Below are 72089 nucleotides of genomic sequence, written 5' to 3'. Positions count from 1 at the left end.
AAATCATTTCGCCAAACTATCACTAAGTTGGTTACTATCTACATTCTTCATTTTGCAAAGAAATCATCAATGCATCTTATGTATCTGTGTGATGTCATTTGCAAAACCCTAACGCTTTTAGGTTTATATGCCTATACATTTGCTTTCTATTCACTTGTTCTACTTGATTTTTTTTTATCAATTTTCTACCATATCTCAAATCTACAATGTAAAACTTTCTCATGAAGATTTGTTAGATCATGTACCCTTGATCATGACAGTGGTCAAAAGAGATAAAGACTTGGTGAAATTACTTTTCTCCACAATATTAGGCAAATAAACTTTCATGTAAGGACATTCCAACTGCATGTATATGTGATTTAAAAAAAAAAAAATCTACCACCTATTGTAAGTATGATTTCCCTTCACCTGTTTACTTTGAATTAAAATTTCATTTTTGCAAAATATATGGAAATCAATTGAGCACCCAATATGATTTTATTTGAATGTTTTCAAATTTAAAATCAAAAAGATAAATCCAAAAAAGATAAGTGTTAGGAAGGATTATGGAAATTTTTTGAAGAAATTTTATCTTTTTCTTTGCCGACGTTATCGATCAAATACATTTGAAAAAAAAATTCTCTATCTATTTTTACATTCAAGTTTAATTTTAATAAGTGACAAATTTATAAGGATGACAAATCACTAAATTAATAATAATTGATTGAATTCGGTTGTGTGGCAAATAATGAGCGTAGGAGCAGCCTCGGCTTATGTTAACATCTGGATTTCAATGGATAAAGTAAGCAATGCATTCTCATAAAAAACATTTAAAAAGAACAAAAGAAAATAATAGTAGAGAGAAAAGGAAAACAATAAATAATAAATAAATAAAAATGAATAACAAGGGAAAAGGCCAAGAAGCTTACCAGCTCGATCTATTTTCGGTAATCTCTCTCCCTCAACAAATCGATGGAATGGTTGACAAGTGAGTGATGCAATGTAAGGAATGGAAATTCAACAAACCGGTATTTGGATTGCTACATTGGCACTAAACACAACCGCCACAACCTAATTTTCTCTACACAAATCCTCTCTCCAGTTCCTTTCCCTTTGCACCATATCAAAACCCTAGAAAGCTTATGTTCTCATCTATCATGTCATCTACTCCTCCATCCGTTAACTCGAAAGCAGCGGTCAAGGGCTACCCTGCTCCTTATCCTTTGCCGAGGGGACATCGAACGAGGTAAATGCATATCCGACTCGCCTCTCCTGCCCCCAACTCCACGGCAAAGGATAAGGAGCAAAAGGACATCGACGAGGGTTAGGGGGCGTGTGGCTGAGGCGGGTTGGATATGCATTTATCTCGTCGATCTCCACTCCTTATCCCTCCGCAAAGGATAACGAGTAGGGTAACTCTTGACTGCTGCTTTTCGAGTTAACAAATGGAGAAGTAGATGATGTGATAGATGAGAACATAAGCTTTCTAGGGTTTTGGTGTTGTACGAAGGGGAAAGAAACTGGAGAGAGGATTTGTGTAGAGAAGATGAGGTTGTGGTGGTCATATTTATTGCCAATGTAGCGATCCAAATACCGATATTGTTGAATTTTCATCCCCTACATTGCATCGCTCACTTGTCAACCATCCCATAGATCTGTTGAGGAAGAGAGATATATTACCAAAAATAGATCGAGCTGGTAACCTTCTCGGCCTTTTCTCTTGTTATTCATTTTTATCTATTTATTATTCATTATTCATTCTTTTCTTTTTCTCTCTACTACTATTTTCTTCTTGTTTTTTTTTAAAATATTTTTTACGAAAATGTGTTGCTTACTTTATCCATTGAAATCTAGATGTTAACATAAGTCGGAGTTACTCCTATGCTCATTATCTACCACACAACTAAATTCAATAAATTATCATTAATTTAGTGATTTATCATTCTTATAAATCTATTACTTATTAAAATTAAACTCGAATGTAAAAATAGATAAAGAAAAGTTTTTCAAATGTATTGATGGATAACGTTGGCAAAGAAAAAGATAAAAATTTTCAAAAAATTTCTGTAATCCTTCCCCAACACTTATCTTTTTGGATTTATCTCTTGGATTTTAAATTTGAAAGCATCAAATAAAATTATATTGGGTGCTCAATTGATTTTCATAGATTTTGCGAAAATAAAATTTTAATTCAAAATAAATAGGTGAAGGGAGAAATCATACTTACAATAGGTTGCGAGATTTTTTTTTTTTTTTAATCACATAGACATGCGATTGGAATGTCCTTCCATGAAAGTTTATTTGCCTAATGTTGTGGAGAAAAGTGACTAGACACACATAGTCTTTATCTCTTTTGACCACTATCGTGATCAATGGGACATGATCTAATAGATCTTCATGAGAAAATTTTACATTGTATATTTGAGATATGGTAGGGAATTGATAAAAAAATCAAGTAGAACAGGTGAATAGCTTTCACAACAAATGTATAGATAGGCATATAAACCTAAAAACCTTTATGGTTTTGCAAATGACATCACACATATACAATCCAAGTTAGTGACAGTTTAGCGAAACGATTTATTTGGACTATCGACCTATCCATTCTTGGAAAGGACATAGAGGTTATACTTCAATGTAGTCACCCCCTTACATATGGGTTGAAGCCCATCATCTACCATCCCTCATAAGTGTACTTTAGTTTGCAAGTCAATGAAAATATCATCATTCAACCAAGGAAGCGGCAAAACAGAAAACGAAACGGGCTTGCTCTCACAATCATTAAGTTGAAAGTCTGTCACACAAGATAATATTTCACCCTCTTCATCAGAAGGATCTTCTGTTTATTTGATTCTTAGTATAAGTACTTTTCCCCCATCATCACAAGTCTCACACACCGTATCAAAAATCTCTTCCTCATTTTTTCTCTGGTTTGCCATTAATGGGAAGAAGCCTCATTTTTGTCAATAGCTTCTCAAATTCTTCATAAAGGAGAAATTCTAAGTTGTTGGCATTCATCAACAATGACTACCCATTCTGTTTGTGTCAAAATATTTATATCCTCAACAATGGCCTTTAGAGGGCATATAAGCACTTGAAATGCTATGGAAGCCCCTTCCTCAAAGAATTGCATGTTCCTATTACATCCACGAGCATCTTCACTTCCATTATAAACTGCAACATCAATAGCTGGCGCTCGATGAAAAAAGACTCCAAATTCCATGAATAAACTAGGGTAAATGTAAAATGATAAGAAAAGGAAGACACCCATCATATTTGAATAATAAAACAAATGATGTGATCTTGGAAATGTGTTCTTGGTCATCTACTAGAATAACATTATGGCTCCTCTTCCAATATTCAAATGACTTATTAATGGGATATGCACAAATGTTCTTTGGGAAATAACATCCTAAAAGTTTGCTACGATGGATTGACAATTGAATAGGACTCAAATTTTTCTGACTTGACTTCAAAGAATTTTCAGCTTCAATGCACGGTCAAGGAGAGGAGCTTCTAAAAATCGGCCATCACATATAAGCTGTGAAAGAAAGACATTGTCACTTAAAACTTAAGCAAATGAGAAGGGATCTCTAGGTGAGACCATCTCTTCTAATGAAAGCAAGGCAATGAGACTTTGCCCCAAAATCCCCACTTAAAAGGGTTAAATGTTCAAAAGAAGTCACCATTAGCCTTGTTGAGGGTTGGCTAGAAACAATAATTAAGATATGAGAGTGTCATTTTGATACATGCACAACCGAAGATTTCAGACTTGAAGACTTGATTACACTAGTTATGCAACCAATGCCTTTTCGAAACCTAAATTTGATTAAGTGCTAATTAAACCATTCTAAAAATGAAAAGAACAATTAATATATGAGAAACGCACAATCAAGTATAATCGTAAAAACAAATGCAAAAAGCAACCTAGCGTATCCCTAAAAAAGAAAATTGCATCCAAAAAATATGATGGTAAAGCCCTAAAGGATCATTCAATTAGGTTTCAATTTTTTTCATTAAGGATTTTCACAAATTCTAAGAGAAAACTACTCAAAAACTGATTTTAAAGTTTTTTTTTCCCGAAATTTCTGCATTTTTTTTTCAATTTTTTGAATTTCCTAAGAAAATTTATGGATTTCTTGAATTTTCTAAATTTTTTTACGAATTTTTAATTTTTCCGAATTTATTATTATTTATTACTTTTAAAAATATTTTTTAATCTGGGGCAAAAGGACTCTGGGCCAGGTCATAGAACCGGCACAGATCAAACCCTAATGATCCGGGTAGAGTTTGAATTTAGTATGGCCCTAATGACAGGCCCAAACATATGAAATGGGCCCATTCGCCTCTAAGCCGCGGCCTCCGATTTATCTCCTTTTTATTATACTCGGCCCAACCAACCACAAGCCCGCGGTGTCTAACCCTGCCAACCATATTATTCTCTATCGTAACCGAATTTTTATTCTCTATCTTTTATTTGGATTTTTCAAAATTTCTTGCTTTTTTTTTGTTTCCTATTTTTCTTTTTTTCTGCATCTTCTTCATCCCGAATCTTGCTCGCACCCACTTCTCTGCAACTCACCCAAACCACCTGCCGCCTTCGACGACGTGCCCTGAGCTCAGGCCACCGCACTTCACCGGCCGTCCACACCGACCGGCCCAACCATTTATTAGCCGGTGATTACTAACGTCGCCGGACTAGATCCAGCGATGGGATTTTCACAACTATAAAGACATGTATGACAGAAACCTAATAAAAGTAGCGTAGAAAACACTCAAATGCATATTAAACGGAGAGGAATGGACCGTCTATGGCGGCCTCTAACCGCGGGCTTCACCGGCGTGGGAATAGATTTTCCGGCAAGGAGGCTTTCGTCCATGGCCGACTCGTTAAGGCGTATATGCAATAAAAACGAAGGAAAACGCAGCAATTCCTTCTATTCTGTCGATCAATGAAGCGAGCATAAACCAAAATCGGATCAAAACAATATCACCCAGCGAATCACACAAAATCCATTTCGGAATCTCACTTAGGCATCACACGATTCGCACAAAATCTCGTCGATTTGGTCCAATACTCTCAAACTCGATATGCTAAAAAGAAGCAGGGCGTTCTTCAGGCCTACCTGGTTCGAGAGGTTGCTGCGACGAACGACGATGGGCGAGTTGGCTTCTGGTCGAGGGTGATTCGGGCCAACCACCGGCGAACGGAAAGAAATTCACTCTCGGTCTCTCGCTTCTCTCTCTCTCTCTGGAGCACCCCTTTTCTCCTTTAGCCGAGCCAACGCCTTCAACAGGATTCTAGAAGATCTCATATTTGCTCAATTCCGTCTCATTCGGTTACCCTTCATTGCGTCCCGGTGGCTTCGTTACGCTCGCAGCCTGAACGTGCAAAAAGGAGAGAAGAAATAGCAGAGTGGCCAGGCCCTTGCTGCTTCGGATGGGCCAATGATGAGAAAAAAAAAATTAAAACGAAGGGAATGGACTGGATTTGAGAGAAAAGAACAGGATTGGGTCCAGAAAGAAATAAAAAGCTGGGTGGAGGGAATTAAAGACTCAGCCTGGGCTGGACTCGTAGCGGGCCAATAATTAGAGTAAATAAAAAATTTTGTTAATTTTTTTTACTATATTTTTGTTGTCTTTAATTTTTTTTTCATTTTTATTTCTTGTATTTTTGCAAAAAATGGATGCCTAAATGGTCGACAAAAATTTCAAGTGTCAACGTCTAGAATTGCTAATGAGTTGAGGCAATGAGACTAGGGATGTTTTTCTCAACCTGGGGAGGAAGCATGTACTCTCGAAAATAGAGTGTCTTCACACCTCACTAGAGTTAAGATGAAGGGCTAGTCAACGACTTCAAGCTCTTCTAAGCTATTGGGGTTTTCTAATAGGTGAGGTGTGAATATGATAATCAACTGAGGACACGTGACTAAAGACAAACATTTAAGATGAGACAAATTTTCTCAATGCAGTAACCTCTCATAAATGGGCCTCAAACTCTTCATACGACATATGTTGAGATGCTCAAGTGATTTGGGACACCATCTATCATTCTCCCATGTTTCCAATTCGGTTTCACTTCAACTGAATATGATAATCAACTCACGACATGTGACTAAAGACAAACATTGGATTTGTATTGCTTTGAAGTTTTTTAGTAATATAATCTTAAAAAAAAAAAACATAAGAATAAGTTGTCTTAATTTTGGTTAAATATGAAAATATTTTATTATTATGGGTCGGGTCGGGTATGGGTCAAGTATAGGTCGAGTCGAGTATGGGTCGAAAAATTTCCATTAGGCATAAATGGGTCATAAATGGATTAACGAGTCAATTTAAGTCAGACCATTAATGACCCGACTCAAACTTGATCTGACCCACCCGTTTAACGATTCTAATTAAGAGACACTAACTTAAATAAAATACTAAGATCTAATTATCCAATCGAGGCCTATTTTCTAAACACTTTCTATGTTTTTAACATTCCGAATTTTTTGAATTTTTTATTATTATTAAAAATTCTGACATTGTTCTAGGCTGTTCAGCCCAATCCGAATATGGTCCAACATGTTTTCACAAATCTAGGCCAAAAATAACAAGTGGGCTTTCATACAAAGCCCCTTTTAGTTCTAAACCTTCAAAGCCCATTTTTTTTATTATTCTTTATTTCCTCTTTTCTTCTTTTTTTGGAACCGTTCATTTTATTCCTAAGTCGAGAACCAAGCTCACCATTCCTAGATGTTTTTTTTTTTTTTTTTGGGTAGGTCACCATTCCTAGATGTTTGTTTCTTATGAAGCCCACAAACTAAAGCTTTCAAATTATCAATAAAATCGAACTCTCCGAAAGTAATTCAAGTTTGAAAATTGAACTGAATTCCACTATTGAAACAATCCTAAATATCCGGAATCCACTACTCCTATTTTTATTATTCTTCTCCTTATATCTATTTTCTATGCTCACTGTCTTCCTCTTAATAGACTGAGAATACGAAAAACTATAGCTAGATCAGAACACCAACAATCAAACTTCCCTTCACCATCAATCACCTATTGTCTATCACGGGATCTCCATTATCAAGCGTTGCATTCACCTATCAATATCGACCACCAACAGATGCCATCCTTGCTTCTCCTCCATCAATCTCTACTGTGCACCATCGTCTTTCACTTTTACTAAACAGCTCCAGTCATTGAACAACTCCTCTAAGATTGTTTTGTTCAAAGCTTAAGCAATCAGCAAAACTCGTCTATATCTAAATTCAGGCATATCCTTAACCCTCCTTGTTGCATTTCACATAAAACACAGCATGTACATGTAACCGTGTCAAGCAAAGAATCAATGAAAGGAATTCAATGATAGAAGAAATTTGAATGCACTCTATATTGTTCGAAATGATATCAATCACGTATGGCACGATGGAGTCGTTCCCTGCACACAAAAAGTCTATAGGGGACAGATGTGTACAGGTTCTTCATATTATTTTTGTTTTTTGTTATAAATGATGCATAAGATTTAGATATTCATGCAAAGTGTTACTACTTCTGGGTAAGTTAACAGAGAATAGGGAAGAAAATAAGGGGTAAGTATGAGAATGGGAAAATTATCAAAAAAGTCTTAACTGTACTTCAATTGTGTAAATTCAGTCATTTTTTTGTTGCTAATTTAGGCTTAATTTTTTTGCATTTGTATTAGTTGTTTCTATTACTAGCTGTTCGCATTCATAGCGACAAATCAATGATATAGTTGAACGACACACCTTGATGGACGAACGTCCTAAAAATAGGCTCGCCTCCACACCGTTTGTCACGGGCAATCACCAAAGAACCATCCAACGCAAGGGGAATAGTAGAAGCCCAGAAGCCTAAGAGATGGAAAAAAAAAAATGCAATGCTCAAATTTCGATTTCAATGATGACAACATAAGAATGAAATCGAGTCTGTGTTTATTCCTTGAATTCCTCTTTTTTCTTTGGCTATTCCTTTTCATCTTCTTCCCACGTATTCCAGGAATTCCAAAACGGAAAAGCTGTTGGTTATCTTTCGCCCAAAAGAACCATAGAAAAAGAAGGGGTGGGGGAGGGAGTCTCACGACGTTATTCTCATCGTGGGGTCGCCAAAACAGTTGAGAAGAAGACACGATCGAAGCAAAAAAGACTAATTATCCGGACGCACGATGCTTGTAAAAACGACATGAGCATTCGAAAAATCAACCTTGAAAACAGATCGAGGTTTTCTCTGTTGAGGTTTTCTCTGTAGGGGAAGGGCAAAATGGGGAATTCGCAGTGCCATGTGACTTTGCTTGCGTCGCTTGACGACGTAGCGACGCGGCGGGCCCATCCCATGCACCGAAAAAGGCCGTCGCACGAGAAATAGAGATGGACGTGAGTCGCGTCGTTGCCCAAATTTAAGTTTAACGTTTTCCTATTTGATTAATGCTATGAAAAATCTCCATCTATGTTGATATCCGAATTTTTTTTCTTATTGCTAAAAGTCTTAAATTCAAGCATTCTTGACAGTGTACTTTTGTTAGAGTGGGATGAATTCAAGGCATTTTAATGTCATGATAGGTATCATTTAGAACGTTTAGAGGCATTTTAGCATCTCTCTTCCTTCAAATTTTTACCACTTATTTCATTCAATTAAGCACTACGAATTTCGTTTTTTTATATTGTAATTTTCAAGTAACATTTTGAGTTGGGTGATTAATTCTTTGGAGGGGAGGTTGGGATTTGGGCCGCGGTTTGGAATTTTTCAGTCTGGAGTAATAGTGTCATTATCGGCCACCATTTTGAGATTTTTCTTTTATTTTATTTTTTTGTGGAGACGAAAGTTACTTACCTTTTATTTTTTTGTTCGCTGAAGAATCTGATCCTCGTTCTGTTCCCTCTATGACGGCATCAACTCGAGACTTAACATGCCGTCCAGCAGTGCTATTTTGTACGGATCTACATTTGTTCATGCCCAATTCAACGGCGTCCAAACTGTAGACTCTCGAGTTTGATTTAGTTATTGTTTCAGCCAATTGGTGGTCGCTAAATTCGTAAATTAGGTCAATAAAAGGATGTGGCAAAGGTGACTGACTGACTCTATCTTTATTGCGGCATTTGTTGGATTATACACCTTCTGGTGATTTTGTTCCTCAATGGTGATTGCTATAGAAAGCCTCTCGTATCACGGTCTAGGAAATTTCGTACAAGCCTTTCTCAACCCTCCTACTTGTGTTAAAGGATCGTCGCATATGTTCCATGAACGGCGGGCCGAGGGATATTTATTCCTACTCGCTAGCTTCATTGGTTCATCAATCTATGCTTACTTTTTTTTTTTTTCGACCATCCACTAACTCATGTGAATATAATTAATGATTGATATCTTTTTGTACGAAGAGAAAAGCACTTTCGAATCAAGTACAATCCTGATACATGGAGTATCTTGATCGGGTCATACACGGGCTAAAATCACACTTAACAAGTGCTTAATAAATTACTTGTAACAAGTTTTCTTTTTGTTGGTTGGTTTTAATAGCAAGGTTAGCTTGCAATTAGGTCGTATTTCTTTTTATAACGTACTGACATGCGCACATTTTATTACCCTCGTTAGTAGTTAATTTTTTTTTTCCCCACTAATCAGGGAATACGAGAGTCGAAGGTAGTTGTATATTGACTGCTTTTATGAATTTTGTGCACCAGAGCATTTCTTCTTTGCTTTTTTGTGCTTGTCTCATATCTGCATCAGCAGTAAGTAGCACGTGATTCTCATTTAGTCCTCAACCATTATAGATAGAGCTTAAACTTAAAGCTTTGATTACGACTTTCTTATGCTTATTCCCCTGCTTATATACATCTAAGCACAAATTTGATCAAACAAGAATTTCATGGGTTTAATGATTTGGTTGCACTTATAAGAAAAAATAGTCACAGCTTTCCCATCAAATAAAAACTACAAAATTAATTCAACAAAAAACCTTAAATCGATATATTTGTGCCACATTTACCTAAAGCTAATTTTTATGTCACAAAAAATTCCAAATTAGTATACACGTGCTACATTTATAACAAACCGGTGTGCTCGTGTTACATTTATGGCTAAAAATATCAAAGATTTGCCACAAAAATATCAAGGGTATTATGTGGCACAGCCTGGAATGTTCTCTAAAATTTGTTTGGAGCAAGTGTAGTTGTTTGTATCAGTTTGGGGTTTTTGGTGTTATTAAGCCAAATTTCAATAAAGCATTATCAAGGTCGAATAAAAAATAAAGTGCAGAATAATTGAAAAATAAAAATCACATTAAACCCACGCTAAGCAGTTGAGCCGTCATTGGAGAAATGAGCCAAATTTGGATAGTTACCCAATCGTGGCCAATCACTTGATCCTCGCCGCAGGGATATAATCCATATGTCTTGAAGTGAGAGCTAGAAAGCACAAGGATGATCTTTTTGTAAAGATTAATACAACGGAAAACCTTATATTGGTATATTTGCAATAAATTTATTCAAAATTAATATTTTAACTAAAAAAAAATTAAAACTGATACATATATGATAAATTTACCTCAAATAATTATAAAAAAACCTAAAATTGATATATTTGTGACAAATTTATTTAAAACTAATTTTTTCACCCCTAAATATTTCAAATTGATATATTTGTGATAAATATGACATCCATTAAATTGAATTAATACTACAAATATCACAAAATCGGTACAATTTTGACAGATGGAAAGTAAAATCCCAAATTATTACATCGGTCAATTGTCTCGTGTCATTTCACTTAGAAATTTGACAGTAAAACTTAACGGAAACTAATATAGATTAAATTTGTCTTAAGCATAATAATTTAGGGATAAATTATTAAAAGTGTACCAATTTTGGATTTTTTATGGTTAAAAAATTAATTCGGGGTAAATTTATCATATGTATATCGGTTTAGAGTTTTTCGTAATATTAATCTTATTTAATGTCGAAAAAGTGATTGTCTATGGACAAGCAAAAGGAACCTCAATTGTTTATATTAGCAAACAATTTATAGCCATCACTATTCACTGCTTGGGCCGGATAATCTATTATCAAATCACCTAATCTGTCACGCCATTGATTGATTAATGTGTATTGTGTATGATCACCTCTTGCTTGAAGTCAAAAGTGTTGTTTTGGGGTAGCCCGGTCCGTTCCGACTTCTTTGCAAGTACCTAAGGTCAAGTTCGAGCATAATTATCTGTTTCGGGTGCACGGTTGATATTAGAGTGTGATCTTCGATTGTTGGGCCGTGTCCGAAAACGTTCTTCCAATCTTGTTTTTCCTTCGATCTTTGTTGCAACTTTTCGAGCACCCAAGGAGTTAGACACGCCTGTGACTGCCTAAAACTAGGTGGCGCATCACGACGGTGTGACAGTTTCACATTGAAGGGTAAGAGGAGACCTACAAGGAAAGAAGCCAAAAGGGGAACACCTTCATGGGGGCCATGTACCGGCCAGATTAGGCCTTGGGTCGTTTTACTAATCGCATTAGCCCCCGTGATAATAACACCATACAAAGAAACCAGTCGATTTTAAAGCATAAGAAACTCTCAAAATTTAGCAACGAAATTGATCCAAATGCATGTCACGAGCAAATCTTAATTGGTCACACACGCCACATCCATTGTTTAATTTTTCCCTCAAAACAACTTTATAGTTCCTTTAACGTGCCTCACTCACCTTACTAATCCGCCCTGTCCAAAAGCTCAGATCGCGGCACCCTCGATGTCCCAACACGCGCCCCTCCACCAACAGTGGCGGCAACTTGGCGACTCCATAACCTTTTTCTGCAGAAAGTAAGGAGCCAACAAATTATCCCTTCAAAAACCACGGTTATTTCTATGAATGCGGATGCCGCAGAGGTAATGGGAAAAATAATGTACTTTAATTAGATTTTACGTAGGCATTGAAGCACTCTCTGCAGGAATTAGGCATGACATAAGACTCATGGAGCCTCCAAACGTCATCGGTGCGGCGACACACGGAGCTGGAGATGACAGACTTGGGCCGCTCCAAGCTACACGCGGCCAGTATGGTGTGGGTCGCCGCTCTAGCGATTTCTTTGAATGCATCAACTCTCGCAGGAGCGGCAACGAATGAGAAACTACAATTAAAAGACAAGGATGAAGAGAGTACAGTATTGAGTCTTCAAAAATTGAAAGGATAAGATGGTCGGAGTAAGTGAAGATGGTTAGATCCGTGCAATTAAATGACAACAGAATGATACCCATGACAGTTAGAGGTTTTACTCCTATCGTATTACACATGCTGTTTTGTTAGTAATATTTTCTTATACATTTAGTTAAAGTAAGATATACCAACTGAAACAGAACGCAATTGATCATTATTGACACTTGAATTTTGTCGACCTTTTAGGTATTTGCATATGTTGCAAAAATATAAAAATTTTTATAGATAAAAAAAAAACATGAATCATAAAAAGATAAAAATAAAAATAATAAGTAAAGTAATAGTGATAAAAGATGCATGAAAGAAAGAGAAAAAGAATAATGAAAATGAAAAAAATGAAATGAAAGATGAACAAGAAAATTAGACAGAAAATATAATCAAGCCCCAAAGTAGCAACCCCATGAGCTACAATCAAATTGAATCCAGTTCTTGTCTAAAATAGCAATCTACCAAAACCAAACTATAATCAAGTACTCACTAACATCTCCAAACTACATAAATATCAATCAAGAGACTCTAAGCTAAAGCTAATATTAAGATCTAACTATTTAATTGAGACCTAATCAAGGCCTAGTGCAGCACTGTGATTCTTCCCTTTCTTGATTTTGGGAAGGGTTTTGCATGTAAAAAAATCTCGATTGTTTTCTTCTCTATTTTCTCTTCATATATTCACGTTTCTAATGTTCCAAGCCACCTTTTTCCTAGTCGCTCTTGAGTACTTGTCTCTACTAGGTTCGAAACCAATGTCTAGCAACATCTTCTTGTGGGAGGGTTTGGAGCTAATAGCCAGCATCTCTAAATTAGGACACATCCACCTCAAGCTTTCTGCTAGTTGAGAATTGGTTTCAATATCTCTAGAAGTGTTGCACAGGATCTAAAGTCTTAGATGTTTGACATTCCACAATGGAGGAAGCACTTCACTTCTAATTTCTTTTGGAAGAATCAATGCCTATGTAACCAAAAAGAAGAATAGCAAGATTTCAATACTCGATTCACATTAATATGCAAATACTCAATACAAAATACCAATTTGAACAAATTTTACTTACCTCGACTTCGTTACAGACTAGCGTTAGTGAGTCACAACGGCCGAACTATCTCAAGAACTTAGCTGCCTTAAGATAGCTCCTCCTCTTGTTGTGGACTCTGAAATCCACCTCCAGTCTCGCATTGGCCAATCTTGATGTTGGGGCCATTGTATAGGAACGACACCATATTAGGAGTTTGGGTCTTTACTCTTATTAGGGAGTCGAATTCGGTCAAGGCGAGGTGCTTGAGATTCTTGTGAGTTATCCTGATGCGCTTGGTGTACCGGCTCCCCTTGAGCCTCAAGGTCTCTAGGAGATGAAGCTGTGAGATGACTTCTCTGATTGTCTTGATTGTGAGCACACACAAATCCAGCGCAAGCTCCCTTAGGTTTCGAGCACCATGTATTTGGAGATTCGGCAACTGCCCATCCGAGAAGGCCATGATGAATATCGATAAGTAGCTAAAGGATATGAGGTTTGGGGCTGAAATCGAAATCGAAAAGCTGTCATTGTGAAGCATGGCTGACGCCTCAAAGGTCTCAAGCTTCGATCCGCATATGAGGAGGTCCCTGGAGCGGGAGCAGCGAATCAGCTCCACAAGTCGGAGTGTGGGGCAACTTAGCATTAGCTCGTTCAAGATGTCATCACTCTGGAAGGCTTCGTGTAGGACCAATTCTTCTAAGCGAGACAGCTTCATCTTGATGCCATGCATTGAGAGATGGCTCACGTGGAGGACAGAGATGGTGTCAGAGATTAAGTCGGGGCATTTTTTATTGTACCATCTTCTATCGGGATAGTCGACGATGCGGCCGAGCGTAAGGTCTCGGAGGTTGAACCTCGAGGCAATGTCTATCCATTTGGGCACCACGGAGTTCAACTTGTCTCCTCTTGAAAAGACCAGCAAACTCATCGAGTGATGAGTTTGCTGAGGTCGTTCTTACCGCGCCGTGTGATGTAACCATCGACATACTCTAAGAAAGTGTCGATATTGGCATCGTGCCTGCCAACGTCTTTGCTCCCAAAGGTTTCTTCATCGAATTCGAGAGCTGGAAGACTATTAAAGGGGTAGTTCCAATCCTCTGAGCCCAGTAAAAAGTGCCATGGACGGAATCTGATGTATCAACGCGGCCTTTGGAGATCTTTGCCATCTCGTCGTTCTAACAAAACTTCCTGCAATCCAAGAAAGAACAAGAACTCAAGAATGTTATTAACAAAGGAGGCTTTGGATTGTTGAAGGTTCTTGACTTAGAAGGCGTGTACAAGCCCATGCGACTGGAAGCATTATTGTTGAACGAGACAGCCCGGGGTTGAACTTGAACTTGGCTCCATTTATATAGTTTTCTAGCTTTTCAAAGTCAAACTCGAAAGCGAAATGATGCTACGAAAATCAAAATACAAACATGGCGGATTGGGACTCCTGTTCCTGTAAATGGACTTATGTGACAGCAAAACCATACATGGTAAAAACTTGAAGCGTAGCAAGAATAGGCAAAAAAAAAAAAATTCTAACGACACCCTTGATCGTATATTCAATAACAATCACGCGATGTCCGGGAAGAGCCACTAAATTTATCGGAAACCAACGAATTACGAAACAATTTATCGAGATTACAAAATACCGCACGCCCATTATACAAAACACCAAAAAGATTTCCGATAACAAGATCAATCAACTTCTTCTGGAGGCTGACTTTACAGGAGCAATAAACCATTGATGATGGGTAAGCCAAATTACCTTCAATGGGGTTGCTTTTCCCTTTCTCTTCGATCAAACCAAGAACGCGTTACGAATCGATAAACAGATGATCCTCGTCTCTATGGCCCGCCAACGTTCACGGGCCGATGACAGCGCTTCCACTCCTTCTTGGCTCTTCAAGAGGCTATTTTTGTGCATGTGCAGAGGAAGAGTGGGGATTTTATGTCGGTTGTAATGTAGATTACCTAGTGAGCTCATTAATTTTTGAAATACCTTACCAACCCGAGCCCCCTCAGGATTAGGAGACATGCGAGTGAACTCATCAATTTTTTGAAATACCTCACAGAATTGGAGCCCTATTAGGAGTAGGAGATATTGGGTTGTAATGCTGAGTACCGAGAGAAATTAATTTTTTGAAATACCTCACCCAATCCGAGCCCTGTTAGGATTAGGAGACATGCGAAGGTTGGCTCTGGTTGGAAACTCGTGCATTATGTTAATGCAAGGTTTTTCCTTGTCTGGTCTTGGACTTTTGAATCCGACCCGAGAGTGCTGTTGTCCGCGATCGAACCGACCACGTTTTGAGGTACCTAGCCCAAGTTCAAGGAAAGACTCCCTGTGCGACTAATGCGAGTTCTTTCAGCGACTTGGCCCAAGCAAAGCGACAGCCGAGGTTTAACTGATTTTTCTTTCCTTTTCTATTCTTTTGGTAAATTAAATCCTTAGTTGTTCGTTGTTCGTGTTATCTTAAGGACTTCTTGTCCCCTAATTATATGTGCATCTTTGTAATATAAATTTTCATGATATTATGTCTCCCAAAATTATTTACTAATATTACCATATCGCCTCTTAAGTTTGCCTAGTTTTCACACCATCTTAACCATGGTGATGGATTTTTTTATCCCCCGCTCTCTCTCCGGAAATTACAAAAACAATTGTTGAATAACCATCCACAATTTGTATCCTCCTCAAGTTGAACAACTAATAGCAGTATACCCCCTTCTTAATAAATTATTTTCTATGACTTCACCATAACATTGTTTCAATCAGCAACATTGTTTCAATCAGTGGGGTTCCTTTATAAATTAAATTCACTCAAATGAAAGATTAGGATAAAACCGATAATGAAAACTAAGAAGATATATTTATTAAATACAGCTTACCCAGTGCTTAGTTTATATATAGATTATGGAATAATAATATATCTTATTGCATCACTTACTCGCGAGTTACAAATTACGGATATAGCTTGGATACCAACTTCATTAAAAATAAATAATTATGATTTTCGGATTTGTTCCTCCAATCAATGATGGCCCGAAACATAACCCAATCATACGTGGTTGCCCGAAACATAACCCAATCATACGTGGTTGCCCGAAACATAACCCAATCATACGTGGCGAGAACCGAAGAAAATAAGAACAAAGAAGCCCTCGAGATCTCATTCCATTTAACTTAATTTATGGCTTGCACCAAAAGAGACATTAATCTGGTTAGTACGATGAACAATGCCTGCTTCTACAATTATAATGCTAGCTCTAACTGAAGAAGAAGGTGGAGTGGTACGCTAGAGACTAGCCTGTGATGGTACCATAGCCAAAAATTCATCTGCTTCCGGGAATTACTTTAAAGACGATTCTCAAGTACGAGAAATCCGCCCGATCCGGATAAGTCAAAGGTGATGGTCGTAGTTCCTGGCTAAACCTTGATGCCGCGGGGACATTCTCATGGGATCACGCATGTAACCAACACGAAAACATCACATATACTCCACGACCACTGAATTAAATGAGGCCTCGGGTTGCTACTCAAATCAACAGGCAATAGAAAGTTGCTTACAGGAAAGATAGGCGCATTTAAATACGTGTAGCTGCATTTTCAAACTCTTGCACCATATTTACAGATCAAGGTCTTATCCTTTTGCTACAAGAATAAGCAAAATTTCAAATGATTAAGATAACAATGTTGTCAGTTTGAGGGATAAATAACCAAACCTGAAAGGAAGTTGCTAGCCTGAAGACAGAAAAACTCACTTATGATGCACTAGTTAAGTGCAGTAGCACAATGAAACAGACCTGGAAAAGGTGGCAACAGAAGTGCAATGAACAGGGCAAGTTAGTCATTACAGTTTCCTATAAATTCTCCTTTCCTGTTCCAGGGGTGAGGTGCAAAAGACTTCCCGAGCATGCTTCTCTTCTCATTTACTCTGCCTTCTTCACATGGATATTCTGCAAAGTAATCCAAAAATGTTTTGCAGCCTAGTGAATCAACTCCGTCGAATAGGAAGCTCTGGACTTCATTCTATGTTTCATGACAAGAGATAAGTAACTGCAATTCTATTATGCAATGGGGATGTAGATGTACGAATAGCTGTAAATAACATTTCTATCTTTGCATGTGTCCCCCCAAATAACCTTTTCAAAACTTCATAACCCGGATCCTGGACTCAAAAGCCAAATAAGTTATAGATTGAAAAGGAATCAAAGAAACATAAGAGCAACAGCATAATGTTAGATGTACCTATAACACATTGCTTAATACTTTAGACCATCGGTAGTAGCACTGGTCTCTGCATGTCCATGTAATAAATAAACTTCGCAAGTAGGCTGTAGATGAAGATAGGGGAGGAGATGAGTGACCAGGTGATTAACCTTTTCTGCTCTCGAAGTCAGATACCAATGCTGCGCTTCACGGTTGGCTATAATTTGAGATGCATCAGTCTCCCTTATTCCTAGGTCCATCAAAACAAGCCAAGCCTGAAAAGAAACAATGCAATCCCTTGAAGAGACAACTTATTGACCAAGGTACCTTGAGATAATCCACGAATGCAGGGTATCAAACCGCATGCATGTGTTGACTAGACTTAAACCTGGTCCATATGACTATTGGTGAGAAGAATCTCAATGATTCGCCCGTTAAATTTCCACCCCATGGTAAAAGCGGCATGAAGTGGTGTTTAGCTGAAACGTCCAAAAAGGACAGGAAAAAATCTAAAAACTCTTTGAATGTTACTATAAAACTCAACAAACAATTGACATCAGCATACTTGAGACCTAAAGACATCAGGCCTTCGTAGCACTTATCTTTGTATTCTTTGTGCTTGACAACGTCATATAGAAGGTTAAGGTCCCTGCAAACAATATATCAGGGCAGATCAGGAAGCCTTATATACAGAAATCAAAGTTAATATAGGATTTAAGGGCGATGGGCAGCATTCAGCACCAAGGAGCATTGCATATCTCAAGCCAAGAAAGATATCATTTATTATTTTTTTTTCTATATTCAACTATTATAAAAGAAAATTGAAATGCATCACTCCTGTTTTGAGAAATTTAACATTGTTGAAATACTTATTGCACATCTTAACAACAAAACTATACACTCCAAGATTCTAACTGCTCATCAATGAGCATTACATATCTCAAGCCATATCTCAAGCCGGAAGTTCACTATTGCACATCTAGCTTGACAAACACTGTCCAGTATACTACGCCATGCCAGTAGGTACTAGATAGTTAGACGTCAAATGAGTGACTGTTCAAAGCTTCTGCAAAAGTCAGCTCGTGACACTCAAGCAGAACAGCTACACCGCAACCCATTTCAACTGTTCAACCCTTTCTTTTATCAGAAAGGTGCTAGCAGGTAATTTCAGCAGAAAAGCACGCATGGCCACTTATTGGCTTGCTACACATGGATATCACATGCACATTCACATGCAAATTTGCTCGAGACATACAGTTGACCATAGAGCACATGCAAAGTTGCTGAGCACATATAGTTGACCATAGAGCAAGCAACTGCTGTCATTTTCATCAACTCGCGTTGTTTCTTACAACAAGGAATAAGTTAAAAAACAAGAACAAAGAGTTGTGGTTACAGAACAACTATAATTGTCTCGGCAGCAGTGAAAAAGTTGGCACAGAATATAGGCAGTTCATATTCTGGTTCTGGAAACACAGCAAAATGCAAAACCTGCATAGAGTATCTTCAGAAGAACAAAATGAGGCAGCTAAACATCATAGCAAAATAATGTGTTAAAGTAAACTTACTTGAACAACCAATTCCTCCATCAGCACAAGTGGCAAATCTAATTAGAGGAAAAGCTTTACACGGAAAATACTATCTTCCAAAAACATGAAAGTTTCCATCGGCGAAAAGTCAGAGGATCAATTTATTCTACACTTAATTCAAAAACTATCAAATTCGTACACCCATATGGCACCAACATACCTAAAGTTCTAACAGCAAAAGAAGTGAAGCCATAGTACCGATTAAGCACAACCGTCTTCGCTCTTGAGGAAATTTCCTCTGACCAACATGGTCAACTTACAGGGGCTTTTTTTGCAGATACAGGCTGGAACTAGCAGCTAGTTTTGCTTAAAAACCATAAATTTAAGCTGTCTCTAGATTCTGTAGACTGATTCCTCATAATTTATTTGCTTTTGCTGTAACTTCTGTTTGGAGAAGCTTAGAGAAACTAAATATCGAGTGGCAAAGATATTTGACGATCATAACTGCAGTCCCTTGCTCCCTTGAATAATTAAATTTCGAAGCAACCTTATTTTCGGCACTTCATACGACAACGACTCGATCTCTGTTTTATTATCCAGTGCCTTCATGGAGCCGAACCTTTCCTGAGGACACGAAGAAGGACAAGCCTTGATTAACCAACCAAACGGCAAATAAAACGGCCACACCTGCAAAGGAGAAGGAGCCACGCGAGTGTGGAGCCAGAGCGAATATTGTTGTAAGATGAATGTGTCACATAAGTATATCTTCACTAGCCTATACATCCTCTTCTTGCTGGTCAACTAGTCCCAATCCATCTCCCCCATTCTCTCCTTCTCCTTCATTGAACATCCGCAATAAAAAAAAGCCCGATAGCTATCATCCATTCCAAATGGCTCTTCATCTCTTTTATTGAACATCATCAACAAGAATGCCTGGTAGCTATCATCTATTCCAAATGGCTCTTCACATGACAACAAAAGTTGCTCAAAGTCTATGGCAGCTGATATATGGAAAATCAAAGTCAAGATAACAAATTAGTATGGACATAGGATATGGATAATTGTACATAATACACATGAAAATAAATGAACAGATAGTTTTAAGAATTGACATTTCTCAAATAAAGCTATTCAAGGTAAGATCAAGCAAGATTAAAACGAAAGGATGAGCACAGCGCCCCAAAACTAAATGTAGATCTTGCAAACAAAAGAAGTCTCTGTTTTCAAGAATCGACACTTGTCAAATAAAGCTATTGAAGGTAAAATGGCTTTACAGTTCCCTTTTGTAAAGAAAATCCTCCCTGGCTAAGCATGACTAGTGCCTTGGAAGGGACGACATCTCAAATCCCGAATTGGTGAATGCATGTGAAGTTCATTTCTTGTCTGAATGTTTGGTGCGGCTTCTCTCCTCTTAAATCTAGGTTTCTTCTCTCTTCTCCATCACCAATGATCAGAACATTGCAACGATTCTTGACATTTAGAGTATTGATTTTGGATTTATTGCATAGCGATGCTATTACGACAGTGAAAATCTTATTGCTTTTCACTCATTATGAGTAGTTGTAACGACATTATGACATGAACATGCTGCCAAAGAGTCAAGGTAAATAAACAGGAGTACTGACACAATCAATCTTGGAAGAGATGCTTAGATATAATAAAAAGTCTACACATCCCATAGAAAGATTGACAGCCTCTTTGGATAGCCTCTTCTAAGATGATAAGCTAATGATAATGACCATGAAATAATGCAAAATTCATCAAGCCAGGTTCCATCGCCCCTCTTCCCCCAAAAATCTTTTATTCTCTTGTCTTATCCTACTTTTCGTCATTCTCTCACTTACCTACCAATCCTTTAATCATTCGTAAGCAAACGTAACTAAGCCCCCTTAAAACCAAGAATAGAAAAGCCCAACCATCGCCTGGAACAAATACAAGAATCCCATCAAAATTCCAACACTTTTATCTTCCGAGCCAACTCCGCTGCCTCCGGTGTCTTCTCCGACCCCGCGCCTACTCGAATTCCCATGCCCTATTCGTCCACCAGCAGTTTAGCTTAAACGAACTGCTCTGCGCCCTTCGGCCACGTCGGCATAACCATCCCAATTCTGAGCCCCTCCAACGTCATGTTCCACCCGCGATGAGTTAGGAACGCGGGGCCCAACCCTTGTTCACGAGGCCTCTCCCGGTTTGTGAAATCCCTTTGGCTGAACGTCCCCTCTCTCTTTTAAAGAACACCGCAGGCGCGCATGGCTGTTGCCATCGCTAGTTTGCCGTGGCTGGCTGATCCCCCGACCCTAGGATTGTGCCGCGGTCTACTCTGCCTCTGTTCCTACTAATTTGCTTCTGTACGTCACTGTGTTGCAAGAGGTCTGCGCGACGTGAGGGAAGAAGAAGACCAACGCACAGGCCGGGCTAGCCGAGAAAAGAAATAAGGGGCTGGGTCGACCAGGCTCGAATCCGGCTCTGTCTTTTCTATTTTTATTTTTTATTTTTTTTTATAACTGACTTTTTAAAAAAATTAATTAATCTATTTTTTATATTTACTATAAATTTTAGTTCTATTAATGCAAATGCTCCAAATGCCTATGTGCTATGCAATTTTAATGATTTGAATTGTTTTAGGAATTAAAAATTAATCCCAAAACTTTTATGCGATTAAACCCTAAAGTGATAGCTATAACTTATGCGCCAACAAACGATTATTTTTAACAAATAATTTTCAAATAATTCAATTTCTGCGAAACAAATGAACTATTAATAATTGTGTACAATATCATAACTAGTAGCTACACGTGTGATTTGTTTGTTTTGCATTATATATAGAGGTGTCAAAATGGGTCTTAAACTAATATATGACCCATTTAAATCATAAATGTATAATATATAGGTCATTTATATTTTTATGAGACTAGTTAAATGGGTTTAAAATTTGAAAATTTAAGATAAACGGGTCTTAAATGGGTGGGACTTAGAAGTTAGAACCCATTTCTAGTCCAAGCCTTGCACTCTCTCTTTCCCTCTTTAACTTTTTTAAAATATTTTTATAAAAACTGAAATTATAATTATTTTTATATTTCTTTTTTTCTTTCCTTTTTTTTTTTCTTTCTTCTTCCTCCTTAATCCTTCCTTAGTCGGTGGTTGGCACGGTGACAATCCGTGACTTGCTAGGTGAGGCTCAAGCTTGCCCGGCCTCGGATGAGCTTGAGGTCACCTATGATTGGTGAGGCTTGAGTCTCGCTGATTTAGCAAAGACTTGAGCTCACTAGCATTGAGTGAGCTCAAGCTTGCCAATTTGGTGAGGCGGAGGCCTCACCGACAACTGGTGAGGCTTGAGCGAGGCTTGAGCAAGACTTGAGCCTTGAGCTCGCTTATGGCTAGTTGTTGGTTGTTTGTGAGTGGTCGGCCAAAATGAAGAAAAGAAAAAAAGAAATAAAAAGTAAAAATTCAATTTAAAAAAAACTAAAAATTAGATTTTTAAAAAATAAAAATAATTTATATTTATATTTTTAAATAAAAATATTAAAAAGGAGTCAAGGAAAATTTATCATAATTTTCTTATTAAATGACAAAAAAATTCTAATTTATTTTCAAATTTCAGGCAAAAACCAAAAATATTGTAATTTTCCTAAAATATTATTCTTGGAAAATATTTAACAAACCTTCTTTTTTTTTAATAAAAAAAAATTGTCCACTAAATTTGTATTGCATGAAAGTGTTTTAGCAATACCTTTTTAAAAAAGAAAAAAATATCATAAAAAATAAGATTTCTTAGATTTAGTTAAATGGGTTGGGTTGGGTAGGGATGGGTTAGGTCAAAAAATTTACATTAGGATAAATGAATCATAAACGTGTTAAATAGATCGATTTGGGTTGGACCATTTGTAACCAACCCAAACCCAACCTGACTCGACCTACTTGACAGATCTAGTTATGTACAAAAGCAAGCATGCCACTGAGACTATTAGTCCTTATGGAACCATATCCCAAAAGATTTAAATCTCAATTATTCATCTAAAACTTTCGAAATTTCTACACGTGTGATATCATCACCCATAAAATTTAGTTAAGGGCATTTCAATAATTACTTTAGGTTAAAGGGAGCAAATAGTCAATTTCTAAGTCTCGAGAGTATTTTGGTTATTTTTTGAGCCTACGGCTAGTTTGGTAACTGTCATGAGATTGGCCTGAGGTGGTCCAAGCCGGCCTTGGCGAGGGACATAATACATTATTTCCTATGTTAAAGATAATTATGATATTTCTTTTTGCTTATCTAAATATCTCGAGATTGTACACATATTACATGTATACTGTATGTAAATTGTCGTTTGATTGTGCATAATCTTGATCGAGATATTATCTTAAAATGGTTATCAAACAAAACTTATAAATAAGAAGGTGTATATACATCAAAATATATACAAATTTCATATTTCTTTTTTCCATTATTATTATTATTAACTTGTTACAGATGTTCAACAATTTCTATAAGATATTTTCATGTACTAAAGATAATTATGATATTTCATATAAATTATTCGTGTCTTTTAAGATTGTATATATATTGCACATATATTGCCATTTGATTATGCATAATCTTAATTGACATATTATCGTAAAATATTTATCTAATAAAGTCTATAAATATAATGTATTCTTCATTAGTGTATACATCGAAATATATACAAATTTCATTTGCCATCCTTCTTCACGTGGACGTCGAGCTTTCTCGTTTCCTTGGTAAAGATCTCATCCATGGGCTTAGCACTTTCACAAGTGTTGGCCGAGCTCTTAGGAGATGGTGATAGCAACACGAGGATCATAAGGGAAAGGGAGAACACAAACTTGATCCCCACCGTCGAGATCGCGAAGATCGCCTTCTTGATTGAATCGAGTGGAAGGTGATTTATTTCGTAGGAGAAAATTTGGAGAGTTTTTGCCTTTGGATGGTGATGTTGCACGTATATTTAAAGACCAGTGTTAGATGAAGAAGCGGTTGGGGAATTCTTCGATGCAATTGATTTCAATTCAACAAAAAATCGCCTTTCCCCTGATTCGATCAAGAAGGTGATCTCCACAATGTCGATGGCTGGGATCAAGTCCGCCCTTGCCTTTTCCCTCGCAATTCTTGTGTTGTTGTCTCGATGTCCAAAGAGCTTGGCTAGCGCTTGTGAAAGTGCTGAGCCCCTTGATGAGATCTTTAGTCAGGAAACGAGAAAGCTCGATGTCCACATGAAGAAAGGTGGCGATGGGGTTGGCGGTGGGGGTGGCGATGGCCGTGGTGGCGGCACTAGTTACACTGTGGCATATCATCTATCTAATACCTGAAGGCACTAGTGGGCATAAGCCTAACAATGGGATTCAAAGTACCTCAACTATCGAACCTCACTTATCATCGCTTTTCTTGATCGTTTTTGTTCCTTTTGAATCCTCGGTCTACCGTTTGCTTCAACCCTAGTTTGCATGAAACACAACTGAGGAGATGATGAATTGAGGATTATGGTTCATGGCAATCAAACTAGGGTTGAAGCAAATGGTAGACCGAGGATTAGAGTAACAAAAATGACCGAGGCAAGTGATGATGGGCGGGTTTGATGGTTGAGGACCTTTGACTCCCATTACTAGGCTTATATCCACCGGCACCCATAGGAACTATATAGATGATACCGCCACCTGCATAACTAGCGCCACCACCACTGCCATTGCCATTGCCATCACCACCCCCACCGCCGCCCTTCTTCACGTAAATGTCTAGCTTTCTCATTTCCTGGCTAAAGGTCTCATCTACAGGTTCAATAGTTCCAAGAGTGCTAGCTGAGCTCTCAAGAGATGAAGACAGCAACAGGAGGATTGAGAGGGAAAGCACGAGCATGGACCTGATCCCTGCCATTGAAATCACGGAGATCATCTTCTTGATCGAATTGGGCGGAAGGTGATTTTTCTCATATCGGAGGGTTTTTGTCTTTGGATGGTGTGATGGTGCACGTATATTTAAAGACCAACATTATATGAGGAAGAAGCAGTTGGGGAATTCTTCGATGCAATTGACTTTAGTGGGACAAGCGTTAAACAAAATTCTCCAATGCATGTATATTTGGCGAGGGTTGGCGATCGAGGTCTAGGCACGTTGGCTACTAAAGAAATCCCTTCAATCACAACCTCATTTCCTAGTTCTCGCTCCCTCTCTCTCTCTCTCTCTCTCTCTCTCTCTCTCTCTCTCTCTCTCTCTCTCTCTCTCTCTTGAATTCTCTCCCCAGTCCCTAAACCTCCCAAAAATCACCGCTTTTAAGCTTGCCTAGCATGCATGCATGACCCCGCCATTGCCTGCTCGTCGTGCCAACCCGCCCCTGGCCGAACATCCTACTCGACAATCTCTATTGCTCTACCTGTCCTTTGCATCCTTCCTTTAGCAAGCGTGAGGGGAGAGAGGAAGAAAGGGGAAAGGAAGGAGACTAGGCCGGGGGAAGAAGGAAAATAGAGGAAGTAGGGCCAAGCCTAGGTGAAAAGAAAAAAAGGAGGAAATATGAAAAATTATGAATTATTGATAGCCTTTCATAGCCTTATACGATGGTGAGTACCTCACAAATGCCTTACGCTTGATGTCCACATCTCAATGCCTAATGATGGTTTCAGGATTCAAAATGATGAAGAAGTTGTTCACAAGAAAACCCAAGGATTTTTTTTTTTTTTTTTCAAATTAAGACCCCAAAACGCAACCTAACTATTCAACAAAAGCAAGCAAATCAAAACTTAGGAAAGCAATATAAAAGAATCACAATTAGTTGATCCAAGAAAGTAATGAAGAATGAGTAAAAAAGTATAGTACGGTAATGTAACACGATACGAGTTGGATAAATAATATGACATGGCTCTATTATCAAGCCCTAAGATAGCAACCCCATGAGCTATAATCAAATTGAATCCAATTATTGTCTAAAAAAGTAATCTATCAAAACTAAACTACAATCAAGTGCTCGCTGACATCTCCAAACTACATAAATGTCAATTAAGAGACAGTAAGTTAAATATAATACTAAGATCTAATTATCCAATCGAGACCTATTTTCTAAACATTTTCTATGTTTTAATTTTCCAAATTTTTAAATTTTTTGTATTACTAAAAATTGGGAGATTGGGCTGGGCTGTTGAGCCCATTCCGAATATGGTCCAATATGGTCCAACATGTTTTCACAAATCTGGGCAAAAAATACGATCGGGCTTTCCTACAAAGCCCCTTTTAGTTCTAAACCTTCAAAGCCCATTTTCTTCATTATTTCTTATTTCTTATTTCCTCTCTTATTATTTTTTTTTTTTGGAACAGTTCATTTTATTCTTAAACCGAGAACCAAGCTCACCATTCCTAGAGGTTTGTTTCTTATCAAGCCCACAAACTAAAGCTTTCAAATTATCAGCAAAATTGAACTCTCTAAAAGCAGTTCAAGTTCGAAAATTGAACTGAATTCCACTATTGAAACAATCATAAACATCTGGAATCCACTATTCCTATTTTTTTTATTCTCCTTCTGATATCTATTATCTATGCTCACTGTCTTCCTCTTAATAGACTGAGAATACAAAAAACCATAGCTAGATCAGAACACCAACAATCAAACTTCCCTTCACCAAAATATCAGCACGTTATTTCACCATCAATCACCAATTGTCTATCACGGGATCTCTATTATCAGGCGTTGCATTCGCCTATCAATATCAACCACCAATAGATGTCATCCCTGCTTCTCCTCCATCAATCACTACTGTGCACCATCGTCATTCACTTTTATTGAACAGCTCCAGTCATTGAACAACTCCTCTAAGATTGTTTTGTTCAAAGCTTAAGCAACTAGCAAAACTCGTTTATATCTAAATTTAGGCATATCCTTAACCCTCCCTGTTGCATTTCACATAAAACACAGCATGTACATTTAACGATGTCAAGCAAAGAATCAATGAAAGGAATTCAATGATAGAAGAAATTTGAATGCACTCTATATTGTTCGAAATGATATAAATCACGTATGGCACAATGGAGTCGTTCCCTGCACACGAAAAGTGTATAGGGTGCAGATGATACAGGTTCTTCATATTATTTTTGTTTTTTGTTATAAATGAAGCATAAGATTTAGATATTCATGCAGAGTGTTACTACTTCTGGGTAAGTTAACAGAGAACAAGGAGGAATAAGGGGTAAGTATGAGAATGGGAAAATTATCAAAAAAGTCTTATCTGTACTAAAATTGTGTTAATTCAATTAGTTTTTTTTTTTTTTTTTTTTTTTGTTGCTAATTTAAGCTTTAATTTTTTGCATTTGTGTTAGTTGTTTTTATTACTAGTTGTTCACATTCATAGCGACGAATCAAGGATATAGTTGAATGACACTCCTTGATGGATGAACGTCCTAAAAATAGGCTTGCCTCCACACTGTTTGTCACAGGCAATCACCAAGGAACCATCCAGCGCAGCGGGAATAGCAGAAGCCCAGAAGCCTGAGAGAGGAAAGAAAATGAAATGTTCAGATTTCAATTTCAACCACGACAACATAAGAAAACTTCACATATACTCAACGACCACTGAATTAAATGAGGCCTCGAGTTGCTACTCAAATCAATAGGCAATAGAAAGTTGCTTACAGGAAAGATAGGCGCATTTCAATACGTGTAGCTGCATTTTCAAACTCTTGCACCATATTTACAGATCAAGGTCTTATCCTGTTGCTACAAGAATAAGCAAATTTTCAAATGACTAAAATAACAATTTTGTAAATGTGAGGGATAAATAACCAAGCCTGAAAAGAAGTTGCTAGCCTGAAGAGAGAAAAACTCACTTATGATGCACTAGTTAAGTGCAGTAGCACAATGAAACAGACCTGGAAAAGGTGGCAACATAAGTGCAATGAACAGGGCAAGTTAGTCATTACAGTTTCCTATGAGTTCTCCTTTCCCGAGTATGCTTCTCTTCTAATTGACTCTTCCTTCTTGACATGGATATTCTGGAAAGTAATCCAAAAATGTTTTGCTGCCTAGTAAATCAACTCCGTCGAATAGGAAGCTCCGGACTTCATTCTATGTTTCATGACAAGAGATAAGTAACTGCAATTCTAATATGCAATGGGGATGTAGATGTACGAATAGCTGTAAATGACGTTTCTATCTTTGCATGTGTCTCCCCTAATAACCTTTTAAAAAATTCATATCCCGGATTCTCGACTCAAAAATCAAATAAGTTATAGATTGAAAAGGAATCAAAGAAACATAAGAGCAACGGCATAATTTTAGATGCACCTATAACAACACTTCGCTTAATACTTTAGACCATCGGTGGTAGCACTGGTCCCTGCATGTGCATGTAATAAATAAACTTCGCAAGCAGGCTGTAGATGAATATAGGGGAGGAGATGAGTGACCAGGTGATTAACCTTTTCTGCTCTCAAAGTCAGATACCGATGCTGCGCTTCACGGTTGGCTATAATTTGAGATGCATCAGTCTCCCTTATTCCTAGGTCCATCAAAACAAGCCAAGCCTGAGAAGAAATCAAAGGTCAGAGGAAATTAAATAGAGAAATATTCTAGCCCAAAAGAAACAATGCAATCCCTTGAAGAGACAATTTACTGAGCGACGTACCTTGAGATAATCCACGAATGCAGGGTATCAAACGTCATGCATGTGTTGACTAGACTTAAGCCTGGTCCATATGACTATTGGTGAGAAGAATCTCAACGATTCGCCCGTTAAATTTCCACCCCATGGTAAAAGCTGCATAAAGTGGTGTTCAGCTGAAACGTCCAAAAAGGACAGGAAAAAAACTAAAAACTCTTTGAATGTTACTATATAACACAACAAACAACTGACCTCAGCATACTTGAGACATCAGGCCTTCGTAGCACTTATCTTTGTATTCTTTGTGCTTGACGACGTCATCTAGAGGGTCAAGGTCCCTGCAAACAATATATCAGGGCAGATCAGGAAGCCTTATGTACAGCAATCAAAGTTAATATAGGATTTAAGGGCGATGGGTAGCATTCAGCACCTGCTGACCCTGACTTGACGATAATTCTTTACACCAACCAAGAAGGATATCATTTATTATTTTCTTTCTATATTCAACTATTATAAAAGAAAATTGAAATACATCACTCCTGTTTTGAGAAATTTAACATTGTTGAAATACTTATTGCACATCTTAACAACAAAACTATACACTCCAACAAGATGCTAAGCTCATCAAGGAGCATTACATATCTCAAGCCATATCTCAAGCCGGAAGTTCACTATTGCACATCTAGCTTGACAAACACTGTCCAGCATACTACGCCATGCCAGTAGGTACTAGATAGTTAGACGTCAAATGTGTGACTGCTCAAAGCTCAGGCAGAACAGCTACACCGCAACCCATTTCAACTGTTCAACACTTTCTTTTATCAGAAAGGTGCTAGCAGGTAATTTCAGCAGAAAAACACGCATGACTACTAAGTGGCTTGCTACACATGGATATCACATGCACATGCACATGCACATTTGCTCGAGACATACAGTTGACCATAGAGCACATGCAAAGTTGCTGAGCACATATAGTTGACCATAGAGCAAGCAACTGCTGTCACTTTCATCAACTCACGTTGTTTCTCACGACAAGGAATAAGTTAAAAAACAAGAACAAAGAATTATTCTTACAGAACAACTATAATTGTCTCGGCAGCAGTGAAAAAGTTGGCACAGAATATAGGCAGATCGTATTCTGGTTCTGGAAACATAGCAAAATGCAAAACCTGCATAGAGTATCTTCAGAAGAACAAAATGAGGCCGCTAAACATCATAGCAAAATAATGTGTTCAAGTAAACTTACTTGAACAACCAATTCCTCCATCAGCACAAGTGGCAAATCTAATTAGAGGAAAAGCTTTACACGGAAAATACTATCTTCCAAAAACATGAAAGTTTCCATCGGCGAAAAGTCGGATCAATTAATTCTACACTTAATTCAAAAACTATTGAATCCGTACACCCATATGGCACCAAAATTCCTAAAGTTCTAATAACAAAAGAAGGAAGCCATGGTACGATTAAGCACAACCGTCCTCTCTCTCGAAAAAATTTCCTCTGACCATCATGTGCAACTTACAGGGGCTTTTCTGGAGCTACAGAGACTGGAACTACAAGCTACTTTTGCTTAAAAACCATAAATTTAAGCTGTCTGTCTAGATTCTGTAGACTGATTCCTCATAATTTATGTATCAAGTGGCAATGATGTTAGACAATCATAACTGCGGTCCCTTGCTCCCTTGAATGCTCAAACTCTGAAGCAACCTTATTTTCGGCACTTCACATGACAACAACTCGATCTCTGTTTTATCATCCAGTGGCTTCATGGACACGAAGAAGGACAAGCCTTGATTAACCAAACAAACGGCAAATAGAGCAGACGCCCAGAGAGAAAACCAAAAACCCGGCGACAGACATTCACAGTCAAGCATCTCTCTCTCTCTCTCTCTCTCTCTCTCTCACGCACGCACGCACTCACGCACATACTGAGCAGCATAGTCAGAACTTGAAACGGCGGATAGAAAACAAAACAGTGGAATGCAACGACTACGTCTGGAATGCCGACACAAGAAGGTCCGGAATGCAACGCGCGACGAGAGGATCGAACTTGAGTTCACCAGCAAACAGCCGCGATGCCAATTTGAACTCCAATTGAGCACGAAGCCCAGTCGTGAAACAATCGCATAACCAGCAAAAGAGAAAGGCGAAAAGCCGAAAACGACCCACCTGCAGAAGAGAAGGAGCCATGCGAGTGTGAAGCGCGGTCTCGTCCAGAGCGAATTGGACGAACTGCCGGTGCGCCAGAGCATAGACGCGAACGGACGGCCGCCACGCTTCCTCGCGTGCTGTGCGGAAAGAGAGATGCTATTCTGTTGGAAATATGATTTGATATCTTAACAGATACGGATCCTCAGTATCAATAATTGGTTCGATAATTGACTTGGTAAAATAGTGGGGTGGCCAAAACGGTTAGCAAGAGACACGATCGAAGGAAAAGACCAATTATCCGGACACGCGATGCTTTTGAAAACGACATGAGCATTCGAAAAATCAACCTTGAAAACAGATCGAGGTTTTCTCCGTATGGGAAGGGCAAAACAAGGAATACGCCGTGCCATGTGACTTTGCTTGCGTCGCTTGACGATGCAGCGACGCGGCGGGTCCACCCCATGCCCCGCAAGAAGGCCGTCGCACGAGAAATAGAGATGGATGTGAGTTGCGTCGTTGCCTAAAGATCATGTTCCCACTTATCGTCTTGCCTCTGCCTGCAGAAACAAGGCAGCAATTCAATCTGCACATGTTCCATCCAATAAATTAATAGACAACCAAGCAGCACACTCTGTCGAACGAGAAACCAGGTCAAATGATGCCCAAAAGAACTCTCACCCCCACATTCCAAGAAACAATTTTAGCTTCATCGGTTCATTGATCTTTGCTTACTTTTTTTTATTTTTTTTCCGGCCATCCACTTTACTCATGTGAATATAATTAATGGCCGATATCTTTTTGTACGACGAGAAGAGTCAAGTACAATCCTGATACATGGAGTATCTTAATCAAGTTGAACAAAAGCTAAATCATTATTACTGAGTGCTTAATAAAGTACTAGTGACAATTTTTTTTGTTGGTTGGTTTAATAATAAGGTTAGTTTAAATTTAGACTACAATCCTTATTCTAACATGTCGGCACCCGCACACCCCATATCCCTCATTCGTAGTTAACTATTTTCCCCCCCACAAACTAGGGAATATGAGAGGCGAAGGTTGCTACATATTGAATGGATTTATGAATTTAGTGCACCAAAGCATTTCTTCTTTGCTTTTTTTTGCACTTGTCACTAAATAGCACATCATTCTCATTTAGTCCTCAACCTTTCTAGATAGAGGTTAGAATTTAGCTTTTATTACAATTTTCTTGTGCTTATTCCACTACATCTAAGCACAAATTTGATCAAACAAGAATTTAATGGGTTTGATGATTTGGTTGCACTTATAATATATATATATATATATATATATATATATATATATATATATTCACAGTTTTCCCGTCAAATAGAAAATACAAAATTAATACCACAAAAAGTCTAAAATCGATATATTCGTGTCACATTTACCTCAAGCTAATTTTTATGTCTCAAAACATCCCAAATTAGTATACACATGCGGCATTTATGACAAACTAGTGTGCTCGTGCTACATTTATCCATAATTGCCTTTCGGTTCTTTTAATGGTTTGGTGTTGCAACATCAACCTTGCAAACAAACCAGCCACTGAATAGGAATTTTTTTATACCTGTGTGAGAAAAATTTCAACAAACCATCCAATGGAGGAAACCCCCAACTCACCCCAACAAGTTTCAAATCCAACACTGGTTGATCCAATATAAGAAAGCGTGATTCCTCCTCAACCATCAGTTACGGCTTCACCTGCTTCGGTTCAAATCTAGGGCCCGATTCAATGGCCTCACTTTGGCTAGTATTCGTTTCAAGGCCAATGGGCCATTGGGCCTAGCCACACGTGAACCCAACAAGGCTTACCTGGAGAGGAGAATGCACTAGGCTCTAGAACTCAGCCCGAAGGGCATGGGCCAACACCCCCTTTGCAGGAGAACCATCGGAGTGATGGATCGGGCTGGACAAGAAGGGGGGTCTTGGACCCGGATCCATCCCACCGGGTCTGGGGACGAATCCATACCCAATTCCCCAACCTGGTTTTCAACCTAGTTTTTTTCCCTACGCGTTCCCTGTCAACAGCGGCCGTCCCAAGCCCGGAGACCCCCTATACACGTCACCGACAGACAGATATACATATGCATACATACATACATATATACATACATATATATATACACACACACACTTCTGTGTGTGATAAGGAAAATCCACTATAATTCCAACACGAATAATAATCAGAAGAATTTTAACACGTGAAATGATAATTAAAAAAGACCGACGTGATAATTATATTTAAGTGTTGTATGAATTTCTAAATTCAAGTTGAATCAAATAGAATTATCATTACAATATGCTCTTATAAATTCGAAGAAGAAGAAAGTCCTTTTGACTTTTATGCATTAGAAATTGTAAATTTTCTAAGAAATTACATTTTTATTAAATGATATAGGTTTAGTTTCACGCACTAGTTAAAATTTGTTATCCCTTCATGAGCAAGAGGCCAGATAGAATAGTTGAGTATGTGCTTGTATCAACTAGTTTGAGTGTGAGTATTTTGTATGTGTTGAGTGAGAAAGTATATTGTAATAGTTGTGTGAGTGTTTATTTTGATTGTTATACTTGTACATAATTTAGTATAACGAGTGTTTTTAGTTGTATATTACAATTATCTCGTACTACTGCCACAACGCTTTCGCATACCTTACAAGATGTATTAGAGCAACGTTTGCATATCCTAGAAACTTTGCAAGAAGGAACAATAGCGAGAGTCTTTCGGTCTAGTGTGTCGCAACTATTGTGGCTAACTGGTGAAGGGAGCAATTCTCTTCTTCCTCCTTCCTCTCTCTAAAAATTTTCTGAAATTGTGAGCCCCCTTCAAATTGTATGCACCCCTTGATGAGCTCAAAGGAGATTTTCTCTTCTCTGTACATTGCACGCACCCCTCAATGGCCACGTCTTCACACATCACAAAAACCGAAGTGAATATATCAAATAAAATTTCGTCAATCTTTCCTTAAAGAAAATTGAATATATATCTTGCAGAAGTTTCTCTCACTTTTGTATAGTCGACGCTAATATATGAAGCGATGAGAATCATAAAATAATCATCACGTGATAATTGTTCTTTTGAGTTTTGGTTGAGTTGTGTTGCATTCTTTTGGAGTTGTAAGCGGAAATTGAGGAGCTCCTAATGTGAAAGGTGTTTTTGCCTGATGCTCGTCAATGATAAGTCTTTGTAACTATTAATAACAATCAAAATTCAACTTTGTTTTCTATTATCAAATCCATTTTCTCTTTAAAAATATTTAGAAACTGTTCATATATAAAATATAAATTTTTTAGTTTGATCTATTGCCAAATATTAATTTATTCCTTTATTTTGTACTTGCCATATTATAGTAGGTGAAGAACAGAGTAGCAATATTACTCTGGACTTTCCGTGATCTGCAGGGGTTGAGGTATTCTAAAGAAAAGAGAGAAGAGAGAACGAGGGAATAGAGAGAGAGAGAGAGAGGGGAGGGGAGGAAAGAAGCAAGAGTTCCTAAGCAAGTTACTGCCTTTTTAACAAGGTCAAAGTTGCTGATTTTTATGTATTAGAAATTGTAATTTTTTTTAAAAATTACATTTTTATTAAATGATATGGGTTTAGTTTCACGCACTAGTTAAAATTTATTTACAAACAAAAATTATACTAACTAACAAAAATATAATCAATTAACACCAATTGATGATTAATGCAATGCGATTAATGTAGATTGCAAGTTTATAATACCGCACACAGGCACGCGCGTTCACACATATACATATACATATACATATACATATATAAAAGAGGCACTATAGCCTCTGCAGCTTTGTGTGAGCGAGTTATCCCTTCATGAGCGAGAGGGTGGATAGAATAGTTGAATATGTGCTTGTATCAACTAGTTTGAGTGTAAGTATTTTATATGTGTTGAGTGAGAAAGTATATTGTAATAGTTGTGTGAGTGTTTATTTTTATCAATATACTTGTACGCAATTTAGTATAATGAGTGTTTTAGTTATATATTACAATTCTCTCGTGCTACTACCACAACGCTTTCTCATAACTTACAAGATGTATTAGAGTAAGGGTCGCATACCCTAGAAACTTGCAAGAAGGAAAAACAATAGGAGTCTTTCGGTCCAATGCGTCGCAATTGTTGCCGCTAACTGGTGAAGGGAGCAATTCTCACCTTCCTCCTCCCATCCTCTCTAAAAAAATTCTGAAATTACGAGCCCCTTTCAAATTGTATACACCCCTTGATGAGCTTGAAGGAGATTTTCTCTTCTTTTTACATTGTATGCACCCCTTGATGGTCACGTCTTCACGCATCACAGAAATCGAAGTGGATATATCCAATAAGATCTTGTCAATCTTTCCTTAAAGAAAACTGACTATCTATCTTGCAGAAGTTTCTCTCGTGGTCACTTTTGTATGGTCGACACTAATATATGAAGCAATGAGAATCATAAAATAATCATCACGTGATGATCGCTCTTTTGAGTTTTGGTTGGGTTGTGTTGCATCGTTTTGGAGTTGTAACCGAAAAGTGCAGAGCTACTTCTCAAATCCCCCTTATCTTTTCCCACGCGCCTCCCCCAGAATCTCTCTCTCTCTCTCTCTCTCCTCCATTAGATCTCATGTCATCACAATGTGAAAGGGGTTTTGCCTGATGCTCGTCAATGATAAGTCTTTATAACTATTAATAGCAATCAAAATTCAACTTTGTTTTCTATTATCAAATCCATTTGTCTTCAAAAATATTTGGGAATTGTTCATATATAAAATATAAATTCTTTATTTTGATCCATTACCAAATATTAATGTTTATTCTTTTATTTTGTACTTGTCATATTATAGTCAATCGAATATGTTGAATCTTGTCGGTTTATTGATTTTGTATAATGAGCAAACACATCATCATGGCATCTTATGAAGGCCATGCCACTCGACACGAGAGAAGATCCAATCTACTACAAACCGTTTTAATCGTCTTTGTCAATTGCTTACTAGATGATCTCAACGTAACTATTGATAACCTCCCTAGAATTGCAAAGTAAAATCTGTTAGTATCTACGTTCAATCTGCCTTCATCTATTTGTTGAACAATTTAAATTTTGTATGCTTTCAACTAGTGATAAGTTATGTTGTTTTTCATCATGCCTTCGTGTTCATTTAAGAGTTAACCTTGTGAGTAGTTACGAAAGTGCATGCAAACAAAGTTTGGTGTCCATCCCATATTCTTCTCTCTCTTGCTTGCACGAAGATGGCAGCTTTTGGTACCACCATTAAAGTGGAAATAGTATGCATAAGCATGTATGACTTCTTTTGTACCCTCTTCTTTCCTAGGGTCTTTTTCTTTTTTGGCTTGTGTATCTTTAATATATGCACAAGGCCATGATGGTGCGATGATGTTGCTTTAATTTCTTCGGTGGGTTTGCCGATTTCATCTTTTACTTCTTGGGCACTTGTGTATCTCGTTTGTGTCTAGGTTTGTTTGTTGTTCTGCTACTAGAGGTTAGGTCAGCTAAATTGTAAGTGACAGTGGAGTTTCAATTACTGGTCTTTTTAGCCAGGACTCATGAGCATATCATACAATTGTTTTGTGTAGCTAAAGTTGTTTAAACACAAAATTAAGGAGTAATAGAGAATGAGGGCATAGAGTTTGCAAGGTTTCCATCAATGTAGCATCCTTTTGCAAAATCTCATAATGCTCTAAAATGGAAAAGAAGGAGTTCAAAGTGGAGACTTGTGTTTTGAAACATTTGGTGAGATGCCATATTGGCCATTTGTCGTGCTGCGTTGATGCTGATTAGCTTGCATTTGTGAATTTGATGTTTCATGCAAACTGTCGGTTCCTCTTTGTTCCTTCCTTTAACTTGCGTAGGTCAATGTCGTAAGTGTAGGAGTCACAATGAATCATGCACTTAATTTTTCGATCTAGTCTCTCGTACCAAAGCGACAGATGTAGGAATGAGGATACTATATCAAAGTCCTCAAAGTAGAATCAACAAGTGAGGGAAATTAAGAACGGTAATAGTGAAGACGTATTGATTAGAGCAATTTCGAATGGGAAGATTACATCTATTCTTCACATAAGCCACATGTGAAGTAATTCACTCCGATGTGTTGTTTGTTTTAGTGCTGAGCATCTTATTCAACTTGCAGGGCAATTGTACGCTTTACTTCAAAATGAACAAGAGAGTGAGGCTATCTAAGATGTTCAGCATCTACTACAAAATGCAGCAACTGCATGTGCAGACCGTGTGGTTCTTCTACGAAGGCAATCGCATTATTGGCAATCAAACCCCTCAACAAGTAAGTATCGACCACCTAGGATCAACTTTTCCATAACTTATTAGTAGCATCACTTCGAATTCATTATGTATTTTGGGAAAAGTGCCAAAAAAATCCTAGACCTTTTTACGTTGTGCCAATTTAGTCATTTCTGGTCAATTTTGGCCGGATTTTGCTAACTGGACGCCGGCCGGCTGAAGTGGCCTAATCGGCGCTGACGTATACAACTTTTAATAATATTTTAATATTTTTTTCTCTTTTTACTTTTTATTTTTATTCTTTTATTTTTATTCTTTTTCTTTTTCTTCTCATCTTCTTCCTCTAGCCGGTCACTTTGGAGCTCGGCGACCGGCTAGAGGCGACGGTGGGCGAGGTCTACCTCGCCGGCCACCTCGCTAGTGCCCGCGAGGGCGCTAGGCGGGCGAGGCTCGCCCTCGCCGGATCTCGTGAGGATCAAGCCTTGCCCATGGCCGGCGAGGGCGAGCCCGCCAGCTTGGCGCGAGGCCAACTAGACTCCTCCCGGCTCCGTTCTCGATCCCAATCTCCCCTAGAAATTTCCTCCCTCCTCCGCTCGTCGTCATCGTCGTCTCTAGGGTTTATGGGAGCTCGGGGTGTCCTCGATCGCGCAGCTCCAGCCCCAGATTTTCACTGTTTCTCCCACGGTGGCGATCCGTCGGGGTGGGAGTTTTGTGATTCATGGGGTTCTCCGAGGCAGGCTGGCCTCACGCCGAGCTGGTGGGGCTCGCCCTCACCGGCCATGGGCGAGGCTTGACCCTCGCCGGATCCGGCGAGGGCAAGCCTCGACACCCAGGCCGTGAGGGCGGCCTCGCCGCTCGGCGCAAGGCCGCCCTCGCGGCCACTGGCGAGGTGGCCGGCGAGGTCGACCTCACCGGCCGTCACCTTTGGCCGATCGCCGAGCTCCGGCGACCGGCCGGAGGAAGAAGATGATAAGAAAAAAGAAAAAGAATAAAAATAAAAATAAAAAAGAGAAAAAAATAAAATAAAATAAATATTTAAAAATATTCGAAAATATTAAAATATTATTAAAAGTTGTACACGCGGCAAGACCGATCAAGCCACGTCAGCCGGCCGACATCTAGTCAGCAAAATCTGGCCAAAATTGGCCGAAAATGACTGAATTGGCACAACGTAAAAAGGTTTAGGACTAAATCAGCAGCAAAAAATTGTTTAGGACTAAATCGGTACAAAGCTAAAAGGTTTAGGACTTTTTTGGCACTTTTCCCGTATTTTGTTGTAACTGTTGTTGGGATTGGAGGACCATGCAAAAATCTGCACTTTTGTCCACCGATTGGGAGGTGGAAGACAGCAGACGGACAAGTCACATGGTGAAAGGACATTTCTTCTATGCTTTTATGAGACATCCAATGAAATAGAAACCATCTATGAAGTATGGAGGGATTTATGATATTTTGAATTACATTATGCGTATGAATTCTTGGACTTGCTCTCTTTTACCTTGATTGTTCATCCACTATCACGGAACAATACACTTGCATGCATGTACTCTCTTCAACAAAAAAACACAGCATGGGCCGCTAGGGTGCCAATAGAACACCAAACTATTAACTGCTGAAAAGCCATCCATCTAGCGACGATATAGCAATGAAGCAGACTGCCAATTATAGTCTTTCAAGGGCACTCGGATGGGCTCCCAGGAAGTGACACAAGTAAACTTTCCTCGAGCAGCCCCTCTCCAATACCAATCAAACCGTGTAAACATTCCTAAGTGTATCTCATAACTAGATGAGATGGCTTAACCATTTTGTTCGCTAACATAACCATCATACGGTCAATCGGAACTAAAGTGGGATGGTTTAGCCAATTTTTGCCTGTGTCGTAGAAGGTCCCGCCTAAATCCCCAATCCCTGATGTAGCCTAGACATAATTTGTACATTTAGCCGTTCACTTCCTAGTTTCTAACAAAGTAATTCACTTCCTATTAGAAACTGGACTTAGCAAAATCTTTAATGTAATCAATTGAACTTGGGAGAGATGCAAATGGAATCCAAAAGCACGTCCCTCCAGGTTTTAGAGTTTGCGGTAGCAAGGAATTGATACAATACATAAGACTTCTACTAAGCACCTCAGCTAGAACTAGATCCAATCTTCCAACTAAGCAATCTTTCATAAAAAGGAAACTCTAATAGCACATACAATTGTGAACTCAAACTCTAATCACTTAAAAGATAGGGCAAAAACACAAATCAACAATCCATACCCTTTTCCAAGGGGGCAAATACAAAAAGGAGAAAAAAATTTAAGAGAAGGAAAATAAAAGTGCGCGGGGAATAGAAGGACTCCAATTGAAAGCCGGAAATTGAAATGTCTAACACAAGCTCACGGCTCGGCGAAGAACTATTTCCCAAACAACCATAAGGCAAAAGCATATGAGCAGAGACGTTTCTTGGCAATGTCAACCGGAAGATTTGAGAGGAATGAACAAGTGGAAATGGAAAACCCCCGAGCCATCATGTTTCTCATTTAAAACGCAAGCTTTTTACCTTTATCCTGGTGGCCTTGACAGCGAAACCTATTGCAGCTGAAAGCAGCCCTAAGAACCCCACAACACCACATATCATCACACCCTTCCTGTCCATCTCTCTCTCTCTCTCTCTCTCTCAAAGTATGACACCTCACAAATGACGAAATCTCAGAAGGGCAGAGTAGGTGAAGAACATAATAGCAATATTACTGTTGACTCTCGATGATCTATGGGAGCTGAGGTCTTCTAAAGAAAAGAGAGAAGAGAGAACAAGGGAATACAGAGAGAGAGAGAGAGAGAGAGAGAGAGAGAGAGAGAGAGAGAGAGAGAGAGAGAGAGAGAGAGAGAGAGAGAGAGAGGAAAGAAGTGAGAGTTCCTAAGCAAGTTACTCCCTTTTTAACAAGTTCAAAGCTACTGATTTTTATGTATTAGAAATTGTAAATTTTCTAAGAAATTATATTTTTATAAAATGATATGGGTTTAGTTTCACGCACTAGTTAAAATTTATTTACAAGCAAAAATTATACTAACTAACAAAAAGATAATCAATTAACACCAATTGATGATTAATGCAATGTGACTAATATAGATTGTAAGTTTATGATACCGCACACACGCACATGCGTCCACACATATACATATATATATATACATATTATAAGAGGCACTGCAGCCTCTGCAGCTTTGTGTGAGCAAGTTATCCCTTCATGAGCAAGAAGGCAGATAGAATATCTGAGGATGTCCTTGTATCAGCTAGTTTGAGTATGAGTATTTTGTATGTGTTGAGTGAGAAAGTATGTTGTAATAGTTGTGTGAGTGTTTATTTTGATTGTTATACTTGTACACAATTTAGTATAATGAGTGTTTTTAGTTGTATATTATAATTCTCTCATACTACCACCACAACGTTTTTACATACCTTACAAGATGTATTAGAGCAAGGGTTGCATACCCTAGAAACTTTGAAGAAAGAACAACAATTGGACTCTTTCTGCCTAGTGCATCACATCTGTCATGGATAAATAATGAATGGAGCAATTCTCTCCTTCCTCCTCCCTCTCTCTCTTAAAATTTTCTAAAATTACGAGCCCCCTTCAAATTGTATGCACCCCTTGATGAGCTCAAAGGAGATTTTCTCTTGTTTTTACATTGTATGCATCCCTCAATGGTCACGCCTTCACGCATCATAGAAACCCAGAAGTGAATATATCTAATAAAATCTTGTCAATCTTTCCTTAAAGAAAACTGAATATATATCTTGCGGAAGTTTCTCTCATGGTCGCTTTTGTATGGTTGATGCTATGAGAATCATAAAATAATCATCACATGATGATTGTTCTTTTGAGTTTTGGTTGGATTGTGTTGCATTGTTTTGTATAGTTGATGCTATGAGAATCATAAAATAACCTTGTGAGTAGTTACGAAAGTGCATGTATATAGAGTTTGGTATCCATCCCATATTCTTCTCTCTCTCTCGCCTGCATGAAGATGGCAGCTTTTGCAACTTCTGGTACCAGCATTGAAACGGAAATAGTAAGCATGAGCGTCAAGGGCCAAGTATGACTTCTTTTGTACCCTCTTCTTTCCTAAGGTCTTTTTCTTTATGGGCTTGTGTATCTTTAATATGTGCACTAGGCTATGATAGTGCGACGATGTTGCTTTAATTTTTTCAGTGGGTTAGCTCGATTCCCTAAAAGGTTTTACTTTCTGGGCACTTGTGTGTCTTGTTTGTGTCTGGGTTTGTTTGTTGTTCTACTTCTAGAGGTTAGGTTAGCTAAAGATTCGATTTTATTGCAAGTGACATTGGAGTTTTAGTTGTTGCTTTTTTTAGCCAAGACTCATGAGCAAATCATGCAATTGTTTTGTGTTGCTAGAGTTGTTTAAACACAAAATTTAGGAGTAATAGTGGAAGAGGGCATAGAGTTCACAAGGTTCCCATCAATGTGGCATCCTTTTGCAAAAACTAAGAATGCCCTAAAATGGAAAAGAAAGAGTTCAAAGTGGAGACTTGTGTTTTAAAACATTTGTGGTGCGAGACCATATTGGCCATTTGTCTTGTTGCGTTGATGCTGATCACCTCACACATTGTGAATCTGATGTTTCATGCAAACTATTGGTTCCTCTTTGTTCCTTCCTTTAAGTTGTGTAGGTCAATGTCGTAAGTGCAGGAGTCATAATGAATCATGCACTTAATTTTTTGATCTAGTCTCTAGTGCCAAAGCGACATATGCAGGAAGGAGGATACTGTATCGAAGTCCTCAAAGTAGAATCAACAAGTGAGGGAAATTAAGAACGGTAATAGTGAAGATGTATTGATTAGGGCAATTTCGAATGGGAAGATTACATCCATTCTTCACATAAGCCACATGTGAAGTAATTCACTTTGATATGTTGTCTACTTCAATGCTGAGCATCTTATTCAACTTGTAGGACAATCGTATGCTATACTTCAAAATGAATAGGAGAGTGAGGCTATCTAAGTTGTTCGGCATCTATTGCAAAATATAGCAACTAGATGTGTAGACTATGCGGTTCCTCTACATAGGCAATCACATTACTAGCAATCAAACCCCTCAACAAGTAAGTATCAACCACCTGGGATCAATTTTGACATAACTTATTAGTAGCATCACTTGAAATTCATTATGTATTTTGTTATAACCTACCATTGTGATTGGAGGATCAAGCCGAAATCTGCGCTTTTGTCCACCAGTTGGAAGGCGGAAGACAGTAGCACAGACAAGTCACGTGTTGAAAGGACATTTCTTCTCTGCTTTTTTAAGACATCCAATGAAATAGAAACCATCTAGGAAGTATGGAGGGATTTATGATATTTTGAACTACATTCTGTATATGAATCCTTGGACTTGTTCTCTTTTACCTTGATTCTTCATCCACTATCACGAAACAATACACCTACATGCATGTACTCTCTTCAACCAAAAACACAGCATGGGCTGCTAGGGTGCCAATAGAACATCGGACTATTAACTGCTGAAAAGCCATCCATCTTGCGACGATATAGCAATGAAGCAGAATGCCAGTTATAGTCCTTCAAGGGCACTCACATGGGCTCCCAACAAGTGCCACAAGTAAACTTTTCCCGAGCAACCTCTCACCAATCCTTGTCAAACCATGTGAACATTTCCAAGTGTCTCGTAACTAGATGAGATGGCTTAACCATTTTGTTGCTAACATAACCATCATAAGGTCAATCAAAACTAAAGTGGGATGGTTTAGCCATTTTTTGTCTATGTCATAGAAGGTCCCGCCCAAGTCCCCAATCCCTGACACAGCTTACATTGTCAAGGCTCCTCTAGCTTGAAATAATTATTGAAATGCCCTTAAACTCAGTTTTACAGGTAATTATACTAAACAAATGCAGAAACACGAAACTTAACAATTTGTTAAAATGAGGGGAATATTTATGATTTGTTACAAGTTTATAATACCACATGTATATTATATATATCTTATTTGTATGATGGAGAAACCCACTGCTATTTCCAAAGCCAAAATCCAGATTTTTTTTTTTTCCAATTACATGCATAACTGGTACTAACGAATAATAATCAGATGATTTCAACACCATGCGTGAAATGGCAATTAAAAAGATCGGCGTAATAACCATATTTAGTACTTATAAATTTCTGAATTTAAGTTAAATCAAATAAAAGGATACTTTCTCTTCCTTGTTGCACACACGAAAATACTTTCTTTCTTTTTTCTGGTGAAAGAGAATTGGCCTTGAATGCATAACTAAATGTTTAATCAATAATAATCCGCTATTATGTTGTACTATTAAAGTCTCTTTTCTCATTAGCGACGAAAAACGACCGCCGGCTCTTCAAACAAAATCTTTTCCCCAGAAACAGGGGACGACGTGGCGGGCTTGAAACTACAAACGAAACCAAACGACACGACCACAAACGACCGCAACTGCAGCCTCTCCCTCTCTCCAAATCGAAGGCTCGCAGAGCAGCTGTAGCTTCAACTTCTACTTCACTCGCACTCGCTCGCTCGCTTCTTCTTCATCTCTCCCCAGAAGTCATCATGGTACTGGCGAGCGTGCAGGGCTTGCTTCAATGGAGTCCTCCTCTCTCGCCTTTCAAATGCGTGCGTAACCCCAAGAGGCAGCGAGCCGTTTCGGCGCGAATCTCCACCGACGACTCCCCTCCTTCCACACAGGAGAAGAAGAAGTCTCTCCCAGGTTCCCTCCTTCATCTGCTTATCTTCAATAGTGTTTTTAATATCCGTCGCAAATGCAAGAGCAAACTTGAATTGAGTGGGGATTCAAGTCAATTGCTTGTTGGTGGGACGGTAATTTTCAAGGTACCGTCAGTTGTAAGCAGGCACAACGCATTAACACTTGTGGGTTGGTTTTTTTCGGAATCAGTGATTGCCCATTTTAGTTCCCTTCTCAGATGCTTATGGGTTGGTTTTTGGTTTTGATCTAGATTGCATTTGTTATCACTTTTGAAATAGCTATTTGAAGAGTGTAGTATTGTTTGGATGGAATTTTTGTACTTGAATTGGGTTTCTTTGATAACGTTAAGTTGTGTATCTGGGTATCAGGGAAGCCTGAGGCTGATGTCGTGGTCATTGGAAGTGGTATCGCTGGTCTCTGTTGCGCTGGGCTTCTTGCCAGATACAACCAAGACGTGCTCGTGCTGGAGAGCCACGACCAACCAGGAGGCGCTGCTCACGCGTTTGACATTAAGGGGTACAAGTTCGACTCTGGTCCTTCTCTGTTCTCTGGCTTCCAATCTAGAGGTCCTCAGGCAAATCCCCTTGCACAGGTAATCTGATTACCATCACTCTAAGTTGCGCTGTTTTGTTACTAGCATGAATTAAGTGCAGATTGTTTATGTTTATATAGCCACTTTTCCATTGGTATACTCCTGTATTGTTTCCACCTCTGGATGATATTAATAGATTACGAAATTTGCTTATGTATCAGGTGTTAGATGCATTAGGAGAGTCCGTTCCATGTGCTAACTATGACTCCTGGATGGTGTACATACCAGAAGGTGACTTTTTGTCACATATTGGTCCGACAGAGTTTTTCAAGGTGGATCCTTCTTTTCCCTGTGGTTTTGTATATCTATAACATCACGTTCCATTGGACTTAGCTTTAGTGCATCTATGAATATATGAATGTTGTATCAGTTTTAAAAAAATGATACCTTACCAATTGCCAAATCCATCTATCTAATTGAAGATAGGACAGAATGGTGATTTATCATGTTCTACTTAATGTGAAACAGATATGCTGATAGTCAGAAAGCTGAGCCCAAGTTAGTTTGATTCTGATAATGTTCAGTTGTCAAGGATATGGATGTTAACATGAAAAAAGCTGGTCATCCCTTTTGGATAGACAATAAGGTAGCTTAACATAGTGTCCTTAATGCCAAAGCGATTTATGATGCAAGGCATTGTGGTGTGAATATCAAGGGGAAAGAATGTCTTTACATAGTTTTCCCAGATGATGCTAAGTGTGTCTGGCATGAGCTGAACAGAATTAACTTAAACAATGGAAATGCTCACTGTGGCAAAAGACGATTACCAAGCTGTTATGATGAAAGCATTTATTGAGCAGACTGCCATGGCCAAGAATGTAAAGAGTGTCATTTCCTTTAGGTATACTGAAGAATTGGACATGTGTAACCAAGATATCTTATGAAGGACCTTTTAGATACCTGTAGTGGTGGACTGAAAACTTTTTGTTTGAGGTAGAGAAGTCTTGTCTGGATTGAACATTACCTCATGAATGTGTTGACAGATCTCCAGTGTAAATTAAGGAGCATCGTAATCTGCCTCCTAGGGTGAATTGGATATATTACAAACCCAGGGAACATTCAAAAGAGACAGCTGTAGACATAGAGTTGACTATAATTGCTTCATATGTTCTTGTAAAAATTTATGTGATGGCAATTTGTGAACCTGGTAATATTCTCTGTAGATCTTCAGTCAATGCCCATGATGTTTTAAATTTTATAGTATGTTTCTGCTTATTCTTTTACTTAAATCTTTATCCAGGACCTTGAGAAGTATGCAAGTCAAAATGCTGTGCAAGAATGGAAAAAGCTCATGGTATCTCCTGTTCTATTCTGTCTCATTTGTAAAGAAAGAACAAGATGGCTGTGTAGATTCAAATGCCAAAATAAGATTTTACAATGGCTTATAAGCAAAAGTACTTACAATTGATGTTGACCTCACTATGAGAAGTTGAAGTAAATTGGAACCTCTGAATTTAATGCTTGTTTTACAATTTATCAGTGGCCATTATGATAAAACAGTACTCTTACGCTACATTTTATCTGTAATGAATGTGTTTGTTTGAATTTGAAGGGTGTGCGTCTTTTTCTGTTGGTTTGCTGCTATTCATCTTTTCTTAAATAATGTAAATTTGCAGGATGCAGTGCTTCCAATGTCCGCAGCTGCGATGGCTCTACCTCCCCTATCTGTTCGTGGTGATTTGGGTGTCCTTTCCACTGCTGCCGCTAGATATGCTCCTTCCTTGTTGAAATCTTTTATCCAAATGGGACCTCAAGGTGCTCTTGGTGCAACAAAGCTTCTTAGACCCTTCTCTGAAATCATTGACTCATTGGAACTAAAAGATCCTTTTATAAGGAATTGGGTGGACCTTCTTGCCTTTCTTCTTGCGGGGGTGAAATCTAATGGTATACTCTCAGCAGAGATGGTAACTATGACATTTTTAAATATTGAAAAGCTCCTAAGATTGGTCATTGTTATCCTTGGGATGTCCATATTCTCTTTCATGAACTTATTTGATTCTGCTTGTGTAACTAGTTCCATGTGAATAGCCTGTTCCCATTGTAACAGTATATGAAATGATTGGCCCCAGTCCTCTTTTGAGAGTATTTTCTGGTAGTTATAAAGATTGTGATCAATTGATTTGCAAACTTTAAAACCTCGAAGCATGCACCGTGTTGCTCAGTGAATTAAATCTTTATCCACTTGATAAAGATTGAGAAGTTAAGTATCTGTTATTGAATAATTTAGGAGGATAGTCAATCATTTGGAGCTTTTATATTCTACCACATTATGCAGTATTGTGAGTTTCTTTCGGGTGTTGTTTACCATCTTGCAGAAACCACAACTCTAGCAACTTCTTTAGTAAATAAACGATGGGGTGGTGCTCAAATGGTTATGTTGAATCCTGACGTTAACAGGAGAGATTTCTCCTTTCCATGCAGTTATTCCTGCTGTCCTCAACTGATTAATTTCTGAGTTCTTGCACGTAACCTCTACTATTTGAAGTTTCTAGTTGGCTGGTTGTTTATCAACAAATTGCTTGGATGCCTGAAATATGTATCTTACTTTTGTTATACCTTATATCCACCCTTCTTTCAGATATACATGTTTGCCGAGTGGTACAAACCTGGTTGCAGTCTTGATTACCCTCTTCATGGAAGTGGAGCTATTGTTGATGCCCTCATCAGGGGAATGCAAAAATTTGGTGGACGGATTTCTCTCAGGAGTCATGTGGAAAAGATTGTTGTTGAAAACGGTCGAGCCATTGGAGTCAAATTAAGAAGTGGTCAAGTGAGTGGACTTTTTAGGGAAACTTCAAGACTTAAAAATTGTTTTAACTGGATTTTATTATAAGATCAACACAAATTAAAGAACTGCATCTGGGATATTGCAGTTCGTGCGTGCCAAGAAAGCTGTCGTCAGCAATGCGTCTATGTGGGACACTTTAGGTTTGTTACCTGAGGACGTTATCCCGAAGTCATATTCAGATAGGGTTAAGAGGACTCCCCAGTGCGAATCTTTCATGCATCTTCATCTTGGTTTTGACGCTGAGGTGAGCATTGCAATCTTTCTAGGGACAGTTTTCTCAGTTCCACTTGGTCTGTCTGCTTTATAATTCGCAGGATGCCGGATGTCTTTTTTCCTTTTATACTTTCTCAAGCATTAAACAGCAAAGGGAAAAAGGTTTTGGCATACATTATGTAGCCTCCCTACACTTCATACTCTGTACATAACCACATTGCAACATGTTGCACACTTTATCGAGTACTCTAATTCTGCATCCGCTTCAGTTTTTTATCTTCCTGCTGATGAAGGCTATCTGGAATTTCTTGATGATGCATAAGTTTCCAATCCAAATCTCTCGAGGGCTTTACTTTATGAGTTTTTTTTTGTCATTAGATTTGCTGTGCTTCTTCACTTTCGCACACTGAAGCACAGTGGAATTAGTGTGCAAGCGTGCAGAGAGAGACAGAGAGACACAGAGAGGCAATGTACTGGAGATATTTCTGGCAATAGCAGTTCATGTTCCTTGCTATCTTAGGGTCTACATGAGTTTCTTGTCCTGCTTAGTGTTTTGCTTCTTTTTTTTAGGGCTAGTTGCTTTATTTTGTCTTTGTTGTTTCAAAATTTATTTCGTCTGTGAAGCTCTTCAGAAAATTTGTTCCTTCCCAGGGTATACGTGAGGATTTAGGAATTCATCATATAGTTGTGAATGACTGGGAAAGAGGAGTCGATGCTGATCAGAATGTGGTTCTATTATCTGTACCAAGCGTACTTAGTCCAGATCTGGCGCCACCAGGGAAACATGTTTTGCATGCATACACCCCTGGTACGGAACCATATGAACTCTGGGAAGGACTCGATCGCAGCAGCGCTGAGTACAAGAAACTGAAGCTTGAAAGATCAGAGGTATTTCTACATAGATCTGCTCCTCCTCATCGAGGAGCTGGTAAAACTTTCAAGTCAAAGGCAGAAAGACCCTAATTTGTGCATTAATCCACCAGGTTATGTGGAGAGCTGTCGAGCGTGTACTCGGACCAGGATTCAACCGGGACAAATGCACGGTGAAGTTGATCGGAACTCCATTGACGCATCAAAGATTTCTTCGTAGAAACAGAGGAACATACGGTCCAGCTATTCAAGCAGGTAAGGACTCTTTCCCCGGACATTCAACCCCTATCCCTCAGCTTTTCTGTTGCGGCGATTCTACTTTTCCGGGCATCGGGGTCCCTGCTGTTGCAGCCAGCGGTGCTATTGTGGCCAATACATTAGTTTCCGTGAGTCAACACTCGGAGCTTCTCGATGCTATTGGGATTTAATTGCTCCTGTGAATTTCCTTCTCTTATCCTTATAATTCCCGATAGATGTCGGTACCGTCCTGATCGTTAGATCTTGTCTAGTCCTTCCTCGAGGTCTCTTAATATGCTCTGTAAATTCTTTCGATTGAATGACTTGTATTTACGGAAAGAGATCGGATGGATATGTGCACTGTGAACTGTAAAAAACATGTTTGTGCACTATGGAATTCTATAATATGACCGTTGGATAAGTTTGGCGTGCGCTAATTATGTTTATTACATGATGCACAAACTTCTTTGGGCATCTTACAAATGTGAAGAAGACAAATGACCTCGGTTTTGTCCTTCATCATATGAAAGATAACTATAATGTTCGTTTATTTCATATAATCCACTTTCTAAAGTTTTGCATTTTTTACTTCTAAATTTGGACCATTGAACTTTCGATTCGATTAATGCGAACTAGCCTATTCACTTGCCTTGAATTGAATAAGACATCCACCATAAGGGAAGGAGCATGGTTTTTAAGAGCCAATTGACCCGAAAATAATGAGATTGTCACAACTAAATAAAACAATTGACTAAAGCAAAAAGGAAGAAAGGATTGCTTGCAGCTCTCTCTCTCTCTCTCTCTCCTCAAAGGACAAAAAGGAAGAAACGATCATACTTGAGTCTAATTGCAAGTCTTTAAGCTAGGTTTGGTAGTTAGGGTAAACTTTAGGATAGAATAAAATTTATCATATCCCATGTTTAGTGCCTGCTTAAGATAAATAAAATCAGAAATAAATGAGATATAAGCTGGATAAAATTATTCCATAAAAGAAATTGGATAAAGGTGAAAAAGATTTTTAATATATGTAACAATAAAGTTTTTTTTTTTTCAAATTAAAAACTTCTTAAATTAGCAAATTTAAAATTATATTCAATATAAATAATATTTGAATCCTAATAGAAGAAATTCAAAATAACAAAAAAATTATTTTAAAATTTTAATTTTATTTTATTTATATATTCAAATTTAATTCAATCTTATAATAAAAGTCAATATACAAATATATATTTATATTTATTACGTATTTTAGGTATTTTAGTATTTTTAGGTATATTAGTACAGTTTTCTATTAATAAAATTTTATTAGAGAATGAAGGAAGGGGAATAAAGAAATAAAAAAAATTAATTAAAAAAAAGAGAGGAAAATAAAATATAAATAAAGTTGACAAGAATGTTTCGAGAAATTTTGACCATATTCATTTGTAAAATTTGTAATTAATTTATATTGATATGACGTTTTGATTAAACAATATATATGATACGATGTAAATATATCAAACTTTATTATTATAATCGCCAAATAGTGAATAGGATATAGCCAAATCCCTTGGCTTTCATATCCTTTTTTATTTAATCCTATCATGTAATCTAGACAATCAAACATAGCCTAAGTTCACAAAATTAATAGCTCAAGTCAGTGTAATTGGAAAGCACATGCTCTTTTCGTGGGAGCTCGCAAGACCATGGACCGGGTTCAAGCAAATCTCCTTAATCCATTGGACAAGAGAGTCCAATAGTGTGGCGGACCGGATCTGTAAGGTATTATATCGATTAAAAACTCTACCTTATAATTGGGTAGTCCATCGTCCTCAAGCCCTTTGGAATCTTCTTTGTTTTGATGTCCCAGTTGTGGGCTTTGGTGTTTGAGTACTTTTAGATATAATCAAATTTTATTTGAGCAAAAAAATAAAAAATAAAACAATTGATCATTCCTTCAATCCCATTGACGTCAATTTTGGGAAGATTGTTGTATTGTCAAATTTACAATAAGGTGTAATTATACCCAATAGTTGTGACGCTCAACGCCTTGCAGAGATAGATGAAACATCAAGGCATTTTTGGCATAAATCATCCATTGAAACTATACCAATTGCATACAAACTGCTTATTAAGTTCGACAAGAGTCAAAAGCTTGGACTTTCTCTATTTGTAGGAGTTATAGAATTTCTTTTATGAACAATATGTTTTATAATCTTCAAATAACTGGATCTCTACACCTGTGTCTGTAAATAGTAACAAAGATGAATTGTCATAGTTTTCTTAAAATTTCAAGGTATCTATTTGAATAATAAGCTGGTGAGTTTGTCACTCGAAAACTACCATATATTGCGGGGTTACTTTTTGAGTATTAAAAAGCTTTGGACAATTCATTCTTAAATCGTATGTTTACAAAATATGCTTAGATGTTTTTTTTTTTTTGCTAAGCAAAAAAAAAAAAAAAAGATTAGAGTATAGTTGGTATTGCTCATTATTTTGTGGTTTTTGGTCTAATGGCATTTTGGCAATTTGGGGGGACAGAGAGAGCAGCCAAATTTCAGAAGCACCTCGACCTTTCCAACAGTCATGGCAGACCCAGATCGTTCTCGAATTCTCCCATGTTTCGACACTCTTCTATATTACACTCTCTTGGTCCTTCTCGCTGCTCACGGCAAACTCGACTCTGCAAATTCAACCCTCGCCAAAAAAAGAAATTATCTTTTTGAATTGCTGCCCGTTTGTTCACTGAAAATTCAAAGGAGAGAAGAGAAAGAACAGAGAAATTATTTTTGGCTGTTCTGTCGCGGTTTTGGCCTTTCGGGTTGGCGTATTCAACCGCAGAAATGGCGTCCTGCACGGCTCAAATCCACAGCCTGGGTCTAACTCGAACTGGGTCGTCTTCAAGAATCCCCAAGAGAGCGGATCGCCGATCAAGTTGGCTGTTTTTCGGGGAGTCTCTGGATTCAAGAAAGCTCTCGTTCTTGAAGCTGACCGCCAAAAGTCCGAATAGGAGGAGGACGAGCAGTGTGGGACCGGTGAGAGTGGTGAGTGAGAAAGTGGTGGGCATCGATTTGGGGACGACGAACTCGGCGGTGGCGGCGATGGAGGGAGGGAAGCCCACCATTGTGACCAACGCCGAGGGGCAGAGGACCACACCCTCCGTGGTGGCGTACACGAGAAGTGGTGACCGGCTGGTCGGGCAGATAGCGAAGCGGCAGGCCGTGGTGAACCCGGAAAACACCTTCTTCTCGGTGAAGAGGTTCATCGGGAGGAAGATGTCCGAGGTGGACGAGGAGGCCAAGCAGGTTTCGTATAAGGTGGTAAGGGATGAGAATGGGAATGTCAAGTTTGAGTGCCCTGCTATTGGCAAGCAGTTCGCTGCTGAGGAAATTTCTGCTCAGGTATAGTCCATTGCAGTCTTTTTATTAGTTCTTTGTTTTTTTTTAGTAGCTGCAGATAGGAGGATATGTTGTTGATATGGCTGTTAATAATTAGTGTCCTGCCATCATATTTTTTTCGGTGACTTGTATCATTTCTTGTCATTAACAAAATGTTTTGGCGTGTGTTTTTATTAGAAACGAGTGAAGACGTGTCAACTCATGGTAGGTTCGGGTTTGTTGAGTTGTTCTCAATAATTTCGTGTCGTTTCAATACCCTAGCCGTTGGTCAGTCATGGCAGGCTGATAGAACTCCTCTGTGATATAAGATTTGTGTGAAGAAAGATTGAGGGCTTGTGGTTTTGTTGCTGCCGTGGATGTTAATTCAATTTGCAATTGGAGGATAGCTGAAGACTATGGAAACAGGACAGTTGCATTTACTGTGAGGCCAAACTCAAAGCTTTTACGTTCTTCTTGATTGTGGTCAGGGGTCGTGGGATACTGATTTTGATTGCCGGTTCACGGAATAAATTCTCAGTTAAAACAGAGTTTAGAACATTTAAAATTAGGTCAGTTGGAGCTGTGTGCTTAGCTGGTGTGGGTCTCTTTTTTCGTGGATCGGACTGCAGGACAAATTGCATGGCGGCCAGCTTGTTCAGCTTGTTAAAGGGAGAGTCGTTCGCTTAAGAGTACAGGGTAGATTAATGAGTTCCGGGATGCCAAATTGTTCTTTGTTTTGTTGATGATCTTGTGTGATCTTAGATGCTAAGTATAATGTATTGTGAAGGTCATAAGCATGAGCTATGCACCCAATCTTCAAAGATTGAATGTTTCATTCTTCATGATCTATGTTTAGTGTGTTGACGTGATTTGATTGTGGTGATACTGAAAACTGGTTTCTTTTTCAGTTAATGTGCTGATTGATAGTTGGCTTGAGTATACGGTCTAGACACTGAATTGTAACATCATAACACATCGGATGTAGGTGCTGAGAAAACTTGTGGATGATGCTTCAAAGTTTCTGAATGACAAAGTAACTAAAGCAGTGGTCACTGTTCCTGCTTACTTCAATGACTCACAAAGGACCGCAACAAAGGATGCTGGACGTATTGCTGGCTTAGAAGTGCTTCGCATTATTAACGAACCTACTGCTGCATCGCTGGCGTATGGGTTTGAAAAGAAAAACAATGAGACCATTCTGGTGTTCGACCTTGGCGGTGGAACTTTTGATGTCTCAGGTACACTAATAGTGATAGAACATCACAAATGTCTTTATTCATTCCAACAACTGGGTGGAACTGCTTTGATTGTCGTTTGCTGTCATTTGCATGTGTGATTTCATATGGACTTTATGATTCTACTTGCTATGTAGTTCTTGAAGTTGGAGATGGAGTCTTTGAAGTGCTTTCAACATCTGGAGACACACATTTGGGTGGCGATGACTTTGACAAGGTATGGATGAGCTTTCTTGCTCTTTTTTGACTGTCACTGGTCCCCCTTACACAACTTCCTTTTCGTAAATCATATTAGTTCTGAATGTGTACTTTAATTATTCAGAGAATTGTGGATTGGATAGCAGCAGACTTCAAGAGGGATGAAGGTATAGATCTTCTGAAGGACAAGCAAGCCCTTCAAAGGTTGACTGAGGCTGCTGAGAAAGCAAAGATTGAATTGTCATCTTTAACCCAGACGAACATCAGGTATTACCATGACCAGGAGAGATGCATATGCACCCCCGACACTCTCTCATTCTTGTCACTGATGACAATCTCTATTTGTCCAGCTTGCCGTTTATTACTGCCACTGCAGATGGACCAAAGCACATTGAAAAGACACTGACAAGGGTCAAATTTGAGGAGTTGTGTTCAAACTTACTTGACAGGTAGACGATTTTTCTTGTAAGTGGAAAGCTTTGTCTTGTTGTAAATGCTTTAATCGATATTGTTTCTGTATATGGGTTTGCAGCCCTGTGGTGCCCAATATTAATCCTTTCTTTTACTTATCAAAAAATAAGGTATCTGAGATGAAGGACTGTATCTGTGGATTTGTTCTCATGCACCCTGATGCTTCATGACTTCTTTAGTTTTCATAGTACTTGGGTAATTTTGATTGCAATAGATGCTTGTTATGTCGTCAGTTTGTTGATAGTACTTATGTTTCTTTTGCAGGCTTAAAACACCAGTTGAAACTGCATTAAGAGATGCTAAACTCACCATCAAGGATCTGGATGAGGTCATCCTTGTTGGAGGTTCGACACGTATCCCAGCTGTGCAGGAGCTTGTACGGAAGATGACTGGGAAGGAACCCAATGTCACTGTCAACCCCGATGAGGTTGTTGCACTTGGAGCTGCTGTTCAGGTTTGTTAAATATCTTCAAAGAATTCTCTGTATATTCAATAATTATTGTTAGTTCGTACTTACTTTGAACTGAAATTCATGTACTTCTTTAATTCAGGCAGGCGTTTTGGCTGGAGATGTTAGCGACATTGTTCTTTTAGATGTGACACCACTATCTCTTGGTTTGGAGACACTGGGTGGTGTCATGACCAAGATCATTCCAAGGAACACAACTCTCCCGACTTCTAAATCAGAAGTTTTCTCTACTGCAGCTGATGGTCAAACTAGCGTCGAGATTAATGTCCTCCAAGGGGAGAGGGAGTTTGTTAGGGATAATAAATCTCTCGGCAGCTTCCGCCTTGACGGTATCCCACCAGCTCCTCGAGGTGTCCCTCAAATTGAGGTCAAGTTTGATATCGATGCCAATGGAATTCTCTCTGTTACTGCTGTGGATAAAGGAACTGGAAAGAAGCAAGATATCACTATTACTGGTGCCAGCACTTTGCCTAGTGATGAGGTAAGATCATTTTCATAAATCGACAAATGAAATCAGACATGAAGTTGCGTCCTCTTATTCCATGTTGTCTAGTTTGATTTTACAGATGATGTGGATGTTCTGGTTGATCGTTGCAGGTAGAAAGGATGGTGAAGGAAGCGGAGAAATTTGCAAAGGAGGACAAAGAGAAGAGGGACGCCATAGACACGAAGAACCAGGCAGACTCGGTGGTGTACCAGACCGAAAAGCAGCTCAAGGAGCTGGGTGACAAGGTCCCTGGCCCTGTGAAAGAGAAGGTCGAGGCCAAATTGAAGGAGCTCAAGGATGCGATGTCAGGTGGTTCGACCCAAGCCATCAAGGATGCGATGGCTGCGCTTAACCAGGAGGTGATGCAGCTTGGTCAGTCTCTGTATAGCCAACCTGGTGCTGCTGGTGCAGGCCCAGCACCAGGCGCCGGAGCCGGGTCTTCGGACTCCTCCAGCGAAACGGGCCAGGATGGAGATGTCATCGACGCAGATTTCACTGACAGCAAGTGAGAGAACAGAGGTTGGGTGCACTGTGGTTTCTTCAGCTCATTCTCGAAGTCGAGTAAATGATCATTGCTGGTCGAAATTTTAGTGTTAAACTTTTGAGTAGGAGAATGAGTATATATGTGTACAGGAAGTGGAAAATGGAAGTTTCCTTTTTTACGGTTTTCTCTTGACTAAGAGGTCTATATAATATACGGAAATCTATTGCGCAAGTGAGATTTAGAGATTTTGTGCTCATGAAAATATAGTCCGGATCCAGCTTTTAGTGCAGTTGTTCCGCGCGTATATGTTTTTATGTGTTATTTTTCGGAACATGATTGGTCTCTGCAATAGCAGGATAGAATATGGTCAATATAACTTGACTAAATTATTGGGTTATCGACTTAAAAGAGATTTTTCATCATGACAATGGATTCCTGTTCAAAAAAAAATCATGACAATGGATTTATTGTTATTGTTATTGTTATTGTTATTGTTGTTGTTCTTGTTACTGTTGCTGTTGCTGTTATTCTTATTATTTTTATTATTATTATTATTATTATTATTATTATTATTATATTATTGAAAATAAATTTTACTAACACGGGTTTCTCTCCCCATTTTTTCACTATTTGTATGTCATAATAAATATCTGGAGGAAGCGCCTGCGACATTAGAGAAATGTTGCCCCTAAATGTGGATAAATGAGGGTAAAAATGACTATGTCAAAATTACCTTTATTGCTTTAGTTGCAATTATGATTCTTAGGTAAGTTAAGGGGCCTAGTTGCAATTATAATTTTTAGGTAAGCTGAGGGGTGTAATTCTTGTATATGGTGTAAGTTCATAATATTGGTGTGATTCTAGGTAATAAACCACCTCTTGGAGGTGTTATCACCAAAATAAGGCCAATGGTGGATGTGAATTTCATTTTCACCAGATGCTACTAGCTGATAATTTAAATTCTAGTTTTATTATAAGATCGTAAATAAGAGGTGTGCAATACTCTGATATCATCTCTCGCAATTCAATTTGAAAGTACAAGTTACTAAATGGATCTAGCCCAAAGACCATTATAAATCCTAAACAAGCAAAGTTGGGTATTCTAAAATTATATATAATGTTATGAAATACATGAATGAATAAAATATATGAATGAATATTTATTATATTCATCTTATCTAATGTACTTATTATAGTATATTTGTATCATACATTCTAAGTACATCTCCATATGCAATAATCGTTTATCTCCCTATCCAATACATGTATTATTCAATACATTGATATTAATGATAAGTACATTCTTATTTTCCTATAAATAGAAGCTTAGTTTTTGTAATAAATATATCGGTAATACACTGAAAATAAAATTCTCTCATATAACTTTCTTTATGATCTCTAGTATCTCTCTATTCTCTTTATTATATATTTGTAACGCAATATTTTACGACATATAACTTGTTATTGTGGATTTATAGTCTAATTTTTGTGTTTCGATGACTCATGCATTGCTGGCAAGTGAATTTATTTTTTGTTTTAGTTTCTAACTTTTTAGTCTTCGGTTCATATTATTATTTTTCAATAATGACCAAATCTCTGCTATGCCCTTGAAGCGCACAGCTAACCCCCATCAATTATGGTACTTTTAAATAGGATGCGTAACCATTAATTAATATAACACATGCCCAAAGGATTCTTGGTTTAGAATGGAGTAGGTTTCTTTTAGCATCACTTCCTTTCCATTACTCCGTCTATTTTGTGAACTATTTTGTGAAAAATAAATAATATAGACAATATTTTCATAAAAATGATTATTTGTATTACTTGAAGTAATTAGTTAATTAAAATAATTTTATTATTGGCAACAATTTATGTCTAAACACTTTCGTAGGTAATAAAAATATTTTTTGTTTATTCATTTTTATAAGTGATATAAGCAATAAGTTTTCGAAACAATTTTTTTTTAATATTCATTTTTTGCAAAATAAAACTCGTCCTAATATGGTATTTATCAGTCCCACATGCACTAGATAGTTGACGAAAATGTTGATCCAAATAAGGTATTATATCTTACTTTGTTTTACATGTAAAACTAATCATGATTTGTGTGTTTTCTCATTATACTTTACTTTTTATCATTTAAGAGTAGCAAATTTAACTTTGAAATTATTAAAAAGCCTGTTGATTTATCCTATACATCTATTGATTAAGAATCGAAACTTTATCTCTTTTTTCCCCTTATCTACACACATCCTTATAATTTCAGCGAAGCAATGCATTGAAAAGCATTCACTTTGTTATCGTAAATCCAGATTATCTTGACTTGCAATTTCTAAGAATCGTCGTCACTGTCATTGCTAATTAATTAGCTAGTTTCATGTCTATCATGCTATAAATTACTACTTTGCTGAAGCCATGGATGATGTATATTATAATGACAAGAGATGCAAATTGTACTTCAGAATTGCCAATAAAATCATAATCTGGGTTTTTAGTACACCTTTATTCCACTAATTACTTTGATAATTTCATGATTGTAGACACCTAAAAAAAAAATTATTACATGTAGATTATCTAGGTGTTTAATATAGTTTTTTTAATAGAATATATTTTTCCTAAAAAAAAAAAGAAGAAGAAGAAGCATGTTGGGGCCAATGATCTAAATGTAACTAGCTAAGCCCAGGAGGTCAGATTGGAATTTAAACGGTAAGTTGGGGCCAAAATGCAATTTTCAAAAGTTGAGGGACCAATTCGCAAATTTTGCAAAATTTCGCCCGAACCCTTAAATCATCATCTTGGTCACCAATTAAGTTGAAATTGAACTTGGGCCAACTCGAATCAATCAAATCGGGCGAAAAAGACCCAAATTTGCATTGAATTGGGTATTTTTGACTAAGAAAATGGCCAACTTTGAGGGACCTTTTTGCAAACTTGGGTGGGCAAAATTGCAAAATCCAGTTGAGATCTTAAACTACTATACATAAGCTTGCTAATTGGTCAAAAATCGCAGCCAAATTCATGGATTAAAGCACCTAAACCAGCCGACAAATCCCAATCCTCAAGTTGGTCTGAAGTCGGAGCTGCTGAGTAAGCAACTTGGTGGCCCCACCATGTCCTCCTTAGCTGTCCAATCGGCCTGATCTTTGCACGTGATAGAAGACCGTAATGAGTAGTGCAAGTGGACGGAAATTTGCCTGGGATAAGCCGCTGAAAGCACGGCAAAGTCGCAGCAAAATCAGCACACTCAACATCTGCAAGATCTGAAAATTTTGGCTAAGTTAGAAAGTGGGTGGATAGCTCAGTTGGCAGGCTTGGTAAGTGGACAAAAAGCCGACCAAGAGATTGATGAATCCGGGGGATAAGATCACGGAAGCAAGGTATTTCGAGGGAGGAGAGAGAGGGGACGAGAGGGAGAGGAGAGAGCTCGAAGTCGATCCCCAAAGAGGCCCTCAGAAGCAACTCCAGAAAAGAGAAACCTAGAAATTCCAGACCGACCTGGAGAGAGAAAAGTGAGATTTTCACACACCGCCGGCCAAAATTAGTCACAACCTTCAACTAGAGAGTGAAACTTCATTCAAATATCTTTCCAACCATAGGTCGCACGTCCCAAATGGAGATGGTAAGGCCTCCTAAAGCCCCCCGAAACAGTGCCCTCCTGGCGGGCCAAGAAAGTCCGAAAATTTTTCTAGTGTTGAGACTGGTTGGTCATGAGTGAGGGAAAGCCAATGTTTTTTTGAAAATTTGAGAGATAAATGAGGAAAATATTGACTTTTAACCCAAACTAGAATACATATAGTTTGTCTTGGTATCAATTTTTCCAACAAAATACATCTTGAAGTCTAATGTTAGAGGTCACCGAAAACTTTCGTTGTCAGTTCTTTTTTTTTTTTTTTTTTTTTTGCAGATCTCATTTTCAGTTGAAGAAGCCAACTTCCACAGGCCCCCGAGGATAATTTTTCGGTTTCATCGGCCAAGAACCACTTGAAAAGGAAACTAGGAAGCAAGGTAAGTATCCTAGATGTATTTATTTTCGAGTTTAAGCATTTTTTAATCATGAAAATCAAGAGGAAAACCAGCTCGGAAAACTGATTTCTGAGGCTGAAATTTTTCTAAGTGTTTGAAATCTCTTCAAGAGTGTTGCATGTATGCTTCTTGGAGAGGTCGTTTTGATGTTGTTCAGTGGGTCATTCTCTATGATGTTTGTTGTATTTGAAAGCTCATGTTACCTACTTTCATTTGGATCAAGTAGTGTTTCCCTTAGATCTCGTACGTGATGAGTGTCGGGGCTTGAATATGGGCATTCAACATGTTTGCTTGACTTGGGTTCAAACCCAGATTTGCAAAATTCGCTCGAACCCGCATATTGGAAGACGATTTCAGCCTGGTTTTTGTGTGTTTTAGGCTATGATATTTATCTAATCTTACTATTTGCATGTGGTAGTTTAACCTTGAGGTTTTAGTTCCACATAATACTGTTCATGCGTTGAGATTGAAGGCCGCAAACATGGCCCGAGAAAGTTGGTTCGGGATGATTTGATGCACGTCAAGTGTTCAACGAAATGCGCAAATTAAGTTTCGATCTTAAAACGGTCGATTTGAGCCCGGTTATTGTGATATTCATGTGTTGTGTTGTTTCCATGTTAGCATAGATCGGTTTAAGGAGTTATTATTATTTTTAAAAAAATAATTAAAAAAAAGAAAAATGTGAAAATTTCAAAAATATCAAAAACGTTAGATGGTATCAAATTAGGATAGAAATGACATATATGAAATTTTCCTAATTTTAAGGTCATTTTCCTAATTTAATGCTATTTTGGTATTTTATAACCATTTTTGTAAATAATTCATTTTGCGTAAATTAAAACTATTTAAAGTAATTTCATGCATATTTGAATTCTCATTTTGTTCATGGGGGTCCTGTCCCGGGCGTGATAACAAGGCCATGTAATATTATTTGCCCGACTTGTATCGGGTTTACTTTTTCCGCGTTTATTTTCAAGTCATTTCAATTTCTTGGATGTTTACTTACGCGCCGCTTTTCATTAATTTGAATGTAAATTTCTCTTCTAAATTATGTTAGGATTAGTCTAGACATTAAAAAAAAAACTACAAAAACATTTGCATGGACACTTAGTGGTTTCATAAAAATTATAATTGGTAATCAAGATTATGTGGCCATTTAGATAAACAACCTTCTAAGTTAGTGGTACCGCAAGGGCGCTAATAGAAACATTGGCGTAAACAAGTCCCCGTTCCTAGAAATCTCTGGTTGCGTAGAAATCGAGACAACACTCCCGTGTCTTAATTGGTTTCTAGCCGACCCCAATAGGCTAGTGGCGACTCCTAGAATTACATAGGTTATTAAGAACTAAAATTCAAAATCCAATGTCGCGCGAGGTATGGGCTTGGGAGAGCTCGCGCCTAATTTAGGGTCATTGGTCCACCTCTTTAGGCAAATACCCATAAACCTTCATTTTTTCCCTCGGACGGAAAAAAAAAAAAAAAAGAGGTCGTGACAATGATCAATACTGATATTTTTCTTTCCATAGCAACGTGCAGAGTTCTTACCTAGTATAATCATACCAAGTTATTGTTTCAGCCTATGAGGTCAAGTGCCTGTTTGTGATTGCTAGAGGTAATTAAGATATTAGAAGAGCGGCACTTCGTGGATTGTATTTATATATAAACAGGATCTATTGGTACTTATTTAACTATTCCCATCTAATGGCTACATATATACTAGTTTTAGGGCGCCCCACAAGAGAGTGTGATGTCTATGATTTTGGTGTAATTCTATTGGAAAGTCTGACTGGAATGAGAGTCATTAACAAAAGTCGGCCTATTGGTTGACATAACCTTGTTGAATATGTTTGGTCAAACTTAGGGAGGAAAAGAAATTGGTACAAATTGATGGATGCAAGGTTTAAAGAGTTCTTAGAAGAAGGTTTCCAAACTGCTTTTAAGTTGGTTACTTGTCGTCTTAGCCGAGATCCAAAAGCTCGCCCTGGATTAGTGAAGTTGTTAAAGTTTTGAAGGTTATCCAAGATCTTCTATATATAAGAAGTTCGTCAAATGTTCATAAAGAGCCGAGAATGATGACAATGAAATGTCATCTAAATATAACCATGGTTCAAGGAATGTAAGTCTTTCAATTCCGGATGGAATCAATGCAGATTAGTGCAACCACACCATAAATATCTGGAAGCCAATGGTAAACCACAACAATGTGTCTTTCAATCCCATTTGTTTCCTTTTCTTCTCTTCCTTCATTGGTGCGGGAGTCTCGACTTTCATCTGGACATTCACTCTGATTACTATAATGTTAATGGATTAAAATATAATGGGAGTTATGTAGTGTTTGTAAAGTAATCCTTTGAGAAGTTGCGAGGAGAAAGCTAAAATTGGCGACAACTAATGAGAAGTATGCTTAAGCTTCTAATCCTTTTCCCCTTGTGACCTTTCCTCTTTAGCTTTTCGATAATATGGATTGCCCTTGATGGAGGAAATCTCATATGCCGTGATTCATATTGTTTCCTGCTAAATTTCTTGTGCTAGAGTTTTTCATGTTGTTGCACGTCTTTGATGTATGCTGTCATTTTCAATAATCATCTTGTTTCTCCGGTAACTCGGGCTTTTCGTTCATTTGGACTGTTCTTCTCTATAAGGTATCAGCCACGATATATTGGAAATCTTTTGGGCCAACATTTTCTGTTGAAACTAGTGTTGAATTTTCTTTTTGCGAGACTGACCATTTAATGTAGGCAATTGTTTGTCCCGTGTGGCCCGCCCATAAGAATGGTATGGGCCGGGGCCCTGCCTGGCCCAAGAACAACCTAAATGGGCATGTTAACCACTCTTAGGACAGAGATTGGAATGCTGGTGCCGTGGCGCATCCATTTCTTCTTTTAATTTTTTCCATTTTTCAGAAAATTTCTTTTCCTTTTCATTTAGTTTAATTTGCTCATAAATAAATATAACCCGTACTCTGTTGTAAAAGTTGTTATTTTTCCCTCCTACTTTTCTTTTTCTTTCAATCTAACCAGTGATTTTCTTGCTTCTCTCATGTGAGAGTGCATTTTCTTTTCGTAATTTGTAATCAATTTATTAATGTAGATGATTATTGTTTCCCTTATTAATAGTCTTTTAAAAAATTTGGAATCGAATCCAATGTAAATTATTTAGTTATTCTGAGTCTACTAATTGCCTTGAGGCAAAGATTGACAATGCTTAAAATTGTAATCAAACGCATAATATAAGAGGAAGTGTGTTGTTTTTTTAATTTTAATATCAGTGAAAATTCAACAGACATTCTTTGACTAAGAAAAAATAATGACATTAAAATGATTTTCAGATTCAATTGTGTAACAAAATAAAATCATTTTTGTGCCGCAACATTGCCCGCAATAAATATATACCCTCGCTCTACCAAACATGCATGTGGCTTGTCTAGCCGTTTCATTGATGACCTATTCTTGTCTAGCCAACCTGGTGCTGTGGATGAAGGTCCAGCACCAAGCGCTGGAGCCAGGTCTTCGGACTCTTCTAGCGGAACAGGCCAGGATGGAGATGTCATTGATGCAGATTTCAGTGACAGCAAGTGAAAGAACAGAGGCTGGGTGTCCTGTGGTTTCTTGAGCTTGTTCCTGAAGTTGAGATGATCATCGCTGTTCGAAATTCTAATGTTAAACCTTTAGGTGGGAGAATGCGTATAGATGTGTACAGGAAGTGAGAAGACAGAAGTTTTCTTTTGTTGCGGTTTTCTCCTGACTAAAGGATAGTCTAATATAGGGAAATCTTTTAGGCAGGTGAGATGGTGGAGATTTTGTGCTCATGAAAACATAGTGCAGATCCAGCTTCTGGTGCAGTCGCTCCGCGCATGTGTTTTTATGTTTTTATATTTTCAGATTATATATGTTACATAATAGATCTCTGTAAGAGCAAGGTAGGATATTGTCAAAATGATTTGTCTAAATTAATGAGTTATCAACTTCAAAGAGTGGATTCATTATAATTTATTTTTTAATTACTAAAAATAAATTTTAATAAATACGAAATTTTCCCCAGTTTTTACACTATATGCATTATATAACAAATCTATGGATTAAGAACCTGAGAAATTGTTAAGATTTCAAACCTTAGAGAAATGTTGCTCCTCTGGAGAAACGAGGGTTGAATTACTTTGTCAACGTTACCTCTTTTGCTTAGTTGTAATTATAATATTGGTGTGATTCTAGGTGAACCGGCCTCTTGGAGGTGTTATCTTTGTAGGCGATATAAGAGATGAATTTTAGAAGCGATGTTTTTTCAAAATTTGTATTTTATGCGAAATGAAACCCACCCTAAAGTTGTATTTATCCGTCCTGCACGCAAAAGATAACTACCGAAAAATGTAGATCCATAGAAGGTATCATTTGTTTCTTTGTTTTACGCATTTTAGGTCTACTGTAATACACCATGATTTGTGTGTTTCCTCATTATATTTTTCTATTTATCATTTATGAGTATTAAGTTTGAAATTATTAAAAAGCCAGTTGACTTATCCTATACATCTATTTATTAAGAGTCCAAATTTTTATTTTTTTATTTTTTTCCTTATCTACAGATATCCTTATAATTTCAGTGAAGCAATGCATTGAAATGCATTCACTATTTAATCGTAAATCCAGATCATTTTGACTTGACATTTTCTAAGAATCGTCATCATTCGTATTACAGATTAATTAGTTAGTTTTTTTTTTTTTTGGGGGGGTCATTAATTGGTTAGGTTGCCTATCATGCTATATATTACTACTTCGCTGAAGCCATGAATGATGCACATTATAATGATAAGAGATACAATATTGTATTTCGGAATTGCCAATAATATCATAATTTTTGCTTTAGTACTCTTTTATTTGACTAATTACTTTGATAATGTCATGATCAATACCGATATCCTTCTTTCCACGGCAACTAGCGGAGTTTTTACCTAGTATAATCATACCAAATTATTGTTCTAGCCCATGAGGTCAAGTACCTGTTTCTAATTGCCAGGGTTACTTAAGATATTTGAAGAATTGTACTTCGTGGATTGTATTTTTATCCAAATAGACCGATCAGTACTTATTTAACGTTTCCCATCTAGTGACTGCACATATACTAGTTTTAGGGCGCCTCACATTAGAGAGTGATGTCTATGATTTTGGTGTAGTTCTTTTGGAAATTCTGACTGGCATGAGAGCCATAGACAAAAGTTGGCCTACTGATCAACATAACCTTGTTGAATACGTTTGGCCAAATCTAGGAAGGAAAATAAATTTGTACAAATTGATGGATGCAAGGCTCGAAAGGGTTCTTAAAAGGAGGAGTCTAGATTGCTTTTAAGTTGGTCGCTCGCTGTCTTAGCGAGATCCAAAAGCTCGTCCCCTGATAAGTGAAGTTGTTAAAGTTTGTCAAATTTTCAGAAAGGGGAGAACAATGGTAGTGAACTGTCGTCTAAATATAACATGATTCAAGTATTGTAAATCTTTCAATTCCGGAAGGAACCAATGCAGGCCAGTGCAACCACACCACCAATCTCTGGAAGCCAATGGTAAACCAAAGCAATATGTCCAATATAGCTTTCCTTCGATCCCATTTGTCCCATTTGTTTCCTTTGCTTATCTTTCTTCATTGGTGTAGGAGTCTTATCTTTCATTTGAACATTCGCTCCTGATTACTACAATGTTAATGGATTAAAATATAATGTGAGTTATGTAGTATGTGTAGAGTTATCCTTTGACAAGTGGCCAGGTGGATGGATGGTGGTGGCGGTGGCGGCAGCGGGGGATTCTCCAAGGCCATTTTGACCACCCTTGTAGGAAAAAAAGGTAGAAAAAGAAAGAGTTAAAAGAGGACATTAGCCTTTGATGGCACTATGACCATGTTGAGACATAAATTATTGCATATATCCATTAAGCTTAGGTGGGTATTTATATATCCAAGTGTACTTTTTAGAAGATTTACTTGTAGGAAAATAAATACATAAAATAGAAAACTTTCAAACTTTTAAAGATAAAATTTTAAAACTTCCAAATTTGATAGCGCTATATTTGGTTGATAAAACCTAAAATGGCAACAAGTAATGAGAAGCATTTTTAAGCTTTCACTCCCTTTCCCTATGTTACCTTTCTTCTTTAGCTTTTTGATAATATGGATCACCCCGATGGAGGAAATATCATGTGCCTTGCTTACGTAGTTTTCTCTTGCTAAATTTCTTATGCATGAGCTTTTAATGTTTTGCGTGCCTTTGATGTATGCTGTCATTCTTAATAATCATCTTGTTGTAATTCTGTTTCTCAGGTAAGCAGGGCTTTCCGTTCATTTGAACTATTAGTTCGTCTTCTTCTCTATTAGGTATCGGCCACGATATTATTGGACATCTTTTGGGCCAACATTTAATGTTAGTTTTGAATATTCTTCATTCGAGACTGACCATTTAATGTAGGCAATTGGCCCGCCCAAAACATATAGTATGGGCCGAGCCCATGGGCCTTCCAGCCCAAGCACAAGCTAAGTGGGCCTGTGATAACTCCTAGGACAGGGATTGGAATGTTGGTGCCGTGGCGCATCCATTCCTTCTTTTAATTTTTTTTCCATTTTTCAGGAATTTTCTTCTCCTTTCTTTTCTATTTTTTAGTTTAGTTTGCTCATAAATAAATATGAAGCGTACTCTATTATGAAAGTTGTGTTTTTTTTCCTCCTCCTCTTTTTCTTTTTGTTTCAATCTAATAAGAGATATTCTTGCTTTTCTCATGTAAGAGTACCTTTTCTTTTTGAAATTTGTAATCAATTTATTAATGTGGACAAATTTCAATTAAAGGCTCGAAGTGTCTTCATTTTCTTAAATAATGGCATGAAATGACTTAAAGTGCCCATATGAATCTCAAAGAATAGCATGAAGTGATGTTAGTTTCAAATAAAGATTTAGTCTAGCTAGTTGCCAAAAAATTTCGGCTAATTAGGGATATTTTAGTCCAAATACAATTTAATTTACATTAAATTAGATTATACATTTAAAACATTTTTTTTTTAAAAGAGACAAAAAACACAAGTGGGAGGGTGCTCCCTTTTGCCTGTGGTCACCACCCGATTACCAGTGGGGCGACGACAAAGGCTAGTGGGGTCATTAGCACCTAAGGGAGGACGAGTGACCCTGGTTAACTAGAGAGGTCAATAGGTAGGAGAGGGTGGCGACCCTCTCCCAATTTGGACGAGGGCCCGCCGGCCTCATTAGAGGCTGGAGAGGGCGGTGACCTTCTCCTAGATCTGGAGGAGGGTCACTTGCCTTTGCCCTATTTAGGCAATGATCACTAGCTATTGCATAGATCTGGTGACCCTCATCCAGTTGCCTCTCACCTCTAGTTGGCTAAGGTCGCTAGCACTAGCCCTCTCATAGGCATTAGTGACCCTGCCGGCCTCATCGCCACCTCACCTATGATGGGGTGACGACCACAGGTGGGAGGGTGCACCCTCTTCCCCTATGTTTTTTTATTTATTTATTTTTCCTATAGTTTTTGTAGGTTTTTGAAAAATAAATGAAAAAAAAAGAAAAATAAAACTTAAAAAAATTAAAAAGACAAAATTGCCCTTCACATTTGGTGAATTCATGCCCTTCTTTGAAAATTGGTATACGTATTTTATGTACTTATTTGAAATAATATCCACTTCAGGCCATTTTTTAGAAAATAAGAGCATTTTGGGTCTTTATTTGAAATAATGTCTACTTAAGGCCCTTATTTGAAATAATGTTCACTTTATACCCTTATTTGAGAAAATGTGGGCACTTTTAGGCCTTTATTTGGAATTTTCCTTATTAATGTAGATGCGTTTATCTTTTCCCTTATTAATAGTCATTTAAAAAATTTGGAATCGAATCCAACTATATGTAAATTATATTATTTATTCTAAATCTATTAATTGCCTTGAGGCAAACATTGACAATGCTTTGAAATTGTAATCAAACACATAATATAAGAAGAAAAGTTTAATATCAGTGAAAATTCAGCGGACATTCTTTGACTAAGAAAAAATAATGAAAGTAAAATGATTTTCGGATTTAATTGTGTTACAAAATAAAATCATTCTTGTGCTGCAACATCGCCCGATTTCTTTTCTACTAAACACAAAAACTAATAGATTTTTTGTAAAAACTATCGTTTGTACCAGCCCTTGCTCTACCAAACACATAAAGACCTTCTATCGTGGTATGTGTTCTTCATAAGATTACCAAAATTGCAAGCAATAATAAGCAAATACTAAAAGCAAACTTAGGACTTCAGTAAGCCATTCAGAAAAATGAGTTTCCAAGGGCATATGAAGTTTCCAGCAAGCACATAGGTTTGGTGGAAAGTTATCAGACAATGGAGATGGAAAAGAATAAAAAACTACTAGTCACTACGACTGAAGAAGCAAATACAAATATCAATATTATAATTAAGATACCAAAATGAAATAATTACAAGAGAGGCAGAGAAACATAATAGACTTTTAAGAACAGTTGAAGACACGTGACTATTGACATGATGAATTGGCAAGTTCTCTCTCCATTCATGAATCACCTTGCTATTGTCATGCGCAAAACTCCAATATTATTTTTATCATAAAAAATAATGGAAAGGGCAAAAAAAAAAAAAAAAAACTATGGATGCCTGGGGCGTTGCTATAGGAGGTCCACACCCATTACAAAACGTGTCATCATCTCTTTAGAACAGTGCTAGTGTGAGTAGAACTAGGATTATCTTATGCCATGGCATTGCCCAACCTACATCATGAACAAACCGAGGCTTCCTTGTAGCCAAGGAGCGACTGGCCTAAAAAAAGAAAGTGTAATCAGTTTGCTAATTTCCAGCGCGAAATCATCATTTAATTCATGTAAATGTCCTCAAGCCACCATATACCGCAATTGTTGATTGATACTGCTCGAACCGATAAATAAGATAGGAAACATCTACACAATTGCAATGGGGAGCATCAATGTGAAAAGGTCCAAAATTTTTGCTGATACATAATTGAAAAATCTATAAAGCATTGAGCACCTCCTGGGTGACTGATCACAATCACAAATTCAAAGCCTTTAATTGGCTATAGCAAAAGCACATAGTTCAGTCACCAACATATTCTAACTAACATTATGCAAAAAGAGTTGAAAGAATCATTTTTCCAACCGAAAAAGAGCAAACCCAATAGATAAATTTAACCATCAACACTGACACTTTGAATGTGAATTGTAAGTTTCAACATGAATTTACATTGTCTAGAGTTTACCAAGGATTTAAGATTGGACGGTTGATAAATGATGGAATTTGATACTTCGTCATTAGTAGACGCAACTGAGTAATGGAAGATGTAGAGAGAGAGAGAGAGTACTTGAAGAATTGGGTTTGATCTAGATTCAATTCAACGACTAAGCGTGATCCTTACACTTTGAGAAACTTCAAAGAGCATTGTGTTAATTCTATGATAACTTCTGACAAAAAAAAAAATTAATTATGATAATAGATATGGAAAAAGAAAAAAAAAATTACATATTTTCCTTAATAATTTAGACCAAAAAAAAAACATATTATTAATAATGACTTCTACTTTTTTGTCTTTCTAGGTTTTTCTTTTGAATAATACTATATGTGAAATGATTTTTACTTAACGTGAGCTTCCCGATGTTTTCAAAAATATAGCCACAAAGATGCACAGTTGTTGCATTTATCCAAGAAAAGACCTTTAATTCATTTCCTGCGAGAAATAAACAGAGCATTGAAACATGTATCTATACTATAGTATAGGGGTGTCAAGTATAGTATAACATAAACAAGGTCCATTAATTTTTTATGGATGACAATCACTTTCTTTTCCAAAATATCCTCAGTTAGTTGCTTTACAAATGTTTTGTCTAGGGCAAATGCGTGAATTAATAGTATTATCTTATATCTCACTTTTTCCAATTTTAAAGTCTGAATCTTACCAAAATAAAAGAAAATTTTCAGTCTTAACATATCATCTCTATCCTTACACATAATTGATTTCGTCATAAATAGTTTCGGTGATTCGTTTCTTTTGAATAATAATTCAAATAATTTCTATTAAAATGATTTTGTAAAATTCTTAAAATATCATTTCGTTACAAACATGCAATATCTCTACATTTTACTGGTAAATATAAGGGAAAATACCTCTTTGTCTCACTTTTAGATTTCTTAAGTTTACCTTTTTTTCTTTTTCTGATGTCCACCCATTTCATAAAAGACCACCCATTTTCTTTTCCTCTTCTCATGGTTAGATTTTCTGAGCTACCCTTATTTTATTATATCTACTTCATACATAGCTGCCCATTATCTTTCTATACATGATCGAAATACGCATGTCTTAACCCTCATACATTATATATTGTAATATTTCTACAATTGATTATTGAGGAACACCCACAGGCATATATCTTTTGAAAAATGTTTCACATACGAAGTGCGTTAGCCGTTCCAAAGGATGGTGAGCCCGCTATGGGTGTGTTTGATAACGTTTCTGTTTCAGGGAACAATTTTTGAAAAGAAATAGTTTTTTTGTTTTTCTTTTTGTTCCCGGGAACAATTTCTGTGTATAAAAACGCGCTTGGTAATTGCAAAATCTTTCTACTCTAGGAATAGAAATGCGTTTGGTAAACTTGTATAATGTTGTTGTTTTTTTTTTAGTTTTTCAAAATTTTTATTATGTTTTTCCCTTTTTTTTTCTTTTTTTTTTCCTTCTTTCTCTTTGTGGCGGTCGCCGGCACTAGCCATGGCCAAGGCCGGTGACTGACAAAAGGAAGAAGAAGAAGAAGAAGAAAGAGAAGAAAAAAAGGAGAGAGAGAAAAATTGTTTCTCGGAATTATTCTAAGAACAAGAAACAAGTCTTTTCTACTTTTTATTTCTATTCCAAATCCGTTCTCGGGAACAAAATTTTACCAAACGCGTTTCTATTCCTTTTTGGTTCCCCAAAACAAAAGAACAGAAACTTTAGTTCTGGGAAACAGAAACAAAAATAAACAAACAAGCCCTACATGACTAATTGAGCAATCTCATGCTTTTGAAAGGCAAACAATTTAAATTAACATTTTAGGTGACTTACATTACTTTGAATCTGATTCACATAAAATTTGAGGCAGCATGAAAATCTATTACATGTAGTTAAAGTCTAAGTAGAGAGAATATCTACTCTTATATTCATCTTGTCAGAATTTGAAAACCAATATTCAAATCTCTTAAATTATTATGATGTTGTGAAAAGGGGAAAAATCTTCCAAGGAGATATCAAGCGGAGATATTCATGTTTTGAATGCTATATTCACCTTCTGAATATAAAAATTATATTAAAATAATCAAATAAGTTACACTATATCACTGACAAAAACTTTGTCAATTAAGTGGTTATGTTGGTATTTCTTCATGTTGAAAATGTTCAATTCTTCATTCATGCAAACGTACTTTTTGTCGAAGAGGCTTGGAAACCATTTTGGTTTCATGGAATCTAGAACTGAATCACCTCTCTCTAGAATAGGTGCAAACCAATTCAGTTTGACTTTTGGGTTGAATCGGATCCGATGCACACCTTTGCAGAAGCTTTGAACTTTATTATTTTCAAAAAATTTCAAGGTCTACATTTAGTGGACAAAGTTCTTGCTAGACATAATTTTCAATTTGTTTATAAATTTTGACAACTGAAATATAGTCAACAAATTGGGCACACAATTTAAACAATAGAAAAGGAACCAAAAAATTAGATAGATTGATAGATATATAAACAAAAGAGCAAACCAACAAATATAAAAACTAAACAATCATTAAATAAAGAAGAAATGAGGTTTAATTCGGTGTCGATCAAATTTTCAAAGTCAACGAGAAGAGCCTGGTTAAAGAACACTGATGAAGCATGATCGCTCAATAGATAGAGGCCAGCCGGTCAAAGAAAAGAGGCCCATCTTAAAAAATAAAAACGTCCACAAATAGAATGGTCTCCCTCTCTCTCTCTCTCCTTCTCTCATTTTCTCTTGACTGAAGAAGAGGAGTGGAGTGAGCAGTGACGCGCGCAAGGAACGGCATGAATGTTGTACTATCTGATTCGATCATAGCTAGGTAATCTTCTATATGTTATTTATTACGCTCATTTTAACAAAAACTAAGTCGATGCCACTTCAATCACATTCGAGTCTCTCCATCTAATTTAGAACATTACTAGGGAATTTCATTTGAGTCAATTCAATAATCTCAGTTTGAAATACTTAGAATTTATCATTCACCATAAAGTGTTCCACGATATGCCTATAAAAAGAAAAATTGTGAAGGAGTTCTGAGAATTGTTAAATCAGAAAACTTTTGTCGTGATTTACATGATATAAATTGAATCATTAGCTGTCAAACACAATTTTAATGCATAAAAAAATCATCAATAATCTCTCTCTCTCCCTCCCTCCCTCCCTCCCTCCCTAGGTGATGGTGTCGAATCCATGGCCTGAGTGTTAATCGCTACACTCATTCACATCGATTTTGTCTATCGCGTTGCTCTTATTTGTGTGTTACTATGTCTCTCGTTCTCCATGTCTGTAGAAATCGTAGTTGGTGTACATTGGTGGTCGACGATGACCACTGAATGTGGCGGTCAACGATGGAGCTCTTGTGATGAGTATATATGCACATATCAATATAACAAATGACCTGACATACTTTTTCTATAATATGATGTTAAGTTTCTTATCAATCTTTTTACACCTAGCATTACTTTTGGACTTAATATTTCCGAATAATTATGAAAAATAGGAAATATAGGCATGAAAAATTTTATGTTCATTAGAGCGAAGGTGAGGGTGGATAAGTGAAGAATGAATGCCTCATCCACCACTTGTCTTCTCAGTGAAAAATTTGTCTAGTTTCCTGAGAAAATCATGATTCCCATTTGGGGAGTGAGATTCTTCATATATATATTAACCGAAAAAATTTATAAAGGAATAAAGAAGATACATATTAAAAACATTGTCAATA

General features: G+C 37.5%; 3 protein-coding genes, 1 long non-coding RNA gene and 1 pseudogene across 4 annotated transcripts; 2 read left to right on the top strand and 3 right to left on the bottom strand.

Annotated features, from left to right (window-relative positions):
* Positions 1 to 16945: 16945 nt before the first annotated feature.
* LOC120295762 lies at positions 16946 to 19704 on the bottom strand (annotated as a pseudogene).
* Positions 19705 to 24469: 4765 nt separating this feature from the next.
* Positions 24470 to 24829, bottom strand: LOC120295761. Its single transcript, XM_039317329.1, has one exon. It carries the CDS (start codon positions 24827 to 24829, stop codon positions 24470 to 24472), a length of 360 nt encoding a protein of 119 aa, XP_039173263.1.
* A 3421-nt stretch (positions 24830 to 28250) lies between these two features.
* LOC120296408 lies at positions 28251 to 29864 on the bottom strand. The gene is made up of 4 exons (XR_005553362.1): positions 29593 to 29864; positions 28771 to 28856; positions 28543 to 28674; positions 28251 to 28441 (listed from the first exon to the last, which is right to left on the bottom strand). It is a non-coding gene; the product is annotated as an uncharacterized LOC120296408 (long non-coding RNA).
* A 13493-nt stretch (positions 29865 to 43357) lies between these two features.
* Positions 43358 to 48789, top strand: LOC104452511 (prolycopene isomerase, chloroplastic). The gene is made up of 9 exons (XM_010066971.3): positions 43358 to 43671; positions 44037 to 44260; positions 44422 to 44532; positions 45501 to 45554; positions 45877 to 46164; positions 46839 to 47030; positions 47134 to 47292; positions 47913 to 48149; positions 48245 to 48789. The coding sequence occupies exons 1-9, from the start codon at positions 43515 to 43517 to the stop codon at positions 48557 to 48559; spliced, it is 1737 nt and encodes a 578-aa protein (XP_010065273.2). The 5' UTR covers positions 43358 to 43514; the 3' UTR covers positions 48560 to 48789.
* A 2148-nt stretch (positions 48790 to 50937) lies between these two features.
* Positions 50938 to 55357, top strand: LOC104452509 (stromal 70 kDa heat shock-related protein, chloroplastic). Its single transcript, XM_010066970.3, has 8 exons — positions 50938 to 51748; positions 52710 to 52962; positions 53097 to 53176; positions 53282 to 53424; positions 53508 to 53606; positions 53893 to 54082; positions 54180 to 54578; positions 54695 to 55357. The coding sequence occupies exons 1-8, from the start codon at positions 51191 to 51193 to the stop codon at positions 55091 to 55093; spliced, it is 2121 nt and encodes a 706-aa protein (XP_010065272.2). The 5' UTR covers positions 50938 to 51190; the 3' UTR covers positions 55094 to 55357.
* The last annotated feature ends 16732 nt before the right edge of the window (positions 55358 to 72089 follow it).

This window comes from Eucalyptus grandis, chromosome 7, assembly GCF_016545825.1.
Source record: "Eucalyptus grandis isolate ANBG69807.140 chromosome 7, ASM1654582v1, whole genome shotgun sequence".
Taxonomy (NCBI): Eukaryota; Viridiplantae; Streptophyta; class Magnoliopsida; order Myrtales; family Myrtaceae; genus Eucalyptus; species Eucalyptus grandis.
Note: the sequence above shows the minus strand (reverse complement) of the source record. Positions and strands in the feature narration are given on the sequence as shown.

Coding starts and splice junctions, on each gene's coding strand:
- LOC120295761 (XM_039317329.1), bottom strand. CDS start 24,829: ATGATCTCCGTGATTTCAATGGCAGGGATCAGGTCCATGCTCGTGCTT.
- LOC104452511 (XM_010066971.3), top strand. CDS start 43,515: ATGGTACTGGCGAGCGTGCAGGGCTTGCTTCAATGGAGTCCTCCTCTC. Junction 44,261..44,421: donor AGGCAAATCCCCTTGCACAG/GTAATCTGATTA, acceptor CTTATGTATCAG/GTGTTAGATGCATTAGGAGA. Junction 48,150..48,244: donor TGAAGCTTGAAAGATCAGAG/GTATTTCTACAT, acceptor TTAATCCACCAG/GTTATGTGGAGAGCTGTCGA.
- LOC104452509 (XM_010066970.3), top strand. CDS start 51,191: ATGGCGTCCTGCACGGCTCAAATCCACAGCCTGGGTCTAACTCGAACT. Junction 53,177..53,281: donor GTGGCGATGACTTTGACAAG/GTATGGATGAGC, acceptor TTAATTATTCAG/AGAATTGTGGATTGGATAGC. Junction 54,083..54,179: donor CACTTGGAGCTGCTGTTCAG/GTTTGTTAAATA, acceptor TCTTTAATTCAG/GCAGGCGTTTTGGCTGGAGA.